The sequence below is a fragment of the Pimephales promelas genome, chromosome 15 (assembly GCF_988280905.1).
Source record: "Pimephales promelas chromosome 15, fPimPro1.hap1.1, whole genome shotgun sequence".
Taxonomy (NCBI): domain Eukaryota; kingdom Metazoa; phylum Chordata; class Actinopteri; order Cypriniformes; family Leuciscidae; genus Pimephales; species Pimephales promelas.
In genome coordinates this window covers 30,028,501-30,100,589 of record NC_142783.1, presented here as the reverse complement: position 1 = coordinate 30,100,589, position 72,089 = coordinate 30,028,501, and the positions used below count along the sequence as shown (strand labels likewise).

Sequence of the window (72,089 nt, the reverse complement as noted above, 5' to 3'; positions counted from 1 at the left end):
AGACTGTTTTTGTCTTGGAAACCAGCCAGTAATGATTCCTTCTGAAAGTAGCTGTTCTAAGGGAATGAATGTAATATTGATGGTACTGTCCTGCATACGAGTAAAAATAACTTCTAACATCCTACATTTAAAATATTGGTACAGACCGGGAATATATTAGCACAGAAGAGACCAATAAAGCACATGAGAAAAGATAGGAATAGTAGAGGATATGGCTTTATTATGGATATAATAAAAAATGTGTTAAGATGAAAAATATATGGTGACGATTAAAGATTTGAATGGATGAAAAGGGAAAGAAGGGATAATTAGTGGAATGTGAGGTTGGTTTTGAAAGAGAATAGGAAGGATGTGCAATTCTACTTCTATTTTTAGGTGCCCACTAAATGTCCATCTGTTTGACCAAAATGTAATATACAGTGGCGTAAAATATTTGAGCAACAGTGAACAACAGCAATCATTAGAAGCAAGAGCAAGTGATATTTATTTTAAATAAATATAGCCATAAGCACATTTTTTCAATCAGAGGCCACAAATACAAGTCTGTAAAACTGTAGTTTAGTAATTCTTGCTGAAAAAACACTGTAAAAATGCTACAGTAAAAACGCTAATTTTACCATTTTTGCAGTGGAAAAACTCTAAATGATTTAACGTCTCATTGTATGTAATTTTACTGTAAAATACTGTAAAATGTATTGTTTTTGAAAGTAAAAAAAAAACTATGTGAAACTATCTTTCATGTCCCTAAAATCCCTGTAACATACCTGTGTGATAAATAGTCGTTTCTTCTTATTTCTGTTAGTAACCATAACAAGTGTTTTGTGGCGCATCAAGGGATTTATTTGGTAAATTTGTTTCAAGTAGGATCAACCCTCAATTGAGCGTATTTTATTTGTGCACATCTTTCAGTGTTTTTTAAAGCGATATCCCAAAACGCGCATAAAAATTAGTTGATGGAAACATAGCTAGTGTCACATTATTCTTTTATGGTGAAATCGATTTATTTAATTATTTTTACATAAATTTAACTGGATAATTGTTTACCGTTTAAAATAATAAAAGGAGTGTTCATTTAATTGAATTTATTTAGCCAACTTCCCCATTGTCATAGTTAAAGCATTTTTTTTTTTTGCTGTGGAAACTGCAAATTACAATCAGCTCCTCAAATGCACTTATCCCCACCCGGGCTTTCGCTCTTAGTCTCTTTCTCACGCAGAAACACACTCCTCCACAGAACGATCTCTTGTCATTCACACACTCAGCCGGAGGAGCTTTGAGAATGGCGATAGCACACAGAATGTCCTACGTCCCAAAGAGCATGAAATGCCACTATCGTAACAGCATGGATGCTCGAGCTCTCAAGCCAACCTTCGACAATTACATACTCCTCATACATGCGCTCTCCCAATTAATGATAACTACAATATCTCAACAGCCTCCACATTCTTAATTATAAACAGTCATAACAAAGCTTCTCTGTAGTAAATGGAAGCCAGTCAGGCGTGCGCAAGGCATAATTGTTACAATGTTGAAAGTCACAGTTAATTAAAGGTCACCTAAGCTGCAGCAAACATGACTGAATAGTGATGAACGGATGAAATGCAGGGTGCCGCTGTCCAGGAGAGGACGAAAACTGCAGTGGTTGTGCTGTAAGTGTTACAAAAGCTCACGAAACTGCAATTTACGATGACGTCTTTGCCTCATATTAATGGATCATTTCAGCTTCATGCAATAAGCACAATTTAATGAGCTGCTGGAGGATAGGGGTAAATTATGCTGCATAGGCCATTGTGATGCCAGGACAGTTTTCGCTGGCTCATCATTGGCATCTGTTCACCCATTTGCGACAAGCATTCAACGTGGCCCTTAAAGGATCAATTCACCGAAAATTAATGTTCTTTCATCATTTACTCAACCTCATTCTAAAAACCTTATGGCTTTCCGTCTACCTCGGAACACAAAAGATGTTTTGAAGAAAGTGTTGACTGTTTTTGTCCATACTAGTCAATGTAGTTGTCCAGAGCAATAAACAACAAAACAGACATTTTGTTGTTCCATACAGGTTTGGTTTTAATTCTGAATAATTCTGAAGCCATTGTTCTGGAGCTATTTGAGAGTCATGAGAAAAGTAGAGATGTCTTCTTTTGTGGTGGATCTTTATAATGAATCGGTTGATGCAGTTTTGGTTTGTTCACTGAGTTGGTTCTCACTCAACTCACTGATTCAGTCACAATGATTCAGTGAGTTATAGAGCCCGACCGATAAAGGATTTTGAAGGCCGATACCGATTCAAATATTTGTTGGTTTTAAAATCCGATATTCCGATATATCGGCTGATCTTTTTTTTTTTTTTTTTGTTCCAGAAGCGCACAACAAAACATTAACAGATTTCCCTAACATTAGTTATTTGTAGTTATTTATGAGTTTAAACTAAAATAATATGATAATGCATTTTAAAATGAACCTTGTCACATCAAAATATATTAAAGTTCTGATAAATAAAATAATAATTAGTCCCAACATTGCCTGGATCAGCAGGTTGCAGGATGTGTGGTGCGTTATACACGAGTGTTGCCAACAGGAGCGGTGTAGAGTGCCCTCTGGTGGACAAACTATACAACTCCAACACTCATGACATGGTTGAAGCGTGTTTCGTCCGTTTTTATTTTATTTTTGAAATATTCATTGATCGGCATTATAAATGCCGATACCGATAGTTTGGAAAATGCCTAATATCGGCCTGCTGATAAATCGGTCTGGCTCTATAGTGAGTATACCAGCTCAGTGGAGGGGAAGATTATCTTTGAATAACGACTTAAACATTGGTCTGTTTATCATGTAACTTGAGAAGATTTATATAGGCTATATTGGAACCCCCCTCCCCCCCCCCTTTTTTTTTTGAGTAGACATGGAAATGCACATTTTGAACTTAAATGGTTGTAATTCAAGAATGCTTTGGAATATAGACGTAAGATTTGTCTTGTTTTAAAGAAGACATTTGGCAGATTTTTGTAGAAGTGAAATAAATTAAGAAAGTGAAACAGAAAAAAAATAGAAGTTTGAATTTATGGAAATGTACATTGTAAAAAAAATCATTATTCATATTTTATATAACATATTCAAAACCTGGGCGACTCTAAAACTGCAGAAAAATCAAAGCTAAAAATCTGAACAAGTTCTGTTTAAAATTTTAGGTTGATATCTCAAAAAATGAGCTTTCAGTAAGATTTTGTTTGGGCACAGTACCACACTTTCACTAGGTCACAACCAGACTCAATTACTGCCAATATTAGGGCGCCTCCATTTCCATATGTGTTTTGAGTGATCTGAACCATTATTTCCACAATTTTCATACAAATTACGAAGTAGAAATAGTATGGAAAGTTTGGCAGATTTTGATATGAATTCATTTTACTATCTAGTGCTATTTTACTTATTATGACAGAATATACATGTTGGGGTGAGCTGTACCTTTATGCTAAAAAAACACAATATAAAAATCAATATGACTCTGAAGCCATTGTTCTGGAACAATTTGAGTCATGTGAGTTCATAAGAAAAGTAGATATGTCTGATTTGTTTGATTTGTTCTTTTGAAATGCATCTTTTCAATGAATCAGTTGATCCAGGTTTGCTTTGTTCACTGATTTGGTCACTTAACTTGATGATTCAATCACAATGATTCAGTGAGTTAACAGCTCACTGGATGGGAAGATTATCTTTGAAATAATGACTTTAAACTTCACTTTGTTCCTCATATGAAGCAAGATTTATACAGTATTGTGAACATTTAATATGGACTAACAAGTTTTTCAACCTAGCCCTTGGGGGTTGCAAACAGGTTTGAAATGACATGATATTGAGTAAATGATGACAGAATTTACATTTCTGGGTGAACTATTCCTTTAAATACATATACGCATCCTCAAAGACCTATTCATGTTGAACCAGTGATCACAACATCTGATAGCATCCGAGTCTTTTACGATGCTCTCGGGAGAACTGTCTTTCAGGTGGAATCAATAGATGTTTATGGTAACAATTACGTGATAAGAGTTTACTAATGAAATGTACAGCTTTTTATCTCTATTTCATAGACAGGTTGATAAACCCCTTCCTGCCCTGACCTGTCAGATACTTCAAATTAAAAAAGAGAGTTATGTACATCCATAACAAAATATGTCATTATTATGATGTACTCCATTATGGATGTAGTTATTGCTTGTAAAGTGTCACATTGGAGCTTCTCTGATTTGTTGATATGTGCTAGACGCATGTAAAGATGTTTGCATTGCCTGTTCCTGACGTTATTGATGTGGGTCTTAACAGTACTAAAGGTATAATCTCTAGTAAGCTGCAGACTTTTTATTTTCACGTTTTAAAGGTCACATTTCAGATGTTTAAAAACAAGTAATACAAAAAAATGAATATGAATCATTAAGCCTAGCCTGAATTCCATCTAATTAAGCACATTTCGAGGTGTGGTGATTAAGAATGTATCAATGCGTTCAAAAAATAAAAGGCCATCTTAGTTAAAATATTAGATGTAAGTGAATGCATTATTCAAAGTGTAGACTATAAAACATGCAATTATATGAGGCTTTTTTTTCACAGATATTTAAAAAATGTAAATTACTTTGACCCCTCCTTGTTAGACCAGCAACATTCTCCCACGTGTCTCAAGTAATGTTGTCCGAGGAAATTTATTAAATATTTGCAAGTGTTGCAGGTCATTTTGCTGGTGTTTTTTTGGTATTTTTTGCTACCTTTGTGTTTGTTTTTATTGTTGATGTTGTCATCACTTTTAGATATTTGTTTTATGTGATGTTAAGGCTCATCTTTGTACTGAATGAGGCTTCCTTGTGTATTAAAGGAGTAGTTTTTTGCTTTTGCTGATAATTTACTCACCCCCATGTCATCCAAGATGTCCATGTCTTTCTTTCTTCAGTCGAAAAGAAATTAAGGTTTTTGATGAAAACATTCCAGGATTTTTCTCCATATAATGGTCTTCAATGGGAACCAAATGGTTCAAGGTCCAAAAGACAGTTTCAGTGCAAACTGCAAACTGTTCAAAGGGCTTTAAACGATTCCAGACGATGAATAAGGGTCTTATCAAGTGAAACGATCGCTCATTTAAAAAAAAAAAAAAGAAGCAAAGTTTAAGTTTTATTAGCTCAAATGCTTGCCTTGCTCTGTTCTGTGACGCACTTTTGTGACTCTCCTGTTCGAACTCGTTCATCAAAATGAATGAATCTTTGACGAATGTCCGTTCATGAAATGAATGGACATCTTGGATGACATGGGGGTGAGTAAATTATCAGCAAAAGTTTACTGTAAATGAAATGGAAGCCTATTTCCACAACATAAGGGAAAAACATGCTTTGCTAAATCAGAATTATGACATTAAAATAAGTCACATCACATAAAAAGTCAAAATCATGAGATACTCATAATTATGAGGTAATGTGACATAAGTCGTTATGAGAAAGTACCTTTTTTGTTATAATTATTTGATAATTTTCTCATTATTTAACTGGTATCGTAATTTCAATTTTTTTTCAAATTATTTCTCATAATTATGACTTATTATGTCAATTTAGACCTTTCATCAGATGATTTTATGATGTCATAATTATGATCTACCAAAACGTTTTTTATTCTTAACTGGCAAGGTTATAGGCTTCAATAACTGTGTGATCAGTGATTGATCAGTATTTTGCTGAAAATGAAATTCCATATAAATATGAAGTTGCAATGTATTTGTCTGAATGAGACATTTGGCATTACTATTTAGTGAGTTTAGTGAAGTTAAAATGGGCAAAACTAAATTAAATGCATCATGTTGTTTTGATTTTTGTAATACTTTTTCTTTTTAGCCGATCCTATTTTTACAATATTTCAAATGGCCACACACAGGATATGGATTTCAGACACAAACACTCAACAAAAAAAAAAAGGTAAAATAGAAAAAGAGCATCTCGAACCCTTTAGTTGTGACTGTCGAAAACAAGTTATGTCTCTATTTTCTATGCTACGTACTCATATTTGTAGTTCCCTGTTAACTAGTTCTAATAACCCTACATGATCCCAGAGTTGTGCACATCTCTTTGCCACAGGTACTGCATTAGTCAGCATGGCTCTGGGTTAGATTGTGAATTTGGACCTCAGCGTGAGAGCTTCCCTTAAGCTGCTTCTCCACAAAATAAACTGTATTAGTCACACACTCGATGCCACCGAATGCGCGACACCAACATCACAGCAACATTGCTAGCCACGGGCATCTTTGTCTCTCCTACAAAATTTTCACAAAGTAATGCGCTCTCCCTCCGGGAATTCTACCCTTTTACTTACTGGCATCATTAAAAGTTTTCTTTGAGCTCGAGTGAGTCTGAGCCACTGGTTCTGCCCTCATAAGTATGCTGGTGCGTCTCTAATGCGTGCCGTGCGAGGCCGTGGCAGTTAAACTACTCCTCTGCATGTGGAAATGGTTGATGGAGGTCGTGTCACTGCGGTACTGCGGTGCGGGCCGTCGTCGGCGTGTGGAGGGAAATGACATCGCTCTGAATGCACGCAGCGGGAGGAGACCGCCGGCTTTTCTCCCCATGACTGGCTAATGGACTATGAAACGGGCATCTCAGACTAGGGAGCGGCGATGGGCCGCTGAGCCGCACTTTCTTAATTCTCACGAAACAGATTTCATTTCCAGTGCACGGCCTTCCTCATCCTGATAGGGAATTCTTCAGCACCTGCTTTCCAAATAGCCAACTTTACTTCGCACGGGTCCATAACTTTGACGAGTGCCTCCGACACCATTCGGGTCTGATATTAGTTGTCTCGGGTCTCTGTGTAAATAAATGTGCTTTTACCGAATGGACCCAAGAAGACACGAATTCTTTTAAAATGCCAACTTTCCGCTGGTTTCAGGTGTTTAGCAGTGCATGCTTCACATAAACTGCGCTTCGGAGGCATTCGGTGGGGATTTGCTTCTTAATATTATCATAAATATACATTTCCTTGTCAAATGAGGTGAAACATAACACTTAGCTGTTTATCTACTTTGAGGTTCTCGCCCAAGCAGAAAATGATGTAGGCATACGGTTGCCAAATCTATTGCTGAAAACCATCCGAATGAATGCAGTTGGGGCCAAACTAAATCATCAAATTGACAAACATGTTTTTCCTCAAACAAAACTATTTGTGAATCATATTCACACATCATATTCTCCTACATTTTTGACATACACTAAGTAGGCTACAGCCATCAACGTTTGTACTTGATTCAAAAATATTAAGCTGACGTGTTGTACTATGATAATCCAATTTGATCTGATATCAGCCCTTGTCTAAATTGCATAATTGTGTATACAATTGTGTTGCATCAAATTCAGGTTTGCAGCTGATGAACAAAACACAAAATTAAGCTAAGTGTACATGACAAAATACTGGGTAACACTTTATAATAACTGCACGCTATTAATCATTAGTTAAGAATGAGTAAACAGTTAATTCATCATTTATAAAACATTAATAGACATTAATATGCTGTTTATAAATATAGCTATACATGCTTTTTTCTTGATTTATAAGCATATCTATAATGCATTTAATAATTGTATTTTCATACTTTGTTAATGATCAATTAATAATTTCTAAATGAAGTATAGCATTATTTACACACCAGTTGTTTAAGAGTTGTCAGTCATTCATAAGATCACCTAGAAAGTGTAAGTAAATGTAGTAAATACAGATAGTTATAAAGCATTTAGTAGTGGTCAGTTAACTATTTTTGTGACCTAACCTAAAGTGAGGACTATTCATGCTTTGTAAAGCATTTATAAAGGTGATTTAAAGACTCGTTAATCTTCTAAACAGTAAAATGTAACAAACACAACGCAGTGATGGAGAACATAGAAATATTTAACAGCCTTTAAAAATGCTTTACAAGGCATGACTAGTCCTCACTTTAGATTAGGTCACAAAAATAGTTAACTGACCACTACTAAATGCTTTATAACTACCCAAATTAACCCTTAATTACAGCATTAATACATGTTAATAAAGCATTAATTAACACATTAAGTAACCATCACTATATGTCTGAATAATAAGATGTATGAATGTACATTTAAATAGTTTATTAATCATTTACTTACTCGCTCTAAGTAATCGTATGAACCACTGAAAACTCTTAAATAACTGGTTCATAAAACATGCAATTCTTCATTTAGAAATGATAAATTGATCATTAATAAAGGATGAAAATACAATTAATAAACAAATTATAGATATGCTTTTAAATCAAGAAGAAAGCATTTATAGCTGTATTTGTGAACTGCTTATTAATGTCTATTAATGCTTTATGAATGAAGAATTAATGGTTTACTCATGCTTAACTAATGATTATTAGCGTGTAGTTATTATAAAGTGTTACCAAATACTGTAATATAGAATATTTGAGTTTTTGACATTTTAAGTTTTATAATCTTACTTGTCAGATTTATAATCTAATAGTGTTAATATGAAGGAATTTCCGTTTTGATTTTTCACAGGTGTTTTACTTGTATTTTGAATTATACATTGCAATTTTAGGCCGTGTGTCCACCAAAGCGTTTTTCCACGCGCCTGGCGTATGTTTTCAATCGTTTTCAATGGGAGCGCTGCGTTTTTTAAACGCCATGAGCATAACGAAGCGCTGAACTTTTTTTTTTTTCACGTTGAAGCGCAGAGCGCCCGGTGTTTTTTACTGGTCGCCGAGAGTTGAATTCAGCTTTGGATAAAACGCAGCACTCATCACTGTCACTTCTTATCCAGCCGTCCAATCACAGAGGAGGAGGGGCGGGACTAAGCCACACTGACCAACTGTCACAACATTCTTTCTGTACAACGACATCAACCAGCAGAGCTAACCCAACAAAATGGATGAAAAATATATTGTTCACAAAATTGACAAATACAGCCCGTTTTTCATCAAAAACATTTCTTAAAGTGTAGCAACAAGATGAACACTGCACATTTAAGTAAATTCTGATGACTGATCAATAGCTTCTCTGAGATCAATATCTGAATCCCTGTTATTAGCGTTGCCATGGACAACAGTCAGTATTAACCTTTTAACACATCCCTTTAGTAACCCGGGACGTCACGTCACTCATACCCTCCTCCTCGTTCTTAGACATCAACCTTCTTAGTATTGCTCAATCAATTAATTATAAACAATATAACAAGAAAAAAATATATAAAGGAGTGCCTGTTTTCTCATTCATTTTTTGAAAAAGAAATCACAGGGTCGCTTACGACCCGAGGTGTGTAACCTTTTAATGTATATATTTTTTTCTGCATAACAATATTTGAATCTTTGATGACTGAATAAGTGCAATTAACCTTTATTTATTTTCAACACGGATTCAAAATAATCTTAATATGCTATATATAACTCATACTGTCACGCTGCCTTTAAATCTTGCCTGTTCCAACTCACTTTGGAAGTCATAATTAAGATGTTCAAGATATTTTTGTCAGAACAAAAGGATGCTGTTTCGCTATAACTAACTGTCACGGATACAAACATGCCATCAGCATCAGGCTCTCAACACTCATTCACTCTCCCCCAAAAACTTATTAAGGACTCCTATACTCACCCATGCCATCCTCAGTTTGTCTGGTGTCATCATTCACTAGCAGTGTGGTGTTACCTGACTCCCTCTTCATGTGTTTCCCTGCCTTCCTAGCGCCATCCTCTTAAGTCTGTTAAGTTAAGTCTGCCACATTGCCTGCCTTCCACAATAGACATCACTTCCCTGCATTCCTGTTGTCTGCCCCTGTGTTACATGACAGAGACAACGACAGGAAGGTTTAAAGGCAACAAATAAATAAATAAATAAAAGAGCAAATGATAAGCATTAGGTAATTTACTTCTACTTGTGCTGCGAGAGAATAAAGGGGAAATGGTGTTTTATGAAATAGGTCTTTTTGTGATGTGACATGATAATGATATATTTGTTATGGTTAGATTGGGACACCCCTTCCCTAAACCCCCCATAATTCTCACTTTGTTAGTAAATGGTCATAATAATGGTGTATCTTTGCCTTTTCTATTGGTTTATAGTGCTGTTTGGTTTGTGTGGTATTAAAACATAGTGTTGTGTTGAGCATTTCAAAAGATAAAAAGACGTTAAATTACAATTCCAGTCCTCTCATTTTAAATAGCCTCTGCAGTTTTGATAATAAATGTGTTAAGTGGTGTTTTTGAATGTTTTGAGGTTAGGTTTTAGTCTCTGATGCTATATGCAAACATTGAAAATGAAATTTATGTTTTAAAACTTCCACTTCAAATACTAGCTGATGGGACAGTACAATGTGTCCTCCATCTGTGTATTCACAGGTAATTGCAATGTCTATGCTCTTTTGTGAATCCAGAAGCTGTTTCAAAGCCAGTAATCGGCTAGTCGAGATCTGTTCGTTTTGGCAGCAGTCAAGCTTAGAATAATTATGTTTTTTTTTTTCATATAGATGCTAAAAAGAAGTGCTGCATTTTAAAATTCTGCAGCAGGTCTAATACTAGGTTCTAATATTTATTATTATTACAACACCTGCTTTTAGCAATAATAATGATGATGATAAAACTAATATAAAACTAATAATTACTAATAATTAAACATGTTGTTATTGTTTACAAACAAAAATACAATTTCATTATTTTCTCCATATTGGATGTTAATCATCATTATTATGTTTATTAAAAGTCATCAATCAGTATAAAACCAGCATCACACTTTTGAAAAGTTATAAACATAAAATATTACATATTTTAATGTCATATTATATACATAAAATAATAAAATAAAATACTAAAACAACATAAAATAATGAATATATATATATTATAATATTAATTATAATATAATATTTTTTCTCAATAATAAATTACAATAAAACTGATGTCAAAACTCTTCCTCACACGAATAGTCAAATCAAAAATGATTCAGGGACCAGAGATCATTAATATATATATATATATATATATATATATATATATATATATATATATATATATGTATATTACTAGTGAGTGCAGTTCATTTATGTAAGTGAGGATAGCAAAATGAAATAAACGGTGACATATTATACCCCAAATATTCTTCATACAGTGGACTACCCATACACTGTAAAAGAATATTGTTGTTTTAACTTAAAATTTTAAGGCAACCAGGTTACTTAATTTTTTTAAGTTGATTGAATTGGAAAAATTGAGTCAATACAATGAAGGAGATTGATTTAATCATCAGAAACTCAAAATAATAAGTTATCTGAACTGAATAAATGATTTAAGTTGATTTGACAAAAGAAAAAATGTTGTTATAACAATTTTTTTACAGTGTAAATTTATAAAATTGTTTAAGTGTTTTTTATTTAATTGCTAATGCAAACTGTTTACACCACAAGCTGAACAGAATTAAGCATTGCTTGGCAATTTGTTGACCTAAATTGATATTATGTAATTGTTTACTTAATTTTAACAGGCTGACAGCTATTCAACCCAATTTATTTGTGAGACAGTCTAACAGAACCCAGTGAAATATCAGCTAAATTGATAACTCTTTCATATTCCTATCATATTTTATTACCATTTTCTAAACTATAGCGAAAAATAATGAAAGTGATAATGTAAGAAATGTTGAAGGTGTCTGAAAATGTTTTGTTTTGACTGTAAATAACATGAAGCATTTCTTCCCTCTTATAAATGGTATAAACAAAGCCGAATGTCATTGACACATTCCTACCATTGCACATAGCCATGCTAGCACAGAGATGCAAATCGAGACATCAAAGAATGGAAAGCAAGCTTCTCTTTTTTTGCCAGTTTTTTGGGAAGTGTTGAGATTGTTAGCCTAGATGCCTGAGGCATTGAGGACATTTCCAGGTAACCCCCTCCAGCGCTGACTGCACCAGGGACGCTTATTCTCTCACATTCTGCAAAAGTAATCACATAAACTACTTCTTTTTTGCGCAAAACGTAGTCATTGTCTATTTGCTTCTATTTATCAAGCAAACAAGCCTGAGGAGGGCGCATCATTTATTGAGTTTCAGCGTGAATTTCGTTGCAAACAACATCAGAGCAGTTTACTATCCTTAAGTGAATTCTAGCCTGTGGTTCTGCCTCAGGAACCTGCTAAGAAGCTGCGATAGCACGCTAACAGGAGCTTAAACATCAAACCGCCATCACGCATGCCATTACTCGCTGACATCACCATAACCAGGTCACTTTATATCGTTCAGGAAGCCGCTGCACCAGCGCAACCTCGTCATGGTGTATACCTGAATGAAGTAAACACATTACTACGCTCCACAGGGTATCCAAACTGCAGAATACACCTCACGGCAACCACACAGCTGGGAATTTCTAGCGCTGTGTTTTTGCCTGAAAACTGCCAGTTTGTTTGCATTTTGTGTTGGTGTGTGAGCCACTGTCTTTGGGTTAGCAGCATGGACGACACTAGGGGTGGGTTTCTCAGGCTTTCGCGCTGGATGTTTTTAGGAAACTAGTGAGAAGTGAGAAGAGAAATTAGAAGTGAGAGAGGAGAGTGAGATTAGGACATCACACTTCTATTTTGGGCATCTGCACATGTCACTGTGGCAACTAAAAAAAATAATATATATATATATGTGTGTGTATATATATATATATATATATATATATATATATATATATATATATATATATGTGTATATATGTATATGTGTATATATATGTGTGTATATATATGAAGAGTTCAGATGCAAAAGCCTCTAAATGCCATTTGAAATTTTCTTCTTTAATGATGATTTTTATCAAGCTTGTATATTTAAGTTCAGTAATTTCACTTAAATAACAATTAATAGGTAATTATCATTGCCATTTAAGTGAAGCCACTGAACTTAAATATACAAGCTTGATAAAAATGATCATTCTAGAAGAAAATTTCAAATGGCACTTAGAGGCTTTTGCATCTGAACTCTTCATATATATATATATGTATATGTATATGTGTGTGTGCATATATATATATATATATATATATAGTATGTATAATATATTTGGACATTTTAATTATTTTTTTTTTATTTCCTATTTAATAGCCTTGTACCTTCTAAACAAACCAGACACTCCGAAAAACAACTGACAAAACTGGCGCTTACACATTGTGTATAATGTATGAATGGGTTCATTGCCACTGTTACCTTGGCTTTTGGCTTGCTTAGTTGGGGACATTTAATATTCAACAATATTTTTGATCTGCCTTTGAGTCATTTGGTTCATTCAACGAACAAAATGAACGAATTGACTCGGAAAAAGATTTGTTCATTTTGATAAAAGAGTTCGAACAGGAGAGTCACGAACGTGCATCACAGAACAGAGCAAGGCGAGCGTTTGTGCTTCTAAAACTTAAACTTTTTTTTTTCATTACCTTTGTTAGTGAGCGATCGTTTCGCTTGATAAGACCCTTATTCATCGTCTGGAATCGTTTAAAGCCCTTTGAACAGTTTGCACTGAAACTGTCTTTTGGACCTTGAACCGTTTGGTTCCCAGTTAAGTGCATTATATGGAGAAAAGTCCTGGAATGTTTTCATAAAAAAACTTAATTTCTTTTTTGACTGAAGAAAGAATGCATGGATATCTTGGATGTCATGGGGGTGAATAAATTATCAGCTTTTATTATTCAAAAATTATGTTTGCAAGTGAGTTTTTTTTTTTTTTTTTTTTAAACCTATAGTGCGTTTTGTATTTTCTTTTACCTTTTATAATTTTGTACATGGTTTTTGTATAGCCACATAACCTGTCCGTGCTAGAACTGAATAACCACTGTTTTACATATCAAATAACTGACATAAATACAAATGAAGACATTGTCCATTCTCTCTGGCCGAGCTGACAGTTGTTCGGACCAGTGATTGTGTATTTTAAGGTCCCTTTTCGTTACAAAACAGGTTATCAATCACGTTGCGGAAACGCGCTTTAGAAAATGTTGAATTACTCAAGGTTCTTTATCTCTATGTAAATATTATGCTAATAGAGCTGAGCTTGTAATCTTAGATGTTGTGATGCTTTTCATTGTCGACAATAGAATGAAAAGGCGAAATGCATCGGCTGCCTCGTGCTATATGGAGAGCGATAGAAATGTGGAGACACATGATGGATGAGGTAATCCATCTATAGGGTTATCAGTCCAGAGCAGTTGTGTTGCATCTTTTCATACAAGCAATCCCACCTCATAGCTCTTTTTTCCTCTTCCTCTCTTTCATTTTCAGTTTCCTTGGGCAAATAAACACGGCTGTCCAGATGCCGTTGTGTTTATAAAGCACTGGAATGCTGTTAAATATAAAGGACTCAGTTTATTGATTCCACCACCCAGTGGGCTGTTCTGGGGTCAGTGCTTATTCTGGGTTTACCCCAGACCTGTGTGTATGAAGGCATATTTTGTGGAAATATTGGAATATGATAGACTTTAAAGAACTAGGGTCAAACAATCAAACTGGTCCCTTTTTGCTATAGGATGTATATACTTGTTTGAAAAGATTTAACAAAGATAAATAAATACAGTAACAAATGTTTTGCTCAAATGTACAGTAAATAACAAATGAGACCGTATTGTAAAGTGTTACCACACAATGAACACTTCTCAAGTGTTGTTTTACTGAATGAGGGGCTTTTGTGTCCCTCAAATACTAACAATGAATAGCCAACTTTTTTTGTAGACAATAAACCATTTTTTTTTTTTTTGTTGATTGATTTTGATTTTGTTGGAGTTTTGAACAAGAATGAAGAGACCGTATTCTCTGTCTTTAGACTGGTGCTCACACTTTCTTTATTATAAAATACATATTATTGTTAATAATTTTACTTTTTAAATTCTAAATTGAAAAAAATATTATTCATTATATCAATAAATTATACTTATTTTTAAATAAATGAATAAGTAAAATGTCAAAAATATATATTTAATTAATATTGATTTAATATAATAAATATTTAATTAATATTTAAGTATGTGCATTTATGAATATTAAAATGTCTACACATATTAAATACTACATTATATTAATATTACATTACTAAATATTACTTCATTTATATTTTATAAAATGTATTTTTTTATATTTTGTAATATTTGTATATTCATTATATGAATACATTTTATTGATTTTTAAATAAATGAATAAATATTTAAAATGTCAAATAATATATTTAATAAGTTACTCAGGGAAATATTGGAATATGATAGACTTTAAAGAACTAGGGCCAAACAATCAAACTGGCTCCTTTTTGCTATAGGATGTATATACTTGTTTGAAAAGATTTAACAAAGATTAATAAATACAGTAACAAATGTTTTGCTCAAATGTACAGTAAATAACAAATGAGACCGTATTGTAAAGTGTTACCACACAATGAACACTTCTCAAGTGTTGTTTTACTGAATGAGGGGCTTTTGTGTCCCTCAAATACTAACAATGAATAGCCAACTTTTTTTGTAGACAATAAACCATTTTTTTTTTTTTTGTTGATTGATTTTGATTTTGTTGGAGTTTTGAACAAGAATGAAGAGACCGTATTCTCTGTCTTTAGACTGGTGCTCACACTTTCTTTATTATAAAATACATATTATTGTTAATAATTTTACTTTTTAAATTCTAAATTGAAAAAAATATTATTCATTATATCAATAAATTATACTTATTTTTAAATAAATGAATAAGTAAAATGTCAAAAATATATATTTAATTAATATTGATTTAATATAATAAATATTTAATTAATATTTAAGTATGTGCATTTATGAATATTAAAATGTCTACACATATTAAATACTACATTATATTAATATTACATTACTAAATATTACTTCATTTATATTTTATAAAATGTATTTTTTTATATTTTGTAATATTTGTATATTCATTATATGAATACATTTTATTGATTTTTAAATAAATGAATAAATATTTAAAATGTCAAATAATATATTTAATAAGTTTCTCAGGGAAATATTGGAATATGATAGACTTTAAAGAACTAGGGCCAAACAATCAAACTGGCTCCTTTTTGCTATAGGATGTATATACTTGTTTGAAAAGATTTAACAAAGATTAATAAATACAGTAACAAATGTTTTGCTCAAATGTACAGTAAATAACAAATGAGACCGTATTGTAAAGTGTTACCACACAATGAACACTTCTCAAGTGTTGTTTTGCTGAATGAGGGGCTTTTGTGTCCCTCAAATACTAACAATGAATAGCCAACTTTTTTTGTAGACAATAAACCATTTTTTTTTTTTTGTTGTTGATTGATTTAAAATTGTTTTGTGAATTATTAGCTTGAAGACGATCTAAAAAAATGTCATTTTAATTTTATCCTGTGCAGTTCATGCACAGTTTGATTCAAGGACATTTTTGTTTACTATTATACAATAAGTCATTTTGACACTGTGCTGGGCTGTCCAGTGTAAAATCATGGTCCTGCATCAAATCAGTTGAGAAGTGTAGTCTACTGATGTGAAATATTCCCGGATATCACTCGGTTTTGCAGCTGAGAGTTTTTGACGGCGGAGAAAGCGCTGTAACCTCAGAAAAGATGCTCAGTGATGGCACCGCACATGGATGTGAGGACTCCGTAAAGTCGAGTGTGTTAAACTCAAGCCGAGAGGCTGTCTCCTTTCTCCGGAGCACATTAAAGTCATCTCTGAGAGCGCTAAGACAAAAAGTACCGCTGCTGGAGAGCTCGTTAAAATTCGATGAGCGAGATGCCATAATGGGCCAAGAGGCCTCGCTATCAGGAAGTTCTTTTTCATGTTCCCACACAAAACACGAGTCCCTCAGCACGGTTTGATGTTCATCTACATCACTTTAATCCTGCCTCCTCTGAAGATGTGTTCTTCCCACCCACCCCTGTATATTGTCTTTCTGTAACTCATCCTGTCCCATGGAAATTAGTACAAGTCATAATAGCTAACATTTTCCCAGGGAACCTGTTCTCTTTGATATCTTTTACACCGGTGCATGTAGATGCACGTATTTAATATTCAGATATTCCTGGCGTGTGTGTGCGTCTTTAGATGATTTTCGCCATTTATGAGCATTTAGAAGTAAACATGAATTAATATGGAAGGTAGGAATCCAATATTTCAAAGTATTCAAATTAATCTCCTGAGCTTTAGTTCTTACAAAGCATAAATAAATCCAGCAGATGCAAATTACTAGATGTCATTTAAAAAAAAAAAAAAGAAGATATTTAAAAAATGTCTGCCATAATTTGGTCACTAGAATGAAGAGACAGTATTCTCTGTCTTTAGACTGGTGCTCACACTTTCTTTATTATAAAATACATATTATTGTTAATAATTTTACTTTTAAAATTCTAAATTGAAAAAATATTATTCATTCTATCAATAAATTATACTTATTTTTAAATAAATGAATAAGTAAGTAAAATGTCAAAAATATATATATTTAATTAATATTGATTTAATATAATAAATATTTAATAAATATTTAATATTTAAGTATGTGCATTTATAAATATTAAAATGTCTACACATATTAAATACTACATTATATTAATATTACATGACTAAATATAACTTCATTTATATTTTATAAAATGTATTTTTTATATTTTGTAATATTTGTATATTCATTATATGAATACATTTTATTGATTTTTAAATAAATGAATAAATATTTAAAATGTCAAATAATATATTTAATAAGTTAATATAATATTATAGTATTAATGCTACATAATTAAATATAATATACTAATTAATCAATACACTTTATTAAATATGACAAAATAATAAATTATTTTATTATTACATACAATTTTAAATTCAAATACAATTAATTATTTTTTTTAAAAAAAAAACATTGTTAAAGTAAAGAACTGCACTGTGTTTTTATTTCATTTTTTGCTTTTCTATATTTCTTTTCAAAAGTCTACATTGAGAACAGGAGATCTTATTTAATCTGAATCAAATACAGCTAACTCAGAGCGTGTGGGGGTTTCAGAAGGCATTTATTCCCTGATGTGTGGTGAGGTGGATGTGGAACATAAATTGTAGCTGTATGTTTTCTTCATTGAGGCACTGTTTTAAATAATTCAAAGATGAGTGCACTGTTTTGCCAGCTCCGCTGGTACAACAGCTTCTCCAGGTATCATGCATAAACATGCACTATGCAACATAATGGGCCACAAGAGCTAAAATGAGCTTTGGATTTCAATTTGTGTCCGTCTGTTTGAGAAAATGATTCTGTGGTTATGCAGGGACATTGAAGAGGAGGATAAAGCAATGTTTTCTAATGTATACATATAATGTAATTAGCCTTAATGTCAAACAATGCATCACGAGTGGCAGAAACACTGTTGCCTTTCTGCTATTGTTTAAACGTGACAAAGCCACAAATGCACTTTCATTAATCTCTCTGCCCTCATGTTTGATTGCCTCTCACCTGCATAGTCAGGGTCTTCCAAATGAACATTTTTTGCTGTTACTTGTCTGAACAGAACCCTCTGAATATCAAATTTATGCAAATGCATTGTAAAGAACCATCTTAAATCTTAAAACCATCTTAAAAGCCTAACCTAAAAATGGTAACATCTAATTAAACTGGTTTTATTCAAGTCAAACAAATTGTTGAACATCAATGAACCAGTTTACATGCATCAATATCAATAGTTTTTTATGGATTAAATCAGGAGGAGATTGCCACTTTTTCTATGATTGAACTGGAAAAGGGAAATGCTTGAAGCGGTTTAAGTGGCATATATTTGATGTCCCCAATGTACTACAAAACAAATTGCAGGACATTCATTTATGGTGTCAGTGGCCTGAGGTGAACCCTTTGTCACTCATAGTTGCAGTCATAATCAAGAGTCTTGGCATTTCCTCCTGCTAAAATATTCTTGATACCTCGATGTTTTATTGTAACTGGAAACATGGGGGAAAAAAGCAATTTCATGCACCAAGACACATGATGTATAAACAAAATGGATCCCGATATCCTTGTGAAAGCCATAAAACCTTTATAAGATGCTCTGTGTGACTTAATTCTTCAGCGCTGATACGCAGGGAATGCTGGGATTGGAGCAGACTACTGGTCTGTGCAGGCTAGCTTTCCTAATGTGAAAACGCTTCTCGAAATGGAAGTTGTATTGAAGTGTGAGGTGACGCTATAGATCACATTAGGTTTGCAGGCCTGATGAGCTAAGTTGAGAAATGAAGAAATCTCGCCTCATTGGCTGCGCCTCCATTTCTAGTTTCACTACAATCTAATGTTTGGTCTGAGGCTGTGAGGGAGTTTGTATGTACTGCAACGGTCAGCACCCACGGTTGTAGACAAATCATGGCCTTTGTACCACTTTTTAAAACTTTATTCATTCAGACTTGCCTCCAGCATACACAAGATTAGCATATACCTATTTATATTTATGTGATATCTCAGAATGTTCACCCACTCTGGTGGAGAATTTTCTAAATGTCATTGGCACCTCAGTGAAACTCGTGCAGTTTTGCATTCATAATACTAGGGTGATTAATTTGCATTCGAGCAACTGCAAAATTCAAACGCTAATTACCATACGAGGTGAAGAAGTGAACATTTCAGATTAGCATCTTCACAGATGTGTATGTTTGCATACAGCGTGGGAATAGTGGCTTGAATATTCACTCACCTAAAGGATTATTAGGAACACCTGTTCAATTTCTCGTCAATGCAATTATCTAATCAACCAATCACATGGCAGTTGCTTCATTTCATTTCACATTAAATTATTATATCATCTCGAAGTCCCTTAAAGGAGGGTTGTATTACTCATTTTATTGTTGAGAAGGTCGATGAAAAGTTTCAGCTCCAGGCAGAGATGTACAGGTCACAGTGTAAACATGACAAACCGCATATCGTTGCCATCACCATTTGGTGCTACAGTATTTACATGTAAATCGACCTCACGTTATGTCGATCACGCTTGCACACGGCCTCGGATAAAAATAAAATAAATAAAAGTAATTTTATTTAATAAAAATTCGGAAAATTTTTAAATAAGTTTAATAAAAAAATTATAAAAATTCGGATCGTGTTCGATTTTCTGCGTTTTCCGCATCCACAGCCAGCATTTTGAGAGGTTTTTTGACAATTCAGGGCCCATTTACAGTCTATGGAGCTCGTTCCGCACATCATTGCACATATGCGCAGTGCTTTCAGTTTCGGTTTTCAATTCGATCAAGTATGTTCTCTTCTCTCGATTGGATTAGCAAAGGAAAAAAACCTGGCAGGGGTGAATGAATCAAACTCCTTGATAAGGAGGTGCTTCCTCTCGGCGCAATTTCAGGATTGCATGGATGTAATATTTTCTCTTCTCTTTTCAATAAGAGAGAGGACAACAAAATCATCCTCACTGCTTGACGAATCCATTTTGTATTTTTGCGTTTTTTCTCGCAAAGGTTTAATAAATACGCATCGGACTCAGTGTGCAAGGTTTCTGTGCGTGACGAATTTTTAGGCTGACAAACACGAAAAAAACGCATTCGAAAATTTCGTTCTTTAGGCTTACGTTAGCTAACGTTACGTTAGATATTTTAAAGATAATGTTCAAATACGTTGTTTACTTAACTTAGAACAGATGTAGACATCCTTGTTTAATTTATCCATGTTTAGTTGGTATTGTGGTCTAGCTACCGTATAACTTAATCCAGAGCAGACACTTATCTCCGTTGAGAAAGGGTAAACAAAAATACACACCGTCGTCCATCCTCTCGGAACCTAGTGTTGTACCCCATGTACGCTATTTGACCATTTTGAACTTAAAATGACAAGAAAAAACGAATGAAACCTGACTAACTGCAATGCATTTTAATGGACGCCGAAGCAGAGAATGTCTAAGTGTATTGGGTTAGTTGCGCACTGTGATTGGCTCATCGGGTTTGAGGGCGTGGCTTAGCCATTGGTATGTCCTGCTACACAATCATGCAATGGAACATTCCATTTTTCGTAATTGCGACTATATTTTACTATTTAAATCTTGTAATTGAGGCCCTTTCTCGTAATTGTGATTATATCTTGCAGTTTCAGCTTTCTTATAATTGCAATTTCGTAGTGTGACTTTAAATCTTGAGAAAAAAACACTTAAGCTATATTGGATTTGTACTGTATGATAGGTCATAAAGTGACAGCAAAGTAAACCAAAGGGGGAAAAAACTCACTCACTGATCTTGACTGAATCGGAAGTAACTTTGCAAAGACTTGTACCTTGATAATGCATTACTAAGTGTTATTTCCACTGCTGTTGACATTGTATGATCTTGCTTCAATTGAGTTTTGGATTTGTTTGCCTGATTGGACTGGTTTGAACCCTCATCTTATGACCCTGTCTTTGTGTTTGCCTATTAAATACTGTGAATAATTTCTGTGGGGCCTTCAGAGTCTTCCTCATTACAGCAATTGCTGCTTTCTTTCACTCAATGTGGCTTTAAATCTAGTAACTGACTTTATAGCTCACATTTTTGGACTTAATTTCTCCCTCACATGAGCATCATAATACACTCATCCAGACAACTGACATTCCCACCTTACAGAGATGTGAATCCCATCAATATCCAAATACTAATACAATAATAGCAGTTTTCATTGGTGAGTGAACAATTCTTATAAACGTATAAGATTGTCAAAATGTATCTGCTGAGCCTGATATTCTGACTGAGGCAAGACCTGGCAAGGGTGAATGAGTCATGTAGGACAACTTTAATTTTACACACCTAGAGGCAATGACTTTCTGAAAGATTGAATGAGAGGGGCGGGGGTATGGAAGGAGGTCAGCCGTGTCCTTTACTGATCGACGGCAGAACTGTTTCGGAACGGAAAATCCAGATCTAAATAAGTGAGTGTTTATAGAATCTGATCTAAACGTCATTCACAATTTAAGGTCGCATTAGGAAGTCTAATGTGATTCAATTAGAGAGCATCTGCTCTGACTGAATATGCAAGATGTCATCCGGCTCTCATGAATGAGTTTGAAAGGGTTTCTGTGCTTGGTATTCAAGCAACTGCAAACTGATGTAGGTAAAAGGTGCTGTAGCTACAGCCCCCTCATTTACTGCACATTTTAGCTATTTATAGCTGCATATCTAAAGGATTTTAAACTCACCCCAGGTGATAGGGTAAAAAGAATTAACACATTGATTTCACCATACTTGATTACATTAAGAATAGCAACAACAACTAAAATGTATTACAAGTGTATTGAAATGTTACGTTTAAATATGCAAATGAGGCTTTATCTTATTAAATATGCACTAATTCGCATACAACCTTGTATAAAGTCAGGTTCAAAATTCTTGTTTAATTATTATTATTTTTGGACATATTGGATTTAAAGGTTTTCACAGAGGGGATTTTGTATATCTCTTTTTATCATGGATCAGAAAATACTGTAAACAGCCAGAATTTTAGGAATAAAATGTCTTATAAAATAAGGCAAATTATATTTTAACAAACCCTTCTGTAAAAACCTTCAGAACAATGGCTATGCTATATGAATAAAACTGACTGCAGTTGCATTAAAAAGTGTAAGTGAATGATTTCATAATGCTTTATCTGTAAATGACACATGGATTAATATGGAAAACGTTTTCAAAACACTTCAGGGAAAGTCCAGGGAAAAATAGCCCTTAGCTAACTCTGCCACATTCACTGAAAAGTTTATTAATGTGCACTGTTAGGCAATCATACCAGTGGCTCTTTACTGACAACACTTAAAGGATAGATAGTGCAAAAAAACATTATTAAAATTAGAAGCGAACCTCAAGGACCATATTGAAATAAGTTAGCCCCTTGTCTCACATGGCTGGCTAAAAAAGAAAAAAATTATAAATTGAAAAGGGAATGTGCTCTTTTGAAACAAATGTGGTAACGTCTTCAACGCGAATCAGTTATTAGCACATTAACATTTTCCACTCATCAGCCTCAATTACCTATGTGTTACAATTTATTTTAGATGTAAACATAATGAAATATGCCATTTATAAACACACCTTTATCTGAAGTTGACTGATTTGAAGCAATGCACCATTTGCACTGCTGTTTCCTGAAGCCGTGCTTGAAAGCAATTCCTTGACTGATTGTGTTTGACAAACAGGAAAAACACGGGCCGACTCGGGCAGATAAAATAACCTGGATCGGCAAAACCTTTTAGCTGTACGCTCTGCTAATCACAAAGGCTTTCACAAAGGAACGCAATTGTTGTGTTTATGGCTGAAATAAGACGTAATAAAATGCACACAATATTTGTTCATGTATTTTGTTGTTTCATAACCCAAAAGCTTCAGCATTCTTATTACTAGTGCATCATCTGAAGTATTTAAGAGGAACCTCTCTGTTTGTGTTTCTGCCACCTATGACAATGAACTGCTTGTCAGAAGTAATTGTCTTGAGTTTGTGGAGGTCAAGGTGGCGGGCTTCCTCTTCCATTTCTCTCTCTTAGATTTCTACGTCTCTTTCTCTCCCTCTTCAGATTCAGAGTTATGATGGTAAAAGCCCCACACAAGTATCTGATTTAATTCAGGGCCAAGGGGCCACAGGTTGAAGACTTTTTTTTATGTGTTTGGCATTGAGGAAACAGTGTGTTGTACAGTATTAACTGTATAAATGCCTCCCTTGGAGAGGAGAATGTGTTAATAGCATTTCACTGGATTTCTTACCATATGTGAAATGCAGTGATGCTGTTAGCGACAACACAGCAAGCCTTAAGGACTGAAACTGTGGGAAAACAGCAGCTCACCGTTGTTGTATTGTATTTGCTTCGCTTGATGCATGAACTGACAATTGCAATTGGAGGCTTGGAGGAAATATAAAAAGTTAAATACAAAAGATTAGGGATGGGCAACGATTAATCACGATTAATCGCATCCAAAATAAAAGTTTGTGTTTACATAATATATGTGTGTGTAGTGTGTATAATTAATTTGTATATATAAATATACACACATGCATGGATATATTTAAGAAATATTTGCATGTATATACTTTATACGTATATATTTACACATAATTAATATTATATATAAATAAAAATATTTGATATATTAATAATACATTTTTCTTAAATATACACATACATGTGTGGGTATTTATATATACAAATTAATTATACACACTACACACACATATTATGTAAACAAACTTTTATTTTGGATGCGATTAATCGCGATTAATCTTTGCCCATCCCTACAAAAGATATAGGACATATATATATAACACATGAGATCAAGTTTGACCAAGCATTGCACTATGACCGGATCAGTTGACATCTCGATATAGACCCACACTGAATGTCATTGCTTTCATACAAATGTTCCTTTGCATGTATGTTTATTATATATTATTTCATTAATAATGCCTAATAATTAATTGTTGTTAACAGTTTATTTTACAGTGTCCTTGTTACATTAGAAGTACTTACCATAGTAATAACAGTAAATATGCATAATTACATGCAACTAACCCTCAACCAAATCCTAACTCTAAAGTAAGTACATGTAATTAATTAATATTACTCAGTACTTCAATATATAATTACACTGTAACGATTATACAGTGAAAAATTAAATAAAAAAAATAGGTTACACTTTATTACCTTAAAATAAAGTGTAACCTATTTTTTTTTTCTGTTTAACACACTACCGTACCATATTTCCCCCCTACAAAGAGCACAGAAAATGTAAAAAAATCAGAAAAAAAAAAAATCCACAGATTCGTTTGAGCCTGCAAGCCAAGACTGTGACTTGAAAATCCATTTAAAACAGCCTCTTGAAAATATATCTTCAGAACAGCAAAACAATAGCGTGTCTCAAGCGTCCTATCTCTCTTCCCATCTAGACTTGCCTCAATACAACACTCAATACAATTCAAATGATATGTTTTGTCAAACAGTATTGGTGCACAAACCCCCTCGGTCAGCACTAATGCAGGCAGTGATGCAATAAAGCCATGGAAACCCTCCACAGGTTCATCCGGCCGTGTGGAATTGTATTGATCAGCGCTGCAATTAGAGAAGACTATTGAAAAATAATGATTCTCTTCTATACTTATGCATAGATATTGCTCTGAGAGGCCTTTTCGACCGCTTCACGATGTGTGCAAGGCAATTAATGGCGTCTTCTATTTCTCATTATAGTAGGTGTCAGCATCATCTGTACCTGGGGCTCAAGGGCAGTGCGGTCTCCTGAAACGCAAACACTGAGCTGCCCTGGCTGTATGATATGCACACATCCTGTATATTCCGGAGGAGCGATACCGAGCCACACACTAAATGGGCTTTGTGAGGATTACTTCATTTTCACTTGTGCAAAACCCTCTTGATGCGGTTGGTATCAGTCTGATCATTTAAATACGATACAATTCAATTTCAGTCACGCTGCAGTGCCGTGATTGGATTGAACTTGCCAGCGCTTGCACTGGGTATACCAATGATAATTACAACTGATGGGAACCGTTTGCGGTGTGTGGGTGTGTGTGTGTTGCTTGTAATGAGATTCTCTTCAGCCTTATCAGAGATGGTAGTTTTGGGAGACGCTAGCCCTCACCGCTCTTTGTGCGTGTATGTTAATGAATGTGTGTTTGGATGTGTTTGCATACGTCCAAACTTCCAAAGGCTCTTGAGGGGGCTGTCTTATTCTCATTCTCATCACAATCGGCCAGTCAGTATCAAACGGCCTCAAGATACTGTTTTACATCGTGACGCTGCAGATTTGATTGGGATGAGCTGCAGCAAGGGGGTGTTATTCAAAGAAATGGCATTATGTTCCTCAACATTGAAGCAGCACTTTGCAGGATTTCCATTTTTGTCAAACTGTGACCCCTAGAGTCGCTGTGGAGCACTTATAGCATTCACGCAGAGATGTATCTACACAAAACGATATGAGTTTTGTAATTTTTGTTGGAGTATTCGCGGAGATATTAGCTGAAAACCGTCGGCCACGCTCTGAAATGGCGCCTGCTGATGACGTCACAAGCTCGGGAGAAAATCGGCCCTTGCTCGAACCAGGGCATCGGCCCTGGGGACGCCCCCTACCGGATCGCCCTTCGTCGGGAACCCCGAATTTGAACGGCTGTGACTTGGGGACCCGGGCAAGTTGGACCTCGGGGGTGGGCTCTTTCGAAAGGCCCCGTCCGGCACTACGATCGATTAGAGTTTGGGGTGCCCGAGGACAGTGCACCTTCCTGGGCATTCCGTCAGAGCCTCTGGGGCCATGGAAGTCCCGACCCACTGCAGGTTTTTGGACTTTGAGGAATTTTCAGACCCCGAAAAGGGCCTCAACTTTGAACGCCCGTAACTCGGGGACCCGGCCGCCCAGAGACACCAGACTCAGGTCAAAAGTAGCGCCCCGTTGGCCCCTTGTAAAGAGCCCGCCCCAAGCTCCGGGGCCCCCGAAGGGGCACGACGGGTGGGTCGAGACACCCAACATTAAACCCGAAAATAGTCATATAACCATTGCGATAACTCCGAAGCTATTCAGTTAAGGTAAATAAAAAAAACTGCATAGAGCTGCTTTAATGAGCAAATTAGTGTTACAAAAATAATTGCAGTCTATAACAGGCCATTTTGATGAAAGATAACTCTTATGCTCACCAAGGATACGTTTTTTACTGGATCAAAAATACAGAAAAAAATGTAAAGTTGTAAAAAAAACAAACTAAAATAAAGCTTATAGCGTATTTTTTATTTATTAGAATTGTCAAATATGTTTTGAAGCTGTGATGACAAAGCTGAATTTTCAGCATCATTACTCCAGCCTTCAGTGTCACATGATCCTACAGAAATCATTCTAAAATGCTGATTTGCTGCTTAAGAAACATTTATTATCATTATCAATAAAACAGTTGTGCTTCTTAGTTTTTTGTGGAAACCGTTGTACGCCCCCCAACCCCCTCCCCAGCTTATTCTTTTATAAATAGAACAACGTTTACTTGAAACATAAATCTTTTGTTCCAATGTAAATGTTTTACTTTTAATAAATGTAATGCCTCCTGTCTGAAAGAAAGTATTAAAAAAGTTCTGACCACACACACCAGAAATCTTTCACCTGTTTCACTTGGAAATATAACAGATTTCAGAATTGAAATGTGTTGTGAACATCGTTTGAAAAGATTTCTACCAATAACTCTTCCAACACAGCATCTGTGTTCATTTATGGCACGCTTATATAAAGTTTGGAAAAAGAAAGTCCATAAACAAACTTCCCATTTAATTTAGTTCCTTCCCCAACAGACTACCTTTGATTGCATTTTTGCGGTTGCCTTCAGAGCCCATATGGTTTTCCGGCACACTGAGTTCTGAGATGAAGAGATCCAAAGAGACGTCTGTGGCCCAGTTAATAGAGGAAATGCTTGTTAACTATCCACGATGACTTGAAATGTATTTAATTGTCAAACAATTTTAGGATTCTACCCTGTGTCAGTCTAATTGTGGCGAATGGCTTATCAGGCAGCGATTCTCATTTACTTTTTCCAATTCTGGATTTGACCTTTTACCATTCTCATTTGATTAAGAGGTTACCAATGCTTTCTCACCACATGCTCAATCAGACTTCACTGCATTTCCGCTCAAGAAAGAACTCAAGCAAAGTCTTTGCTGCATTAAATCATTCTGTAGTTTGATATTTATTATACAGTACTTACATATATTACAAATTAATCCTTTTTTTTTTCTTGGATGTAGAATCATTTAGTTGGACATTTAGAGAAGATCAGTTTGTCTCAGAAAAGTGTGCAATATGGATCCACTTTGAGCTGGAAGAATCCAGAAGGAGGAGATTCAGTCTGAAAGCACAAGGCGAGGATGAGTGGCGGGCATCTCGCTAATCCACCTAAAATCCAACAAAGAGACATGTCACAATAAAAAAAGAGAGTAGCCACAAAACAAAAGCACTCGACACTTCCTTTGGCAACATATTTCTGTTCTTTGTTTAAACCATTCCCCCAGTGATTTAACCCTCATGTTTTGAGAGGATTTTCATTTCCATAAAAATGCTAAATTCTTCTGACTTTGCTCACATAGGGTACAACAACTTGCCCCCAAAAAAATATTTTTTTACTTTTTTGGAGATTTTTTTTCCCAACCTGTTATACTTGTGTTGTATAACTAAATATAAATATAAATATATTTGTACTAGTGTTCCAGCATACACAAAATTGCTTCCAAATCTCTCGCTATGCTATGTCATTACCAAATAGTAGATTCAGTCTTTTTAGACTTTTTTGACTGTGCTATTTGAAAAAAAAAAATGACCAAAAGATGTGTTGATAATAATGCATAATTAGAGATTTACAATATTTTTAAGGCCAGGAAAACCAATATAATGAAACCATTTGGGAGGAAATGCATCATTTTTAACAACAAAATAAGAGGACAAAATAAATTATATAAACAAGCAGCCCACAGCTGATGTATTTCAGTAAGACAGTAACAATGTGAGTTAACCAGTTAGCAGGAGACAAACACAATATAAAACTCAAAACTACGTTTTTTGAACACCATCTTTCAAGAGAAAGCGTTTTGTGAATCCTGCATTAAACTCTGAGATTTGAGAAGCAGTCCCCTTGGTTGCCTGGTTGTCCCCTAATAATAACAACTTGTTGTATGTGTAATTCAGTGTTGGCTTAGGAATGGCACCAGGCCACCAGGTGTCATAAATAGGCCATTCATAATTCACATGAAGATTTAAGCATCGTCAAGGGCAAACTAAAACTAAAGCCTCTGTAGCTTTCACTATAATGACTTGTAGCTCAATGGGAAGAGAGGTCACTGGTTTCATTTCCTCTGTATGGTTTGATTGCATTCATAAGTGGCTTTGAATAAAAGTGTTTGCCACATGCATTAATGCAACATATTCATTGTATGTTTTCCACTGGTTTTGCCCCCTAATTTCTGCACAGGTCTACTTGCATTATTGATAAGTATTTTAATTTAATAGATTTAAATGTAGTTTAATTAGATCTGTATATTTGGGATGTAACTAAATGGAATATTTTACGTTTTTGTGTTGGTTTTTTAAATAAATATAATAATTCATATTAAATAAAAATATATTTCTACTAATAATAACTATTTTAAAGTAAATGCATCATTATTAAATAACAATATTTAACATTTATGTACAATATATGAATATACTGCAATAATATTAAATAATAATACAAAAACAACTGTCTTATGTTTTATTAAAGAAATTATTCATAATAAAATTTTTATAGTTTTAGGTTTTAAATCACTTTTTTGTTTATATTTTGATAACTTTACAATAAGGTTGTATTTTTAAATAATTAATGGGCTAGTTAACGTTAAATAATCCAACACATCTGTATATAGCATGATATACTAAATACATTCACTAATCTTAATATTAATTTGATACTGATTTTTTTAGTATTAGCTAATTAATTCTCAATAAACATTATCCATGGATGAGCAAATTAGCAAATCACTCCTTAGTAAAATATCCTTAGTAAAAACACTGTAGCAACTGCATAACAATGCCTACAACACCGTAGTATTGTTTCCTTTACGCAATATACATATGAAGTTATATATACACAGTGTACTATATATTTGTATGTTTCTTGTTTGAAGGTACATCTGTAAAAGTGAAGTGTTACGACATCCTGGGGAAACCAGGTTGAAGCAATTTCCACAAAAAGAGATACTAATGGAGAGAAAGCCAGGATTTCAAGCTAGTAAATAAGGGCTATCCATAAATTTGACTAATACTTTTGACAGCAACAGCTGGGTGAATTAGTGTTTTGCTTGCAACTCGCAAATATGCAATCAGAGAAGCACTTTTCCCCATTTTCAGACACATTAATCTAAGTCCATCTCCATAGCCTAATAAATATTCTAGGTTTGCTTTTCCAGGCATGAGCATCTGAGAATGAGCATTATAGTTTTTAATTCTAGTACGGGTCAATAATAAATATGCAGAAGCCATTCCGTCCTCATGCAATCTCCAAAAGAGACTTTAACAATACAGTGCTTGAATGACACTAATTAAAGTTCTGATTCTGCGGAGGGTTCGAGTGCGCTGCAGTGCGGACAGATAATTGTTGTTGTCGGGCGAGTGCAGGTGTGTCACGCGGCTCCGTCTGAATGCATTTGGCTTTTGGCAGACAGTGAGATAGGCCTTTATTTTCATGCTTAATGAGAGAGTGCAGGCGCTAAACAGTGGTCACTGGCATTGCCATTTTCCCAAAGTTTTGTTGAACCTCGTTGTCTGAGCCACACTAAGGCTGAATAGGACACTAATTGCAAAATTGTATCAGAAATGTTCATTTCAGCACATTGAAAATTAGTCGTATTGAGAAAGAGTGAGGGAAACTGTGGCTTTGTTTGTTTTAAGGTGCAGTGAATGATTTCTGAGAAACGTTGAAACTGGATTGAACCGAGCAGTAAAACACACTTGCAGTCAAACAGGAGTATGTCCACAGATTTGAAGAAGTAGTGTAGAAAGAGATGGCTGAGAGGCATTACAAAAGAGAAAATGTCAGAGGGATATCACTGGAATAAGAAGTGTTATGGTCAGACAAGAGCTTTAATATTGGAAAAGCTGACAGCAAGATGGACAGACCAAAGCCGGAAGGCCTGAAAACGGACACAGAGGTTGTGTTGTTTCTGCTCCATACATGAGTGTTATGACCCGTACAATAAAGGCGGGGTTGACTTGAACATTTACAGTTGGTATAAAGGAAACCAGCCCAGACAGATCACCAAAGACACAATCCTAAGTTCCACAAAAAGTAAAATTTATTTAAAGTGGAAAAAGTCATTGAATTAAGGAGCAATGGCTTCAGCATGCCCCATTGCCAAAATAATAAACCAAATAGACTTGTAGGTCCCACTTTATATTAAGTGGCTTTAAGTACTATGCACTTACATCGAAAAATAAGTACAACGTATCATTGTGTTCCTGTTGTATTGCTGTTGAGGTATGATACGGGTAAGGTTATAGGGACAGGTGTGGTGGTATTGGTCGGTGTAAGGGTAGGTTAAGGTGTGAGGGAAGGGTCAACTGTGTAATTACAAATGTAATTACATGCTGGTATTTTTCAAGTATAAGTACAATGTAAAAACATCTATGAACAGAATAAGTCCATTGTATCAAATTATTAATTTCAATGTAATTACATAGTACTTAAAGCCACTTAAGATAAAGTGGGACCGTTTATTCTTTGTTTAGATCCCAAATTAGCAACATATGGTGAAATCACACTTGAAACTATCTGAGAAGAACTAAGCAGGTGGTGGTGTGGCTTATAGAAATGTTTTATCATTTTCACCCCGGTGCAGTTACTGTATTCACATGTAAACAGTTTATAACAGTATTAGTGTCGGTAGGACAGTAGGTGTTACTTTGGGGTAATTTTCACTGCGCAACTCCCAATAACGCAAAGCTGTAATTCTAAACTTTAAAATACACTCTTGCTTGTATTTACTCATTTACGCTGCTTTGATGCAATCTATATTGTGAAAAGCGCTATTAAATATACTTGACTTGACGTGTATTGTATGTTAATTATTTTTTATTTCTTGTGGTTCGTTCGTCATCTTCACTTTAGCATTATTTTGCTTCACTTCAGCTATGATAAAGAGACATCCACTCATGCAGTTTGCGTTTTCAGGCCCAAAAGTCGTCATAGTCGTGTTAATGAAAATGCATAAAAAGTCTTATGTTTTTAGTTGAAAATGTTGCCTTTAAATAGCCGTACATTTATTCTATCAAAATGTTTTCATTCTATTTAATTTCTGCACATTTGAAATGTTAGTCAATGCAAGGTTTAAAATGTACCCTGTGTGGCTTCTGATTTTGCCCTGGTTCACAGGTTCATTTGAGGCACTGGGCCATAACCTACACCTGCAAGACTTCCATGCTGTTTGTTTGGCTGAGAAAAAAGCATAATTATTCATGACGAAAATAGAACAACAAGCAAAGTCTCAGGGGTCTTGCATATTTGAATGCAGCCGTGCAAAAGCCCCACTCTCTGCATTCAAAATTGTGCATACTCATCCCGTGTCTGTCCAATAAAGTCGAGAGTTATCAAACATTAATCTTAACAACGTTCTGCAATATGAATTGACTTTTGAGACATGAAAAATGGTTGCTTTACAAAACCTGAGGTGCAGATGTCAAAGCTATGTATATTTTGGCCACAGTCCTCACAGATCTCTTTTATAATCTCCAGGCTGGAACCCATCGTCATTATAGATTCGGAGCACAAAGCAACGCTCATTTTCATGGTGCCGCCATGGTAACCAGACACACAATTTACTCCAAGGGTCTCAACTGTACTTCCCTCTAGGCTAACGCCAATACACATTTCTTCAGTGGAACCGATAAATAAATAAACAATTAAAACAAGAGGAATGTATTGACCAACTGCCATGGACGTTTTCGCTTCAAGCTCTGCTATAAAGGTCCAACCTGTGGATTTGTTTTCAGTGAATAACAGAATAAATCCAGTTTGAATGATCACAGGAGGTTTAGCAAAACTCCATGTTTGCTTTCACATGTCAGTCATGTCTACCTGGAAGTATTCTGTATCTTGCCACCAGTCTCATCAAGAAAGACTGGGCTCAACAAAAACAATGCAGACACAAATTACAATATATGTCTGCATTTGTGTGTGAAAAACTATCCTTCTTGCACCTCTCTAAAATACAAATGTGAGAAAAAGGCTTTCTGCCAGGTTTTGCCTGGATGAGCAGCAAAACATCTTTAGCAGGCTCTGAATTCTTAATGAGTTTTACCTTACACTCTACCTCACACTCTGCATTATGGATGACTGAAAAAACAAGATGTCTTAAACATCTTGGCACATTATTGTGCCACAATTACAATCATACCGCTCCAACACTTAAAAAAATACAGTCGAGCTGCATCAACAGCTTTTGTTTCATACTTTCAATTATAAAAGAAAAAAAATGTCTTTGTTTCCCCTAGTCTGTTCATCATATCAAGCGAGAGAGTCTCTTCAGATTTACATGGATTACATGTCTTCATAAACTTCTCGAAGCGTGCAAATGTTGGTTAAAATGATCTCAACGACTAAAAATGGTGAATTACATTACATTTTCAACTAAAAGCTGAACACTTTTTATGCATTTTGGCCATTCATTTACACGACAAAGGCTTTTTGGGGGCCTGAAAATGCGTAGTGTTTCTTTACAAAGTGACATCGCCTGGCAGCAGAATACAATGTCTTTTGTCATTTTTTTGCAGATCCATGTGAACGTTGTCGTCTGTAGGCGAAAAACGCAAAGGAAAAACGTTTAAATGTAAATGTACATAACACTGGTAAAACCTCATGTGACAGGCTTTAAAACCTTTATTTATTTTCAAAGAATGAATGCCCATTTTGTTAACGTAGAAATCTAAACGTACCCTAGTGGCAGCAAAAATTATTTCGCAGCCAGTGTCTAGCAACTCTCAATAGACGTTTTAGCTGGAAAAAACAAACTCTGGTCAGGCCAATCACATCGTGTATAGAGTCGGCAGGCGGGCTTAACATAATGACGACAGAGTCGCGACGGTTCACTGCTACTTGAAAACAAAGCTGCCGCTGGCGAACAGCTGTCTTTCGATTCGGCTTTGACCGCTACTCTGGATGATTTGAACTTAAGCTTTTCTTTGAAACCAGAACAAAGAACGGCACCTGAGTCATTTAAAAAAGATGTGTTCGGAGTTTTGCCGACTGGATACAGCAAAAGATTAATGTATCAACTTGTTGTAGCGTGCAGAGAGAATTTGAAAGATAACCGTTTATCCCGCCCCTCGGATTGAGTCCTGTCAATCATGAGTTCCCAGACCTAACATCTTAATGCCAGGCTACCATTTTGTATCTTTAGGTCACTTAAAGAACACATTCGTCCTGCCTCAAATGACACCTCATTGGTCTCTCACGTCTATGTGGTACTATACGTCACCAAAATGTGGAGGAGGCTTAGGGTGACGGAGCCATTGTGAGGATTTGATGAATTATAAAATCCAACCGTGATTCGCATCCTTGTTGAGTCATGTGCCACACTCTCTCCAAACAGTACTGCTCTAGTTACGATGTTTGAGCAGATATAATCACATTCGAAATCCTGAATATGAGGCCAGAGATGAAGGAGACAGAAAGAGGGCCTAAGCGCTTAAATACAAAAAAGACTGTTTGAAGTTAGATTTTAACAGACAAGCCCTTCGTAGTCCCGGTAATTGTGGAGTGTAATGAGAGAGAGGGTTTGATGGATGGATTAAGACCGGTCTTAAGTCTGCAGTCTCCAGAGTCCCTGTGTAAACTCAGATTTGAGTCAGTGGCACCACAGAGGCAGACTGCGCTTACTCACCCACCCGGACTCTGTCATTACTTTTTCTTTTATTCGCTTATATTCCTCCTCAGACTCATCAATATTCCATAGGGTCAGGTATCATGCACTCTGCAATTCCTCCTCAGTTTGACTGACATCCTAAGACGTGCACAAGCACACACACACACACACACAAAATAAAAATGTCACTTAAGGCTGAGACGGAACTGTGGTGATGCTCTTGGCACTGATGATGAGGAAAATATAACTAGTGGTTTGTCAGATTTATCCAATCATTCTAATAGTTTACTTTGCTGGATAACAAATAGCAAATGATTGCAAAATGAATGTGTTAAAAAAGATTAATGATGTATGCCTAATTTCACAATAATTATGCAATTAAAAAATGTTAATCTATTGATAGCCCTTGTGTATTGCCACATGTCTGTGCAGGCAGACAGATGAAGAGGCAGATGAATAAATCCAAAGCGAAATTTAATAATAATAAAAAAGAAGCGTAAATGTGACCAGACAAAATACAGATGAAAAGGAGGAACTTAGGCCCTGTTTACACGAGAATGCTCACGGGTGAATATGTAAAAATATTTATCGGATGTGCCTTTATCGGACGTTTACATGGTGACGGCGTTTTTGGGGCTTAAAAACGCAAAAAAAAAAAAGCGAAACCACCCTCCAGAGTGGAAATCTTAAAAACGCTCTACCGTCGTGTTCCTGTCTAAAGCCGTGTGTCCACCAAAGCGTTTTTCCACACGCCTGGCATATGTTTTCAATTGTTTTCAATGGGAGCGTCACGGTTTTTAAACGCCACGAGCGTAACGTGGCGCTGAGCGGTTTTTTCACACTGAAGCGCCGAGCGCCCGGCGTTTTTAACTGGTCGCGTTTTTACTGAAAACGCTAAAAACGCTGTGGTGGACACACGGCCTAAAGGGTAAAAACGCGAAAGTCTGCTAGACGGTGAAGGTTGTACGCAGGTGCGCAGACTTGGTGTTGTTGTGTGGCAGTTCTTCACATTGCCACCTAGCCGCCTGGAGTGCATACTACATCGAATATCACACACTTTTGCGTCACCATATGCACGCGGATTTCCCACCCATAACGCTCGTCTAAACGTAGAATAAAAAGTGATAACGCAACGCCACTTTTGCGTTTTCTCAGATCGTTTCCGTGTAAACATAGCCTTAAAGGATTAGTTCACTTTTGAAAAAACTTTTGCTGATAATTTACTCACCCCCATGTCATCCAAGATGTCCATGTCTTTCTTTCCTCAGTCGAAAATAAATTTAGGTTTTTGATGAAAACATTCCAGGATTTTTCTCCATATAATGGACTTCAATGGGAACCGGATGGTTCAGGTCCAAAAGACAGTTAATAACAGTTTCAGATGCAGCTTCAAATGTCTTTAAACGATATAAGACGATGAATAAGGGTCTTATCATGCGAAACGATCGGTTATTTCAATGCTTATTCCAAAAATGTAACTTTTCTAAGGACAAATGCTAGCCTAGCTCTATTCTGTGAGGCGCGTTTGTAACGTCACGTAATACGTAATTACGTTCAAAAGGTCACGGGCGACGTAGCCGGAAGTACAGAATCAAATTTGTCCGACATCGTTGTTTACCGTTTAATTCCTTTTTTGTAAATGGCGTTTGAGTTAGTTTTCACGTTCAACCTATGCGTTCAACTTGTAAACACTCTGACTCTGTACTTCTGGCTACGTCACCCGTGACCTTTTGAACGTAATTACGTACTACGTGACGTTGCAAACGCGCCTCACAGAATGGAGAAAGGCTAGCATTTGTCCTTAGAAAAGTTACATTTTTGGAATAAGCATTGAAATAACCGATCGTTTCGCATGATAAGACCCTTATTCATCGTCTGGTGTCGTTTAAAGACATTTGAAGCTGCATCTGAAACTGTTATTAACACTATCTTTTGGACCTGAACCATCCGGTTCCCATTGAAGTCCATTATATGGAGAAAAATCCTGGAATGTTTTCATCAAAACCCTTAATTTCTTTTTGACTGAGGAAAGAAAGACATGGACATCTTGGATGACATGGGGGTGAGTAAATTATCAGCAAAATTTTTTCAAAAGTCAACTAATCCTTTAAGTACTGACGCAGTGAAAGGTAATTAAGGAGACACAGCTGAAAAAAGTGTCACAAAGGAGTGGCGGGAAAATCAAATGTTCATGTTTTTCGAATGAGCCTATGTTAATGGATGCCATGCTTAAATTCACTCGACGCAAATAAAAAAGCCACGCGTCAAAGGGTGTAATTTGAGTTTTCAGAAGATGGCTTGCAATTTATGACTGGACACATATCATTTCCTAGCAGGATAATGGATTAAGTATGGATTATGGAGCGTATGTTTCCTCTGAATTGCACAGGTTTAATAGTGCTTGGGACGCAGAGGAGACTGGCCGACCCTGAGCGGGCACTGCCTCTGGGAACAGCCCATTAGTGGAGTAATTACAGCTTGGGTGTGATAACCACGCTACACTTCACTAGCCACCACACACAGGCTTTATTGCAGGTGTACATTACTTAATGCCTTCATTACCAAAGACAATCACTTAATTATATAGTCTGAGGAAGAACATCAAATGCACGTCAGAATCAATTTGAAGGCTGATAATGGAGGCGGTAGAGTTGTTTATTGCCAACCTGACAAGTGCTCCGCCTGATCAAAGCTTTTCGAGGAACCCCTTGAAAGGGATATTATATCTGTAATTGTGTATATCATCAATGAACTAAATATACTAGGGATAAAATGCAGACTGCACAGATTCAGTCTGTAAACTCATGGATTTCACTGGAATAGAATATACTTCCATACTATTTATTTTCTTTTTCTAGTCAAATGTTTGAAATAAGGAAGATGAACATTCTGTCTTCATTTATTTGATCAAAAAAAAATAGAGTAAAAACGATAATGTTTAATGTAGAGTATGTAGTGTAGAGTTTAATGTAGATAGAGTGAAAACGATAATGACTGTAAAATAAAGTGTTACTGAAATGGAAATCTTTTGTAACAATGTTAAAGTCTTTACTATCACTTTTGATCAAAGTATTAATTTAAAAAATCTTACCCACCCATTATGAAACATGCATGATATATTTTTTTTTTAATATTTTGAAACTGCACTAGATACCACTGATTTTAATTGTACGGACAAAAGGAGGGAAGGAAAGAAAGAAACACGAACAAACATTATTGAACACATTAACATTTAAATTATTATATTTTTTTCTATAACTTTACATAATCCTCTATTTTGAGTTAATGCACTTTTGTTAATGTATGCATTTTGAAGATGCTTTTATTCAAAGTAACTTATTTTGGTCTTAAATGTATATTTCACTATATGCTTTCTCTGGAATCCGAGCCCATGACCTTGATGTTGCTAGTAGCACCGTGCTCTAATGTAACATAATGTAGTCAGGTTGAGTATGAGATATTAATGTGTTTTGATAGACCTAGCCCATCCAAAATGGGAAAGACCATCACTGCCATCACATTATTGTAATGAACATTATTGTAAAACAATTCTCTATTATGTTAGACAAAGTGTTTGACAAACAAACAAGGCATTTCATTCAGTCTTAGATCCTCAAACCAGTTAACTACCTTAAAAGTGAATTGTCATTTCTATAATGATATCACCAAATAAGGACTGAAGATTAGCTTTTGAAAACATTAAGCAACTATTTAAATCTAGACCTCTATCTCTAGATTGACTTCAGACCTGTAGTGGTCACATCACAGGTGGTACATGTGGAGAAGTGGAAGTGTATTAAGCTCATCCCTCTCTCATTGTAAATGCTGAAGAATACGCTAGTGATGGATCAATATCTAATTTGCCATCCTCTGTATTTCTCCACATGACAAATGCAAGTACTTATGTTATCCTATTAGCGCACAATGTCATGCTCATCTTCCCCAACTAAATAAAAATAGCGTACAATATTAACTAGAACTTTGCATTCAAAGATCGCATTAGTTACCTTTATCATTTTAAACTGTAAATTATGAAGTACGATCAACAATTTTGCTTACTTGTTGATTTGGCAATTGATTTCCAATCATTTCCATGGTTTCAAAATCTGGATCTTAAAGCGAAACAAGTTGGAGGGATAGTCCACCCCCAAAAAATTCAAATTTAGTCATCATTTACAAATAACATATTTTGGTATTACATATTTTGAAGAATGTTGGTGGTAACCAGTTTCAGTTCTTTTTCACTTCCATTATATATTTTGTTCCATACAATGGAAGTCAGTGGAAAGCAAAAGTGTTTGGTTACCAGCATTCTTTAGAAATATGTTATTTTATGCTTTGCAGAAGAAAGAAATGCTGACAGGTTTGGAACAACATTAGGGTGAGTAAATTAGGTCAGAACTTTGGACTATCCCTTTATAGAATGTATAATGGGCCTGGGACAGTGTTCCTGGTTGCCCACCAGATTTACATTTATGCATTTGGCAGACACTTTTATCCAAAGCAACTTATATACATTGCATTTCAAAGTACTCATTTTTTAAATTTGTATTTAAATGAATTCTTATTATTTCTTCCCCTGGGAATCGAACCCATGACCTTGGCGTTGCAAGTACCAACAATATTGTTTGAGCTACAGGAAAGCTGATGACACTAAAAATGACAACCCTTATTCGGTAGGAAGGTAATTCAAATATGTATGAAAGACAATGCAGTTCAATCTGTTTGAGTATCTTATTAGCTGTTAAAATAATCATTTGTTTTCAGTATTTCCAATTGAACTATGGCTCCATTTGTCACTAACTTAAAAACAATTATTTAATACAATTATCCCAGACACTAAGCAAGTAATTAAGATTAAAATTAGACCATAACTGTGATTCCCATTTGACCATAAGGGTTGCCATGCCAACAATCACACTATCTTTCTGAGGCACTATTGTGAATTGTGGAAGCAAGCAATAGGAGAACACTGATCATGAAAGTTAATTGAAAAACAAATTAGCCAGTATTTTAAATCATATTGTTATAATGAATATTATGTAGCTGGATGACATATGTGCAAATGAACATGTATGTACGTATTACGTTTGCTTTTAAATGTGTGCCAGCCTGAGAAGGAGGGCTTCCCCAACTGTGTCTTGGTTCCTCCCATGGGTTTTGCCTCATCAAGTTGGCTTGCTCACTGGGGGTTTAAGGCACTATTCCTTGTAAAGCTTCTTTTTGAAAAATAAGTATTGTGAAAAGATCTATACAAATAATTTGAATAGAGCTGTTCAGGTTGTAGTCCTAATGTATCCCTTTCAAATACTGAATAGGTGGGCTAATATGAATGTTTGAAAACAGCCCCAACACTATTGCCTGCTTTAATAACGGATGTGTACTTAAGCAACCATAGCAATGTTTTAGGTGTCAATTCATGTCGTAGAACATATATATATACACTCACCAGCCATTTATTAGCTATAGGATACACCTCGCTTGTAGGTTGAACACTTTTGCCTTCAAAACTAGTTATTTGTGGCATAGATTCAATGAGGTGCTAGAAACATTTCTCAGGTGATTTCTGAAGGATCATGTGACACTGAAAAAAACTATAGGAATGGCTGCTAAAAATTACATTTAGCAATATATTAAGGTAGAAAAACATTATTTAAGACTGTAATAATATTTGACAATATTACTGTTTTTTTGTATTTCTGGTCAAATAAATGCAGCCTTTGTGAGCATAAGAGAAAGGGTAAGAAAATCATGCCCCCTCTTTTGCATGGTGTAAATAACTAAATAATAAAAATCCATTACATTTTGCAGTCAGTTTACATATAAAAGAATGATGAGCTTACTGCAAGAGAATGAGCACGATGAACATGAAGCCCGCCATGACGATGTAGGGCATCCCAGGAACAGTCGTCAGGGTCAGGGGGTACAGCCCGTTAAAGATCGTAGAAGCAATGAGGATGCAGGTCGCTTCCACTGAGGCTGAGAAGGAGAACATGGCACCTGAGGACATCAACATTCAGGTCAATAAAGACATAAAACAGACATCTAGAGAAATTCAGCTGAGACAGACTCAGTTGGCTGTGGGAAATACATTTGAGTCAATTCCTGTTGCATTTTACATGATTAACACAGATTTCTTGGAATGTTTTTAAAGTCGGCATGAGATGGAAGTTGAGATTGTCATTTTTTCCTTGTCGTGACTAATACCCGAGTGAAACGGCTTCTGAAATTAGAAAAAAAAAATGCACACCCGCATAAATACGCCGTCGAGCGCCATCATAACTATGCCAAACCTATTGGTGGCAGTGTAGGGGTTAAGGATAAAGCCATGCAAGCCAATCAGAATCCTCAGAATCGACAAGAAAGAACCTAAAACCCAGTTTCTCCCAGTTCACACAACATAAACGACGAGATGCCAATCCACAGGGAAATATCTGCGGGGAAATATCTTTTCCCTTCGTGTAAACAGGGCCTTAATCAAAAAATATCTTCATTTGTTCTCTTATGGGGTTGGTACAGCATGGGGGTGAGTAATTGAACTAATCCTTTAAGGCAGGAAAAAAAGTTGTGTAAAAATGTAAAAGTATGTAATTTTGGTGATCAATGATGAGTTTTAAAGGCATACTTTTTTATCCCTTAAAGGGATACTCCACTTTTTTTGGAAAAAGGCTCATTTTACCACTCCCCCAGAGTTAAACAGTTTTACCGTTTTCGAATCAATTCAGCCGATTTTCTGATATTTAGAAGAATATCAGTATACAGACAGTTTCTGGTCTCATTGACTTCCATAGTATATTTTTTTTCCTACTATGGAAGTCAATGAGACCAGAAACTGTCTGGTTACTGATATTCTTCTAAATATCAGAAAATTGGCTGAATTGATTCGAAAACGGTAAAACTCAACTGTTTAACTCTGGGGGAGTGGTAAAATGAGCCTATTTCCAAAAAAAAAGTAGAGTATCCCTTTAAGGGATAAAATGATTGACTACAGGGAGACTTTAAAGTGTATAATAAAGTTGGATGGATGGATTCTAAAATTATTTTAATAGTAGTGGAGCCCAAAAACGACTCCTACATTGAAAACATGATTTCATTTTAAGTAGGCAGTCTGTGACCCTCATTGACTAACTGATAAAGATATCTAAACATTTCTGGATAAAACCAGAACCGATTCGTTAATATGCCGCGGATGCACCTGAAATTCCTAACTCACGATTTTATCCGAATGAAAGAGTAATGGCCGTGGAAACTGAGGTGTGTGCAGTAGATTGTTGGCATGAATAATGGTTTGATCCACTTTGATAAAATATCTCCCTGAGCTACGCTGAACTTCGTGACTGCTCTGACTAACTGGAGCAGAATGAGTCGTCGCGGAGCATCGGGGCCCGTAAGTGCTTGGAACATGCAATACGTATTGATCTTTTCCGAAGCTAGAAGTCGTGTGAGTGCCCCTGAATGACTGGTAACTGCAATAGATTCAGTGACACATGCAATCTGAGACACAAGAGAAAAGTGGAGACTTGCACAGTGAAAACAGTGCATTTATGGATGGACATGGCCTGTCAACAATATGTCCTTTCACAGTTGTATCCCTCTTGCATCAACAGTAATGGGAAGAAAGATGTTTGTGTCCTGTGTGTTTGGCTTTCAGCTGCGTGCTGCGCGAGTGGAAATGAGCCGGTGTGGATATGAATATGAAAGTCTGCTCAAGATGTTGTTTGTTGATTCTCCGTTCCTCTTGTATTGTTTTCCACTTAGCCGAGTTTGATAATTCTATGATTTTTTTTTTTTTAAATTATGCATACTCCGATGCCTCTCATTAAGGATTTGTGAAAGGACAATGGAGATTAAATCTTGAGCTTTTAGCTATGTTATCATGCAGACACAAATGTCAAAGAAAGTAAAGATTTAGAATAAAAGCATGACTCAAAGCAATTCGTCATGCTGAAGGTCCAAACATTTTCCTCACCGTATTTCAGTGCATTTGTGTCACGTACACATTACGCAAAGGATCATGCCCTCACAAAAAAAGCACAGTGACTGTATTATTAGTGCTGAATTATTACTATATTCATTGTGTTTCCTTTAAGATTCAGAACAATTCATTACAATGGTATCTATCCAGAAACCACGATTTTACTGCGGTATTATATTTTTAATAGTTCATGTTTTGTTTTTAACCATTTTATCATTTTTACTACCAGTTTTACTACAAATGCCATAGTTAAACTATGGTTACTGTAGGAAAACAATGGTAAATATGTGGTCTTACTACAATTTTCACTGGTTCATTTCCAATTCCAAAAGGAAAAAAAAACAACAAAAAACATGATTTGACCATGCTACCATGTCTAAAAATATGTGCTGTGTCCATATCCTAAAACCATAGTATTACCATTTGGTATCTATGGTTTTACGATGGTATCTATTAGGGATGGGTATTGAGACAAATTTCACAATTCGATTCGATTTCGATTCACAAGCTTGCAATTCGATTCGATTTCGATTACGATTCGATTCAATATCGATTATTTTGGATATCAGTTACAATAAATGGCAATTTTTCTCAAGGGAATCAGATCTCTTAAATGCTGTAAACTATGGTCTATATATATAGTCTAGTTGTAGCCTACTAGGCTTCATTAGCCTAATATGAAGTTAATAATTAACTGTTTTGTAGCTATACAAACACTTAAATTACACTTTTATTTATTTTTATTATAAGAAGATTATATGAAATATAAACATTTAAATGGTGGCTGTCATAAAAAAAACTTGCCATATTTATTCAAATATGCATTAAATATTGAAGAACACTAACGAGTGTGGACTAACGAGTTGATGTGGGTCCTCTGAGGTAAATATGACGATACATGACATTGATTACAAGCTGTTTAACTGACGTCTTTCCACGGTTGAAACGCAGATTGAGCGAATCAATGTGACATGATAGGGATTTAGATAAGTTGTACTCTATCTTTTAACACACTTTCAGATGCTCATTCATGTTTATTTCGCGCTGTGACTGGTATTATTAAGCCGGAAGAGAGATCAGCGCTGCTGCTTCTCTGGAGCTGCGCCAGAGCGATCTCACGCCACAGCGCCAAAACGGCAAAACGCTATTTATGTTTTTGAATTTCTAAAGAAAATGGACGTAATTTGAAAATTGAGACTTTGTTTCATATCAATGGTAACAAAGGACAAAGATTATTGCGATTTGTTGGATGCGCACAGCCGCGATAAAATCTCTCATTCATTCAAATGAAACAGGATGACTAATCGATTCTTGAGATTTAAGAATCGATATCGGTTTGTAAAAATGAGAATCGATTAATATCGAGAAATCGATATTTATTACCCAGCCCTAGTATCGATGGTATCAAATAAATACTTTGACATGAAAAAAAACTTCAGTAATATTTCAGCCCCTCTAACTTATTAAAATATCATACTAATATAATGAGAAGATGACCATTTTAGAAACACAAGTGGGAAATAACAACACACAAAAAGCTTCGATAAACTTGCATGAAAGTTTCCATAGTCTTGATATTGCTGTAAGTGTCAGGGTTTTGTCACTTCTGTCTAGTCTATTTCTTGGTTTTGTGACAGTTAGATGACGCCATCTAACCCTACCCCAGACCTAAACCTACCCGCGTCATCTAACTGACGCTACAGGGTTTCGGTACCTTGTTCATCAGGTCCCACGATGGCAGAAGACAATGAACGAATCACTGCTTGGCAGATACCAGCTGGAGTACCGACTACAGCAACTGCAAAACCAGAGGACAAATACCACTATAGAAAACTGTTCAAATTAATAGGCAAATAAACAATAGTTAATACAATAGCTTACACAACAAAAACACTACTTAAAGTTACACATAAGCCACAATGAACTAATCTAGTGAGACTGTGACCAGCTCTGAAGTAAGTGAATCTAAATGGAATATTTAATAATTCATGAGTTTAATCTATATGCATGGAATTCGGAGGTAATTGTGATCACAGAGCATGGGCTTTCCCTAATAGCTCAGAATGTAAAGTCGCTCGCTCGTCTCGACAGCCTGATCATGCATGAGCAAGAAAAGCAGATCCTCAAGAGAACAAAATGTTTTCTGCGTTTGTGTTGATGCGTATGCGGTGAGGTGTGTCTGTGGACACCTCCGTGTGTGTGTGTGTGTGCCGGTTCTGCACACACACCACACATGCGCTGTACTAGCAGAATAGAGGTTATGACTCCCGTGTGCTGCCGCTGCGCCTCTCATTATCGCAGCCAAAAGAAAAGACCAGCATGCAAATTCCACCTTCCCTGGCACTGATTATTCATCAGAGCCGCCACTCATCTCCCTTTAAAAGGCTTTAGTCCGCCACATCGATTAGAATAACAATTTCCTCAATCATTTATTTAATTAACAGTATTAACTCTGATCCTGCTGTCTCTCCCGGAGAGTGGCCGTGGTCTTCCACAATGTTATCATTACTTACCACTCTGGGAACTGTTCTTTCTCTCCTGGAACAAGGCATGGAGTTCAAACAGCAGTGAGGATGTGAACCAGAAAAAGTCTGGTCGGTTGACTTTTATTACATTTTTTTATTTTTTTATTTTTCAGAGCATATATCCTTTTGACTGTCTTCTTAAAACAGTCAGCTCAAGTGAACGATGTCAGGCCTCGAGTGGAAAATGTCACATATGGACAAAAGAAATGGACATTGTTTTAGGAAATAAAGATGTGCTTTGATGCTCGCTGACAGATTGGAAATAGGGTCAGTTGTGTTGTTTATAAGCGTCTTGAAATTTCTGATTTCAAGTATAACCTTATCCTGTAAAAACATGTCACGGTAAATAACATCAGACTTTTAATGGTTTTTAAATCTTTTTGTAAAATAGCTCTTTAAATTTATTTGTAATTCTATTACAATTGTGAAATAGTATTACATTATTATTTCTTCTTATTTTTAATGTTGAACAAAGTCATACTAAATATTTTTGTGGAAAACATGATGCTTTGTTTTCAGGAATTTCTGATGAATAGAAAGTTCAAAAGAATAGCATATATTTGAAATAGAAATATTTAGTAACATACATTTCCTCACCATTACTTTTGATCAGTTTAATGCATATATATACAGTATATATATATATATATATATATATATATTAGGGCTGTCAAACGATTCATTGCGATGAATCGCTTCCAAAATAAAAGTTTGTGTTTCCATAGTATATGGGTGCACTGTGTATAATTATTTTCTATATATAAATACAAGCTTTTTTATTTTTTAGAAATATTTTCATGTATATAGTGTATATAGATTTATATATAATTTATATTATATATAAATATAAATATTTTATATATAAATAATATTTTTTTCTTAAATATACATGCATATGTACGTATTTATTTATATATAAAATAATTATACAGTGCACCCACATATATTATGGAAACACAAACTTTTATTTTGGAAGCGATTAATCGCAATTAATCGTTTGACAGCCCTTAATATTATATAATATTTTAATATTATATATTATATATGACAGTAGTGTAATATATAATATTAAAAATAATTCCAGTTTTTCACAGGGCTTTTCTTCATTATGATATCAGGTTGATCAGTTGACATTTTACCCTGGGATTTTTGTACTGTACAACCATAAGAAAATATCAAAATGATTTTTTTTTAACAACATCCTTATCATAGAAGTGATTTTATGTATGAATTGCATTTTAATGTCTTTTGGAATTAATTAACCGGCCTGGACAAAATAAATGAGCGTCATCATGACCCTTCTGCAAAATTAACTTGACATAATGATTTTATGGTTCATTCTTCACGCGCAATATCTTTGCTAGGAGCTTCACTGTGTCAATACATCATTTAAATGAGTCATATAAGTGATGGGAACTTACCAAGGAAGACCATCCATGTGTTGTTTGAGAAGGCGAGTAGGACGTAAGAGGCGATTCTGAACACAGCGCTTAGTTTTGCTAAAGTCATCTCCTTAATGCACCTCATCAGCACAGGGAATAGACCCAGCAGACCAAAGCCCTGTCAGAGAACATCACCGCAGGTTAGATCAGTGCTGGCGTGAAAAAAAAAACAACAACTGACGCTCAGTCAATTATAACTGAAGCACCCTATTGTTTCCTATTTAATTGCCTTGAAAATGAGCAAAGAATGGAAATGGAACAAAAGCTAAATGGATCCATTATGATCTAATCAGCTATGGGTCATTGTTAGCTTACCCAAATTCATTTCACTTTAAGATCATGTATAATTAAAAAAACTTTAACAGAATTAAACATAAATGTAATCCAGAGGAAAAACTTGAATATTAGGAAACCAACCTAATATACCTGCTGCCAAAATATGAGATAACATTAAAAAGTCAGTTTTTCCCCATGGCATCGATGTCAAAATTTTAGTCAATGTCAAGCCCTGGTTATATCTCACTTATGAAACTTATGAAATTTCGTCTAAATCCAACGCACATGGCACCCTTTAGGGTCAATATAACACGCACAGAGCTTTGTTTGGTTATGATAGGTTTAGTTCTGGGGTAGGTTTAGGGTTAGACCACTAGGAGGCGCCTTCTGGCCCATATATATCTGCTCCTCATATTGACGCTAAAGGGTGCCATGTGCGTTGGATGTAGACGAAATGTCAAAAGCGTCAGTATATGACGCCTTGGGATGAGAACAGGCTGGTTATTTGCCACAATGTTGCTATGCATTTGCAAAAGGGTTCTGAGTGATTTAGCTCATTAGGTGGTTTCTAGAGTATTGTTCATATTCACATATTCAATTTTTCACCTGTATTTTACCACCCAATTTTTTAGGTGGTACTAGGATCTGTAAAATTCGAAATAGTTCGAATCATGTAATTATTGTAAGTTGCATAATATCTGAAATGCATGATCACGGCACTATAAGCACTAGAAATTTCTGGGGTTCAGCGTATAAAAACAAAGCCCATACATATTTAGATTCTCTCAGATGCGTCTAACGAGTGCATTAATTAACCTTCAGGGTTTGTGCCTGATGAAACGGTGTCAGAAGCAGTCAGGCTGTTTCACTCAGAACGGCTGAGAGCACTTGAAAGCGAACTCACCTGCTTCCACGTTTGCGCGAGAGGTGCGCGAGACGTGGCGTGACTCATTTGCCCTGCCTGCTCATGCAAACAGTTCTGATTTAATTACCCTGCCCGCCCGGCGAGGTCCCGGTGTCAACAGACTTTGCCACCGCCTCTGATTCGCAGCAGAAAACATAATGGGAATGCATAAACATTCCACGGAAAAGGTCAACGCTCCGTGTTTTTACTTTCATCAACTCATTAGAGCCTGGAGTGTTTAATAATTCCTCTCCAACTCCACGCCACCCTAATTACAAGTCAATTCCAGCCCTGCAGCCATTTATAAAAACCGCGAGCGTGGAGCCATGCGAGCCAAGATTTTGATGCCTCAGATCTTTAAGCACGAGATCAGCTCCCCTCTGCGATGCCTTTGTATTTGGAAAAAGTTCCTTTTTTTTCCCCTCGATTGACTCTTTCAATTGCGGTTAATTAAAACTTTTTGCTTAACGTATTGGGTGGCGGCTCGCTAGCTGACGTACCCTACTGACAGAGTGTATAATGGGTTCCATCAGGATCGATGCCTTCGGCTTCCACACAAAAGGCAGTAAAGCGATTGGAGCCCCAGTGGTGCATCCCGGTATAAATGGAGAGCCGTCACCTCACCAATCAGGAAGGGCTCTCTTTAAACTGGCAGGCTTTGTTTAAGTGTCACTCTAAGACACGGCATATCGACCTGCTCAGAAGAAGAGTTTCCCATGGCAGGTGACAAACAAAGCTGCCTTCAATCTGTTTCCCATCACTGCTGCTGTACAGGCCGTCTCAAACTGCAGAGCTATTCAGCTCATGCCACGCACAATCAATAGTAAAACTCACTATTCGCTAGTTTTACTTTCTTCCCAAAAAAACAGGACATACTGCAGTATTGTTTGTTCATTATGCTTCATTTCTTGCCGTCTGTGAGAAATGTAAAAATGTTGGGGTCTTAAGATTTTTTAAATGCTTTTGAAAGATGTCTCTTATGCTCAGCATTTGATGAAATATACAGTAAAAGTAGTAATACTGTGAAGTATTAGTACCATTTAAAACGCCTGTTTTTTTGTTTAATATTTTATATATATATATATATATATATATATATATATATATATATATATATATATATTTAAATAAAATGTATTCATGTGATGTCAACGCTGAATTTTCAGCAGCCATTTCTCCAATATTCAGAAATCATTTTAATATCCTGATTTGGTGCTCAAGAAACATTTTGCATGAGTCATTCTGTAGTATTATTATAGTATATATTTGTGCCCAGTCAATGGGACCAGAAACTGGATATTTTTCTATTCTTCGGCTGAATGGATTCGAAAATAGTAAAACTCAACTGTTTAACTCTGAGGGAGTTGTAAAATGATCCTATTTCCCCAAAAAAGTGGAGTATCCCTTTAAGAGTGTCATTGCCTTATCTTCTACTTTATTTGAGCTTACATACCGGAGGTTTTGAGTGAAAAAAAAAATCATTATTAGTGGATCGTTTTGTCAATTTTCGATAAAAGTCAAATGTGCACTGTATACTGTATCACACTAATGTGTTTTCATGTTTAATATGGAAATATGTTTTGAAATGCTTTCATTTTGTACAAAATGACTCAGTCACACTTGTGATGTTCCTGGTCCACCTACAAAAAAACTAGCTTATAAATCTTTTGTTTTGTTATTTTATCATAAAATATTGGATTCAATATTTTTGCCAACTTGTTTTCTTTAAATTTAGACCGTTTTTGTATTTATTTTTTAAACTGATTGATCGTAGGCCTCATTGATCTGAACTTATATTAGTCAAAAATGTCTGCCCACTGAAAATAAATGGGGGAGTCGAAAATCAGAGAAACAAATAGTGTGTTCATCATGTCCATGTTCACATATGTACAATGTGGGCTTGCAAAAATAAAGGCCTCAGACCTGTGCGTGTGTGGATATACGCAAACTCGTGCATCCGCATATATACACACACACACATTGACACATTGCACAAACAAACTATTTTTGAGTATTACAGGCTTCTGTTTTACAGAGATGAACTCCTCACAAACAATGAGGCACAGATCAAATCAGAGGCCTGCTACGATCAATCTGTTTCAAAAATAAATACAAAACCTGTATTAACTGAAAGAAAACAAAGTGACAAAAATATTGAATCTAATATTTGGTGATAAAATAGCATAATAAGTGATTTATAACCTATTTTTTGTTGGCCGGTCATTTTTGACCAGGAACGCCACAAATGTGACTGCTATTTTGTAACAAAAAAAAAAAAAAAAAAATTCAAACAAATTTTCTGGTTAAACATAAATCACCCTATTGTGATTTTTTTTTTCTTTCATATTTTAATAAATAACTTTTTTTTTTTTCACTCAAAAAACAGGTAGTAACGTAGCTCGGATAAAAAAGGCATACGATCGATCAGTTTCAAAAAGTAAATACAAAACCTGTCCTAGTTGAAAAAAAAAAATCAAGCTGACAAAAAGATAATATTTGGTGATACAGTAGCATAAAGAGATATTTATAAGCAAATGTTTGCAGCCCGGTCATTCTTGAACGGGAACATAACAAGTGCTGTAGGGTTTTCAACACAGCACAAGGGCTCGAAGAAAGTTTAATAAGTCTAGAAGTTTAAATAAGTTGACCATTGATTCATTTCGGTTGTAAAAATTAATTTAGGGGCCGTTTACACAACACCGTTTTCAGAAACCTTTTTATGCGTTCCGGCCGCCCATTTACACAACAATGGTGCCTTGGAGGCCCGAGACCGCAAACCTCATGCACGTGCTCAGCTGTGTGTGCTAGCAGAGAAGAGAATCAAAAGATACACAGCTGTGTCCAGTCGATGGCCGTTCTGCAGGGCCGCTGCTGTTTGAGCCTGAAATCCAAAGATTTAGTGGCATTTCAAGGACATCCACTGATGTCCACTCGGAGTGAGCAAAAAGATATGAGTCATCAGAGAAAGCATTACTGCATTAAACAAGACCACTTACCAACAAGAGCATCCTCACAGAGTTAAAAACCCCAAACAGGGCGGTCGTAAACTCTCGAGGCTCGTACATCAAATACAACAGCAAGATCGACTGATCCCCTGCAGAGACACATGCAGAAAAACACATTATTATTTATGTCTACTCTCTCTCAAACTCTTTATTGGCATGACTTCCAAAGATCAATGTTTTTCAAAGCAATCCAGGTGTGTAATTCAAATGAGATGAACCTATACAAATAAATGACAATTAAATTAAAGATGCTAATATTTAAGACGGCTAATAACTCATTTTAAGACTTTATGGAATTGGTAGAGACATATCTATAGTAATCCCCATGTCTCGCTCTGGCCTCAGGAGTGACAGGACTCTGATTGAGTGCTTTAAAAGCTCCCTGCAGTGGCTCAACAGGGTCATCACACACACAGCCGACTCCACCACAGGACACACACACTCATCATTCATTACTGCCAGCTATTTTGAAATGAATGTTTATGCAGTGTTATTTCATTATTTCATATCGATTTCATTTCAAACTTGTATTCTTAAAGGATGATAAAAATAAAAAAGTCACCAACAGTTTGTTTTCTTGTGCTTTATTATTTATTTGTAATTAATTGGTGTTAAAATGCCACACACACCCACACACATATATAGTGTGTGGGTGTGTGTGTGGCATTTTAACACCAATACGCCTTATTCACGGCAGCGCCATCTTTGATTTTTAATGAGAATGAAAGCGAGGCTGTGAGGGATAGACTTGCATCTCTTCAATGGGCTGTACTGTTATTTAATGTGTTTTCGGATTGTTCTGCTCATGAAACACTGGAAAAATATCTTTCTAAGAAATTTCAGTTGACAAAAAACTCCTGACAATGTAAGTTGTGGAAAATTGTAAGTAATCTAGGAGCTTTATTCAGCTTTTTAAAGCGGATGCCATTTGAAACACGGCAAGTCTATCCCTCACAGACTCACTATCACACCTGTCATGGCGCTGCTCTGAATAAGGTCTATTAATTACAAATAAATAATAAATACAAATAACAATAAAGAAATCTATTTTTATGGACATTACCAACAAAATTTCGAGTACGTCAATTATTTTTTGTTGTATTATATTAATATCTGCTTACTTGCATGAAATACAAATATGTAAATATCTCGTATAAATTGGAAAGTATAGATCGTGGTAGTATTTGTTTAGTTATTTAATTTCTTAATATAGTTTATAATACAATGTATACCGATTTAAAATAAAAACAAATATTATTAAACCATAAGAAATTATTTAACTGAATAAATGAAAATGATTTCAAATTTATTTTAAATATTTATAATAAGAGTTATTATTCCTATTATCAATTATCATAAACTACAGGAAGTTTTACAGTATTTAGTGGTGAAAAAATTCACCAAAAAAATCATTTTTTTTATTTTTTCATTTAAATGTGGTTAAATGACATATTCTTGACAGGTTTCTTGAGATTAACCTTCACACTGCTGCGACACATTGAATATACACACTGTGTGTGTGTGTGTGTGTGCGTTTGTGTATGTGTGTGTGTTTGCACTGACCAACAGCCACCAGGTTATTTATGAAGGTGCAGAGAATGAGAAAGTGCAATTTCAGTCTCTCCTGGCCTGACCTCCTCTTGAACACTGCTTTGAAAGACAGCTTGACGTACTTTAGGATATACAGCCGAGACTGGTCCTCTGGAGAACATTGCTCAGCTGTATCCTCTTTATAGGCGGATATGCACGTATTTTTCCCCGCCGGAGGGTCTCTCAGCCAAAGCGAAATATAAAGTAATGCCAGGACGTGGCAGCCAATGTAAGCCCCGAACGCTGCCTTGACCCCAAACTCTTGCTCCAAAAATCCCCCAAGCAGGAAGCCCACTGTACCGCCGACAAAGATCATAGACTCGGCCACGGCCATACGTAAAGTGCGACTGGAACTGGAGCCCATGGTCAAGTCGGCCAGGTAGCTGAAGGAGCTGAGGAAAATGGAGACGTGTCCACCTGTCAGGCCTATGAGGGCAGCGGCCAGCAGGGTCCAGTACACACTGATGTTTCCCAACAGGGCTACGGCCAAGAGCAAACCCCCGCTCAGCAGGGACAACAGAGAAGGGAGCGCCATGACCGAGCGACGGCCGGCGCGGTCAGACCAGGAGCCCAGCATTATAGCCGGAGGGATGGAGACCAGGCTCAGGGTGGCGTTGAACAGAAGAAGGATGTAGGAGGCGCTCGTCTCAATCTCCTCGCCCCCTTTGTGGTGCTCGGGGTCACTGCAGAGAGTTTCATTCTTCAGCAACTCTTGACATACCTACAAAAGACAACAGTGATTCAATTCAAACTATATCATTATTAATATTTAAATCACCACAATGGTCTATCAAACCAGAGGCGTAGCAAGCTTTTGAAAAGTGTGGGGGATAGATGTGTCATTTAAATTTGGGCATGTTACGTAGACCCCTGTGCCTCTAAGGGGGTTTGGGGGCATGCTCCCCCGCAAGAAAATTTGGTACATTTTAAGGTTAAATGCATCAATTTGGAGCACATTGAGAGCTCAAAATTAAGAGCTTCAACTGGATTCGACCCAGGCCTGTGCACATTGAACAACGAAAAACCATTGACTTGTTGCTTACCTAAAGAGGGCTCAAACATCTTTTTAGTTATGATATAGAGTCTGTCATTATATTCTACAGTATATTACGCTATCAAAATTACAATACTTTTGTCCTAATTTCTTCACTTGTAAGAAATAAACCCTTGAGCTTTTATTTAGGAGAAAACACAGAGCACCATGCTGATCGTGTGAGCAAAGAGCGCGTTTTTTTTTTGTTTTGTTTTTTCAAATCACGCAGCATTACAAACAGAATGCCTAACGCAAGTCTTGTACTGTTTATCCAAAAATACGAAATATAATAATGAAAACACTGGACATGTCAATAAAACATAAACATAACATCTTCCCAAACACATATCAAGCTTATTTAAAAACCTCGAAAGCATATACACTCATTCAAAGTACCTGGAAAAGGGAGATGTAAACAACCATAAGTTCCCGCCTCCTCAGCACGAGATCGATACATCTAACACATCAAGAGAGGCGGGACTTAAACAGAACAGCCAATCATCAGCCGGACACACTCAAAGCCGGTGTCATGTTTGAGAGGAGACAGCCGCAGCGAGCGCACACACACACACTGAGCGCCAGAGAAACGGAGGAGCGACTGTAGGAAGGCGTTTGTGTAAAATTGCGGAAAAACGGCAGAAAAAGTGCGGGTGTTGAACACTCTCACCGAGAAAAGTGTGGGTGTTAAAACACCCACATCCCCCACGGTTGCGACGCCCCTGTATCAAACACAACGCAACATGTCCCTGAGCTTTTTGTCTTTATTTTAGAAGGAAACAGGTTTCGGCAGCTGAACAATCAGCATTTTAAAAAACAGGACGATTCATTGAACGCAGTGTACTTCTGTTGCTCGCAGCCTCATTTTCATTCCTGTCAAAAAATAAATGAACGTCTAGTAAGGGTGCTGACTATGGTCTACTGCAAACAAACAAAAAATCTATTCAGCGAGATGCCCAACATTAAACTCGAAAATAGTCATGTAAGCATTGCAATAACTCCGAAGCTAGTCAGTTAAGGTTAAAAAAAAAACCTGCATAGTGCTGCTTTAAAAGAGTTAGTTTCCCTGTTTGTACACTGTATATTTTGAACTTTAAGATGGGAGACTACAATGCATTGTCTTTTCTGTAACCCATTTAATTGTGTTTGGATTGGTATGGTGTGAATCCTATGAAAATGTAAACATTTTCCACCCCTAACTCCATCCCTAAACACATCACTGGGGCCTAATAAACCTCATTGAAGTTGTATTTCACATTTGCAATCATGATTTTATTTTTTCCAATTATCAGCTTAATTAATCCGAATGGACCCTTTTAACAGACTTTTAATGACGAGAATTAACATTGTTAATCTAGTTTTATTATTATCATTATTTTCATTTTTTAACTATATTAGTTATATATATATATTATATAATATATAATTTCAATTTCAATTTCAATAAATATATATTATATTACCTTGGCATTAAATTACAGAAAAGACTGCTGTGTGAGTGTTTCTAATACAATACATCTTTCTCTCTTCTGTCCAACATCATCTGTCAAATCTATCAAATCAAAGAATCGCAAAAAGGTTTAATCTTAGCATTTTGTACGAGACTAGATTGAAAAGCGGGTATTGCTTCTTAGGTCAGCTTTGAGGATTTTCTACTTCTAAGTTTGAATTCACTGTCAGTAATGATGCTCCAAGGCATTATGGGAATGATGCACAACCCGGGCAGTAACTCATCGCACCAGGGGACGCCCTCAGTTATTGTAAGAACAAGCCTCGGGGAATCTCACGAACCGCAACCGCACAAATATGATGATATCAAGGAGCAAATGGCAAGAATCGAAGCCATTAAGAGTGGCGTAAATGAGCACTTTGCAATAAATGATTGGACCCTCTTTAATCTTTGAACAGTTTTCACTGCGTGGAGTTGTGTGCTCATTCGTATGATGTATTCATCCACATTTTTCTGAGAGCTGTTATGTGTGAAGCTGCAGAGTTCATTGGAAGGGTAAGAGAACTGAAAGGAGAGAGGAAAGGAAGGACACTCACTCAGAGTGACAAGAGCAGGAACTAAAAACAGCTGCTTGTTTTGGAAAGCGCCATCTTAAGCAAATGTATATATTCACTGCATTATTTCAATGTCTTTGCGGGTCACACTCTTTACTCAACTCCAAAGAAACCTTTTATGCTAAAAAAAAAGGTTCTATATTGAGAAGAGAGAACCCTTTTTAGGCTAACTAAATTATTGTTTATTAAAATGTTGCAGTAACTTAATATCACATTTTATGCTGATTCTTGGAGGAGAAAAACTGAAATGACGCTCTTTGTGTGATATTGATTAACTACGTAAAATGATATAAATATATAGATGCTCTAACCCCAATATCTTGAATTTCGTGATCATTCACATACAGTACATTCATATATATATTTTGGGGTGTTTGTCAATAATATGAAATATTTTATCCGGAAAGGACAAAACAAATGATAATGAATGTACCCATTAATGTACCATATCGAACCTTTTCCCTGGTTACAAAGAACCCTAAAGGGTTCATATTATTGAACCCTTACAAAGGGTTCCATATAGAACCTTTTAGGGGTTCCAAATAGCGCTGATAGAACCTTTTTCTTTGATGGGGTGCACATACTATTTTTCCTGCATTTTTTTAAATAATTATTTACTTCTATTTGTTTTTGGACTTAAGTTCTCTTTGTTTATTGTTTATTAGGATGTAAATTTATTGAAATGATAAAAAAAAATGAATTAATTTAATCTGAATATAAAAGTGTGTGTGTTTGTCTGTGTGTGTGACATTTTATTTTATTTTTTTTACGGATAAATAAATAAATAAAAACTACAATAAAAATGACAATAAAGAAATCTATTTTAATGGATCTTACCAACATATTTTCAAGTTGGTCAATGATTTTAGTAGCATTATATTAATATCTTACTGGCATGAAATACAAACATGGAAATATGGAAAGTATAGTTTATGGTAGCATTTGATTTAATTATTTAATTCATTAATATCATTCACTTATAATGTATACCGATCAAAATTAAACATATATTATTAAATCATAAATAATAAATTGTTTAATTAAATAAATAAAAAAAATTAATTGAAATATTTAAATAATAATAGTTATTATTAATTATTATAAACTATGGGAACTTTCACAGTATTTTGGGGACAATGTGGTTAATTGTCATGACTTTTTTTTTTTTTTAGGTTAAATGTGATCTTGACAGGTTTCTTGAGATTAACCTGCGGACTGCACTGTATAAATGCTATTAGTGTGTATAGCGTGTATGTGTGTGCAAGTTTGCACTGACCAAATGAAAAGTATATAAATTATTTTAAAATGTACAATGAAGGTCTATTTTTAACCAGGTAATATTTACCCTTTTTTTTACTGTAATATATATATATATTTTAATTAAATGCAAAATGACACAAAGCCTGGCTGGATTTGTTTTAATCATATTTTTGCCTGCGCTTGTTCATTTCTAATGCATGAAAAAATAATTATGAAAATAGATTTTTCAAATACAATGTATAGTCTCTAATAATTTTAAGTTCTAATTTAATTTATAAAAAAAAAAATTGCGAGAGATGTTTAAAAAAATGCAGATGTTGTTTGTCACGTCACTGGACATGTCAACTTACGAAAAAGTACAATTTCAACTTAAAATCAAGATCCTGCAGTTTCTCAGGCATAGCAACCGAATGCAGACTAATGACTGTCAGCGATTGTTTAATCTGGTGCATGAGTGATCGCAGCGCCTGTTGTTTTGCTCTGGGACTGTCATGGCCGGTTCGGCTTGATTAATGTCTGCTGCAGTTTTGGGTTTTGAGTACATCTCGAGCTCCAGCGCTATTCTCCAAGCGCTCTGTGCTCCTGCTTCGGGCGTTTCCGTTTTGTGTAGAACTGGACCCCGCTGACCTGTTTTTCAGTCCAAAGAACAAAACACTGACTCGCCAGACCAACTTGATTAATGTCTCTTCCTTTCACTCTCTCCCTGCTTTAAATCACAAAACGTAGCAGCTCTCTTACCTTTATGATAACCATCTGTTGATATGCAGGTGTCACGATGAAAGAGCTGGTCATGTAGAAGAAAATCACCGGCTCCACCGTAACAACTCTCCTTAGCTTCTCTTTCCATGCCGACATATTCAGCTTTGCGGTGACAGATATAGGGGCGAGGAAGGGAGAAGGAAACCGTCTCTTAATATTAAAGCCGTGTTAGGTAGATGGTTCATACTGTCCGGAGGGAATGGTGGACAAGGGAAGGGTTTTCCTGTTAAAACACGCTGTTAGGTTAGTCACATGCATGTCAGCTGGAACAGGAGGAAATTGTCTCTCTCGACATTCTCTTATCAGGAATTGTTCTACTGTGTGGTTGTAAAAGTGGTTGGCCTTTATTTGCCCTATGAACACATCCCCCACAGATTCACACTTCCCCAGCAAAAACAAAGAGTGATGAGAATCCTCTTCTTCTTTCTGCATGACTTTTCAGAATGTTAAACTTGCAAAGTGAGAATTGTGCAAACGTTTCCTGTTATAGCAGCGACTATTGAGGTGCAACAATGACAATTTTCAGTATACTTCATTACAACCTGTCAGAGGTTTCTTTGTATAAAGTGTAGTATGACCAATAACATTAAAACATTAGTGTAGTCTAGTGGTTTGTCCAAGATAATATTCAAAGGCCTCCTAAGGCCCCGTTTACACGATGGGAAAACAGATATTTCCCTGCGTTTTGCCCTCTCATTTACACGAAAACTCAGTTTTTATCACTGAAAACGATTATTTCTAAACTCTGGCCAAAGTGGAGATTTCTGAAAACGGCGGTTATGTGTTGTCGTGTGAACTGGGAGAAATGGCGTTTTAGGTTCTCTCTTGTCGTTTCTGAGGATTCTGATTGGCTTGCATGGCTTTATCCTTAACCCCTACACTGCCGCCAATAGGTTTGGCATAGTTATGATGGCGCTCGACGGCGTATTTGTGTAAACGATGTTATTTTTAAAAAAACGGAGTGGGGGAAAATTTGCTTTTGCTAAATACCCAGCTTTGTGTAAACGTGGTTGCCAGGTCCCAGCTGTGGTTGCCAGCATCATACCGTAACTATACGATGTGTTACTGTTTTTGTGTTAGAGCATATAGCTGTTAAATTTAAGTTTTATGCTCTAGCTGTATTAATTTCAAAATCAGTAATACACCGTATTTTTACGGTGTGATGCTTGCAACCACAGCTGCTTGTAGTTTACGGTTTTTTTTTTTTTTTTTTTTTTTTTTTACAGGACTATTTCTCACAGTGAATGCTTAAAAATTCCTGTTGTGGGTGAAACTCATGTAATCTCTATTTGTGAAGTGACATCAAATGTGCCCCCCATACCATCCCTCCTTCACTCAGTTGCTCTTTCAGGGCTCCTTAAAGGGATAGTGCTCTTTCAGGGCTCCTTGAAGTGAAGCGATGTGTTCGAGTAAGAAAAATATAGAGAGGTGTCAAAGCTTTTGCTACTCCTACATTCTATATCACACATCATCAAGTAGTACTCTTTTGGCGTAAATCGACTTGTGTATGGCCGTCTGCCGGAAACTAGTTATTTTTGTTGATAAAGTATTAAATATGGATGTGTTTCTTACACAAACACATCACTTCACTTCAGAAGGCCTTTATTAACCCCCCAGAGCCACTTTGATGGACTTCCAAAAATCACTCCCATTATAAAGCTTGGAAGAGCCATGACATTATTTTATATAACTCCTATTGTATTCGGCTGAAAGAAGAATGTCAAATACACCTAGGATGGCTTCAGGGAGAGTAAATCATGTGCTAATTTTCATTTTTGGGTGAACTAACCCTTTTAAGTTGCCAGGTATTCATTCTAAGGAGCAATAGACATCTTTTTTATCGGTTTAGTCTCAAATGATCTACTTTAAACTGTGCCCTTATACTGTATACTTTGTACTGCCATATCATTTCAGAAAGGTACTGTGTCTCAGTTGGAATACATAACAGCTTTTTACTACACAGAAGCTTTAGCTGGTTTCTATTTAAAGGAAGTGATGTTTCAAACAAACTTGATGTGTTTCCACTAGGTTTAACACAATAAGCCCTTCTGTAGCTAAAGTTAACTGTGAATCTACACAAAACATACAAAAAGCCCATTCTTTACAGTAGCTGCAGTTTATCATGTTATATAACATCTAAACAACAACAGTCAGCAAGCTGATAAGAAACACATTCCTATACAGCACAGTGTCACGTTGTGCATTAAGTGACAAATTAACAGAAATGTTTTCTGTGCCCTGTGTCATAGTGTCCATGAAATTGTATTTGCCTATCGCTGTATTATATACAATCTGGGGCTGTATTCATAAAACATCTTAAAGGGATACTTCAGGACTTAGCATTAAGCTTTGTATTAGTGTAGGAAACCTGTAGTAGACATTTTGCACAGCACCCCAGTTGATTTTATTCTGTTTATGTACTTATTGTATGCAGAGCGTGAATACATGAGCGGCGGGAGAGATCAGAGGCAGCAGGCATGCAGTACGGAAATGAACCCTTTCTCACCTGAACTAGTGTCTTTCTCTCTAGAGGCCCTGATATCTGCTGGGTAGAGTTCAAATATTTACACAGGCGCGCTGGCTGAGGAGTCTTATTTGTCTGCGCAAGGGCCTGGTCTATCATACGGCACTCTCTTAGATCTGTCTTCTTCATATTGCCTCTGTTGCTGCTTAAATGTTTAATAATGTTTATCGTTAAACATTATTCAGCTTGATAAACTCATGTCGAATGTGAGTGTGCTGTGTCATACTGTGTTCATATATACCTAAACTGTGTATATGCACATGTTTACATATAGACTCAGATATGTATGTACATCACCTCTATTCCACATTCCCCATATAGGGCATGTATCCGACATGTTCGCTGAGAAAGCAATCCTAGAATACATTGCAACAAGCCTAGTTAAGATGTGTAATGAGTGTAATAAATTAAAAATATTAAGTCACTTAAAGTCACCATGAAATCAAAATTGTTGTTTTTTAATTGAATATTGGAGTATTGAAGTATTATTATAAATGGTTAATCCATGCACATAATTTTTTTTATTAATAATTTTAATTAATGTGCCCTTATAATCTTCAATAAAAAGAAAATGTGCCCTCCCTCTCGCAATAATGAGTCAGAATTCTGAGAAACAGCCTTGCAATAGTAAGATGTGAAGTCAGATTGTTGAATATAAATGTGCAGTCGTGAGAAATAGTCACAGATACAAAGTCAAAATTGTGAAAAAATCTTGAGAAATAATCAAATCTACAAGAAATTATGTAGAAAGTCGCAATTATAAGTCAGAATTCTGAGAAACAAATTTGCAATAATGAGATATGAAGAGAAATTGTTGAATAGAAATGTGCAGTCGTGAGAAATAAAGTCACAGATACCAAGTCAAAATGGTGAAAAAATCTTGAGAAATAGTCACAACTACAAGAAATTATGTAGAAAGTCGCAATTATGAGTCAGAATTCTGAGAAACAGCCTTGCAATAGTAAGATATGAAGTCAAATTTTTGAATATTAATGTGCAGTTGTGAGAAATAAAGTCACAAATACAAAGTCAAAATGGTGAAAAAATCTTGAGAAATAATCACAACTACAAGAAATTATGTAGAAAGTCGCAATTATCAGTCAGAATTATGAGAAACAAACTTGCAATAGTAAGATATGAAGTCAGATTTTTTAATATTAATGTGCAGTCGTGAGAAATAATGTCACAGATACAAAGTCAAAATGGTGAAAAAATCTTGAGAAATAATCACAACTAAAAGAAATTATGTAGAAAGTCGCAATTATCAGTCAGAATTCTGAGAAACAACCTTGCAGTAAGAAAAGAAGTCAGATTGTTGAATATAAATGTGCAGTCGTGAGAAATAAAGTCACAGATACAAAGTCAAAATGGTGAAAAAAATCTTGAGAAAAAGTCACAATTACAAGAAATTATGAAGAAAGTCGCAATTATGAGTCAGAATTCTGAGAAACAGCCTTGCAATAGTAAGATATGAAGTCAAATTTTTGAATATTAATGTGCAGTTGTGAGAAATAAAGTCACAAATACAAAGTCAAAATGGTGAAAAAATCTTGAGAAATAATCACAACTACAAGAAATTATGTAGAAAGTCGCAATTATCAGTCAGAATTATGAGAAACAAACTTGCAATAGTAAGATATGAAGTCAGATTTTTTAATATTAATGTGCAGTCGTGAGAAATAATGTCACAGATACAAAGTCAAAATGGTGAAAAAATCTTGAGAAATAGTCACAACTACAAGAAATTATGTAGAAAGTCGCAATTATCAGTCAGAATTCTGAGAAACAACCTTGCAGTAAGAAAAGAAGTCAGATTGTTGAATATAAATGTGCAGTCGTGAGAAATAAAGTCACAGATACAAAGTCAAAATGGTGAAAAAAATCTTGAGAAAAAGTCACAATTACAAGAAATTATGAAGAAAGTCGCAATTATGAGTCAGAATTCTGAGAAACAGCCTTGCAATAGTAAGATATGAAGTCAAATTTTTGAATATTAATGTGCAGTTGTGAGAAATAAAGTCACAGATACAAAGTCAAAATGGTGAAAAAATCTTGAAAAATAATCACAACTACAAGAAATTATGAAGAAAGTCGCAATTATGAGTCAGAATTCTGAGAAACAGCCTTGCAATAGTAAGATATGAAGTCAGATTGTTAGAAATAGAATAGAAATTGAATAGAAATGTGCAGTCATGAGAAATAAAGTCACCGATACAAAGTCAAAATGGTGAATAAATGACAAAAAAAAGCTTTTAAAGTTTGCCCCTTTTTGGGAGATAAACACTGCCACTGCCTCTCCCAATTTTTTTCAAAATGATTTCTACACCGTTGCATAGAACTGCACTGACCTGACAAGACAGCAGTGAATAATTAATGCATATTCTACTCGGTGAAAACTGTAATTGTTGTAGATTACCTCATAAAATTGCAAGCGTAAAAGCTCTGTAAAGGGAAACAGTTTTTCCCCTGGACCTCGGCCACGCTATACATTAGGACTGTGTGCTCGTGTGTGGAGCACTGGAGCTCTCCTGAAGGGTGAGATTAATGGTCTGACCTTCACTGAACGGCCGACGTATTTAGCACAAAGTTTGTAATAGTGCTATAGCAGTAGGTCACACCAGTGCTGCTCTTTTGATGAAAATGTCGCAACGCTGTTAGGCACGATGAACCGGGCACACACTCACAAGCGTCCACTCCTAAGATAAAGGTTTAAGTGCATAAGAGCCACACACAAAATGAAAGAAATAGCAATGCCCTCTCTGTGAACAGACCACTAGAAACAGCGACGTACGCATGCACCCTTGAGAGAAAATGATTCTCATTTTAAAAGCTCTTTCCCTTGTTGCGAGATGCGCAGTGAATCATGTGTCATCTCCTGGTCTTAGTTCACTCATTTTGTTAAGAATTTATTACGTTTTTCTTTTTTAGTGAGAAAATGGTGTTCTCGGCAGAGCAGGTTTTCTGCCACGCTACGGCATATTTTGCACGCTTTTCTATTCTAGTTCCCATTCAGCTACAAAACCTCATCTTGACTCTAACTGCATTGCTTTCAATATGCGGTTTCGAATTAAAAACACTTCTTATTAACTTTAAATGTGGCAATTGCATAATATTATATGTGAATGAGATCATCGGGCAAGGTCTCTGATCTGGTCTTTTTTGCTCAAATGCTTTCATATTTTATTTTATTTCTTTTCGCTGTGTTAATTCAGGAAACGTCTATTCGAAGTGTTGATGCAGGAAGCTTCGAACCAGGTCTTTCTCTCTTTCTCACCACAATTCCCTCTGATGTATCTCTTGGGATTTGGCCTCACCTCTACATAAAACAGTTCTTGGTCTGTCACCTAACTGCATTTACACTGAGGCTGTTAAATCAAGAATTCATGCATGTACATGAACTTATTATTCAGTGTGGTTCTTTGTTAATACGATAGGTGATGCGATGAGTCTCTGACGGAGCTTAAAACTGTTGATTAGATCAGAAGTGCAACACTAAATATATCCCATTGTTTGAGGAGCATGGGCCAGTTCGGGTTTTCATTCCTGTAGGAAAGAAAAATCAAGAATGGGCGCTCCTTCAGAATTGTTTTTTGTAAACGGTGACCCACCCATCCTTCCATCCAATAAACCCACCCACCCATCCATCCACCCAACCACCCATCCATCCACCCACCCATCCATCCATACACCCACCCACCCACCCACCCACCCATCCATCCATCCATCCATCCATATATCTATCTATCCATCCATCCATCCATCCAGCCTACCCACCCACCCACCCACCCATCCATCCAACCACTCATCCATCCATCCACCCATCCATCCATCCATCCATCCATCCACCCATCCATCCATACACCCACCCACCCACCCACCCATCCATCCATATATCTATCTATCCATCCATCCATCCATCCATCCATCCAGCCACCCACCCACCCACCCATCCATCCATCCACCCACCCACCCACCCATCCATCCATCCACCCATCCACTCATCCATCCATCCATCCACCCATCCATTCACCCATCCATCCATCATCCACCCACCCACCCATCCATCCACCCACCCACCCATCCATCCACCCATCATCCACCCACCCATCCACCCATCCATCCACCCATCCATCCACCCATCCATCCATCCATCCATCCACCCATCCATCCACCCATCCATCCATCCATCCAACCAACCAACCATCTATCTATCCATCCATCAAAATGCATGTAGGTATCCAACCATTAATTTATCTTCTTTTTCATTTTAATTAAACTTACATGAGTTAGTATGGCCTATAAAGCCATTCTTTTTCAAACTAATAATCTGTTTACAGTGGCGAATGGATGATGAGCTTCAGCAGATGCATTTTGAATCAAGAAGACGTAGCACTTAGTCTTGTTTTTATTACCCTAATTTCCAAGTGCTCAGTGTTAAACTAAGTAGAAATGTGCCTTAAAATACCACCAAATTGATGTCTTATGGTTTGGCCTCGTTTTCAAAGGCTTTTAACATTTTATGACTGCCATTAGCTTCCACCAACTGTAATTATTTCTACAGATGAATTTTGTAGATATCCTGCTACCAGCGATTGTTTTCACTGCAAACACATTCTCAATTTATATCACTTTCTTGACACGCAAGACATTTTCACAGTCTTGGGATACCTAAAGACCATGGCAGAGCATGCACACATTGTGTTCAGTTCAAATAAAGATAAATCTAGCAGCAGACAATCACAGTGCAGTAGAGTGAAGGAATTGTGGGATGTGTTTTTATTAGGGCGTACGTTCTCAGTAACATTTGGATGCATTTGATTGAGCTTAATATTGTTCAAATGAAAAATAATATTGTAAATGAGCACTATGATAAAAACAACAAAGGATATGAAACAGATCTGTGCTAGTTTATTCGGAGCCACGCCGACAGTGTTGATATGTAACATCCAACAAATAATATCTGTCTAGTAGGTGTATCGTTTGATAATGATGTCCAAAAGGACTGTAAGAGGCTGCATTTATGCATGAGCTCAGCCCAAATGCACTGCAAGGTCAGAAGCGCAGCGAACAGCTCTTATTACATGTGCATCACGTCCCAAAAGGGTCCGAATCCCGCTCAACACACACACCTACGAGTCTCATGACATTATACTAAAAAGATATCAAAACACATTAGGGATCTACCTGGAAGAGAGAGAAAATGTGCAAAAAATTGCTGTGGAAATTGAGGCTTAAATTACATCCTGTGAATTGGATGGACTGCTCGTGTGATTTGCACTGTGAATGTACTAATATAAAGGGAAGAGAAAATGAGTATACAGTCCAAGGTTGCTTTTTTTTCTTGCTTTTAAAGGGGTCATCGGATGCCCATTTTCCACAAGTTAAAATTGGTTAAAATTCCTCAATCGTTGTGTAAAACAAACTCTTTTTACCCTTTTAAAACAAACCCGTCACAAAAACAGCTTTGTTTACACCGACTCGTTTCGGTGCATGTCTCTTTAAATGATAATGAGCAACTGCTCACCCCACCCCTCACTTCCATGGGGGGTGTCGAATGGCGAAAATATGCTAATACGGGAACAGTCGGTGGCATTATGACATCATAGAGCTCAGAAAATCCAAACGCTTGATTATTGAGAGTGTTTAGACTTTTTGAGGATTAAAAACAAAAAGGAGTGAATGGGTTTTTTTCAGTGGTTGTGTCCACACAAAGACATTTATAGGCAAACACCATATTAAAGTGAATTTTCCATCCGATGACCCCTTTAAAAATTAATTAGTTTGTGTGTCAAAGGACCTTTTTTACGGCGTACGGGGAGCCATCGTGAGCCCTGCTGCACACATGAAGGTCGTATGACCTGTTCCTCTGAGAGCCGCAGTCAACACCAGCATGACGTCCTCTTGCTTTCCCAAACGTGATACACATGAGAAGCACCAGTGTCATGCACCTATTTTGTTTGAGGCCACAGAATACAAATAAATCCTCAAGGGTGGGTATGATGACTGAATGTTTAGATACAGTATAACATTTAGCACATTGGGTGTCTTATGTAATATTTAACAATAAATTGTACATATTGTGTTCATGGTGTATTGCTGCCATTGAGATGGGATATGGTTAAGGTTAGGGACAGGTTTGGTGGTGGGTATACATAGGGGTCAACAGTGTAATTGCAGATGTAATCAGTGCTCAAAGTGGGCCACTACGCACCGGTACACGCACCTAGGACGTCATATAGTGACGCTTTTGACAATGCGTCTAAATCCGACTCACATGGCACCCTTTAGCGGCAATATAACATGCTTCGGCAGTGGTGGAGGAAGTACTGAATCTCAGTACTTAAGTAAAAGTACAAATAACCAGATAAATATTTACTTTAGTAAAAGTAGAAGTAACGCAATGACAACCATATTTAAGTAAAAAGTAAAAAGTACCTGATTTTAAATGTACTTTAAGTACTAAAAGTAAAAGTACTTGCATAACAATTGATTCTCTTAATGACTATTTTCTAATGATTAATAAAACATTTAATTCTAACTCATTCAAGCTAATACTCCTATAATGATGTTCAATAATGATGGAAAAAAATGTCACCATTTCTGAAACAAGCTTGCAACTAGGCAATATAAACCATGCTTATCCTTACTATATGTCAATAACTATGTTTGGCAGTAAACGCGATTAATTTATGGTGTAATTCTGAACCTCTTGGCTTGCCATAATCCTAACCAAACGTATATTACACACGTTTCCTATGCACGTAAAAACAAATGTTCGCGTATAAATTGCACGATAAACACACTGCGTGCGAGACGCATTTAGTTGATGTATCTATGGCAACCAAACGTCACTGGTGAGACAAAAGTGCCACGAACGGACGGTCAGATTACGTTTTGGCCGGGGAAAAACTGATCAGAAAATGTAACAGAAGTTGTAGAAATGTAGTGGAGTAGAAAGTAGAATAATTGCTGCAAAATGTAACGAAGTGAAAGTAAAAAGTATGCACTATTTATTCTACTTAAGTGAAGTAAAGATACGTGAAAAATGTACTTAAGTAAAGTAACAAAGTATTTGTACTTCGTTACATTCCACCACTGCGCTTCGGTTATGAGTAGGTTTAGGGTTAGACCACTAGGAGGCGCCCTCTGGCCCATTTATATCTGCGTCTCATATTGACGCTAAAGGGTGCCATGTGCATTGGATGTGTACACATTGTCAAAAGCGTCAGTATGTGACGCCTTGGGATGAGAACAGGCTTCTATATTTTCTTAATCTGTAGCGTACCCTCACTTTTTCTTGTCGCTTCTCACACGTTGCCGGTCTGAACACCCAATCCCGTTCCCCCAGGAGTACCGGCCCTTATTTTCCACTTCAAGCATTGGATGTTATTACATAAACTCTAATAACATGCAAATTAAAAATATGTTCATTGTAAAAACATGTATGCTCACAATCAGTGCATTGTATCAGTGATTCATTTAAATGTTAGTGCATTGTAGTTACAGAAGGGTTATTTCACCCCAAAAATTTTAATTCTGTCATTAAATACTCACCCTTGTGTCGTCCAAACCTGGAAGGCATTCATGGTAGATTGTGTGCAATGGGTTTTCAGCTTGTAGAGCCCTGATAGATAGCTAGGTATGTAGTAAATATAATACACTAGATTTTATAGCGTTCAAGACCAGCAAGATCACAGGCTTTGATGGTGGTAGAAGGAGCCTAAATACTGACTCAAGCAAATCTGTCTTTTAAACCGCAACAGACAAATCTAAGAAAACAAATGAGGCTGATGAAATCTAAACCCTGTTTAGAAAGGGACAAGAAATGGAGGGGTGCAGAACTGCCTCTGGTGGTTTGTTAAAGAGAACACATCTAATTATATCACTTTGACAATACACCATCCACTAAAGAGGGAATTCTGTCTGCTCTAACATGTGACGAGCAACATGTCGCTATAAATAGCAAAGGATGCATATTAAATCAGTATCCAAGCTGAACCAAAATGCACTGTTGACATTATAGCCACAACAATTCAGCGTGTTTATAAGAGAAAAAGTGCATTTGGGTGTACCAACAAAACTGTTTCAAGTACAAATGACTTTTATTATAGTTCGTTTTTCATAATGGGTGTTATGAGGTTATAGCCTACTATTTATTATACTCTCCGAAGGCACGTTTGAATGTATTTTAGAGGGATGGGTGAATCAGACATGATGAGAAGACGTGATCCTCTCTTTTACCAAGCCAGAAACTAACATCATCTATGTTCATATTGTTTGGATGTTGTGAAGCTTCACGTTTCGTCTCCATGCACACGGAAAAGAGAGGGCAAAAGCGTCATTACGGCATGGCTGCCCAGTGAAGCTTGCTATGAGGACCCAACACATTAGCAGATTATGGGTTTGTGTCTGCTACTGTTGTTCATTATGTGTCAAGAGAAGAATGAACCCCGAGTGACTTCTAATGGCATCTCAGAAACTCTAAATGGAATGAGCATTTGTTCATTTGGCTCTCAGCGCTGTTTCAGGAAGAATCGGACCTCGTGCTAAAGTAAAGGTGGAGCAGCACTTCAGTGTAATGAAAGAAGTGCTGAGTGCCGTGCCTTTATCTCTTTCTCACTCTCGTTGTTGACGTGCTGAGATGTTCTGTGAGGGTTAACCTAGATTAGAGAAATGAAAAGCACAGGCAACAGTTCAACAACAAAAAAATGTATACTTAAAAAAAATGACAGAATTTTGTTATAGATTAAAACTGCAAATAATGCATTTCAATAATGAAAACTAAAATTTGAAGAGGCCTGAAACTGGAAAGGATCGTTTTCTTTTTGGTTTGGTGAGTAAGTAACTTCAATTTATTATTTAGTTAGTAATTAAACAGCATTTTTTTGTTGTTGTTGTTTTTCTCCCATTGTATTCTCATTAAAAAGTGTAATAAAAAAATAAAGATTTTTTTTTCTTTTTTAAATCAATGTTACACAGCAAGGAACTCCCGCACACTATCAATACTTGCAAATGATTATCCAAATTATATTAGCAACGTTTCGGCCTCACAACTTTTTTTCATCAGGCATATACAACTATTCAAACTCAATTTAAAATGATCACATGACCAATCACCGTAAAGATCCATTTGTAACCAATTAAGCTCAATGAGACTGAATACACAATTAACACCACATCATCATAAACAGTACAAACATAATTATTGATAATATATGAATTATTATTAAATAATGGATCTCATTCAAACCCCTTTCCTCTATATGAACTGCGGCGCAAAGAAACATGGTGTGCTCTAAACAAAATGGTGCTAAATAGCACTAAAAGTGGTTTATTGGCTTGTAATCATAGGGGAACCACTTTAAGAGCACTTATCTTTGTCATATGGTGCTGTAGAACCATAAGAGGTGCCGTAGAGCACGTTAACCACCCCAGAGAACCGCTGAAGAACCAAACTGGGCTTAACAGGTTCTTTAAAGGGTAGTGGTGCTGCCATATAGCACCATGACCACCGCAAAGAACCCCTGAAGAACCATTGTAGAACCTTTTGGGAGTGTTGAGCCCATGGCGTCAAATAAAGTCACGGTCGCCTTTGAATATTTTAAACTTAAGCGTGAAAGGGTTAATATATGCATAATAAATGACGCTGGCTTATCTTTTTATCATTCTGTTTAAACTAGTCAGTTTCTGGTTACCAGTGCAGTTATGGAGTGTTTTAGGGAGCGCTGCATTTAAAAATCTGTCGTTTCAAAGGGAGTTGTAAGTGTGTGTGCATTGATAGCATAACAATTTTGCATCCCCTCTCAGTCATTTCATCATGCAGCCGGGCCTGATTGATAGTGTTCCATGTTTTTATATATATATATATATATATATATATATATATATATATATATATATTTTGGACCTACCCATTTGGTCTTTCCCACGCACCTATCCCCTGCAGGTGTGCGATGGTGATTGCAAAATTATCTTTTAAAATAAATTAACATATTTTTTTGTATAATTTGATAGACACAGTCAAGTCAGGGTATCAGTGTATTCAGTAGGCAAAGAGCTTATTAAAAAACGAGCCGTTTTCTATGCCTGTGTGATCTGAAGCAGGTGGGAAGTATATCATTTACTTCTAAAAAAGACTGTAATGCTGCTCTAGATTGAACCGTACGACCATAGAGGCAATGGTGTAAAATTACCTTTTGCAAGAAAATACATTTTCCACCTGTGAATTTGAAAAGATCAAATAATGGCAAAATCTGATTTGAATTTTATCTGCACGGAACGTGAAATTCAATTTAATCTTCTTTCAGTGAATCTGAATGAACTGCCATCTATGGCCCAGACCGAGTCCCGTGAATTACCAGAGGGGAACTCTGGAATTATCACCTTGAATTTCACATAGAATAATGGCCGTCCTACACTAGAGCTGTTCATGAAATGGGCTCCTTTGTGTTTGTTCCTCCATTTGATCTCAGGCACCATGCTGCATTTTTCTCTTCGAGGTTTAATAGACAGATTGACTAAGTCTACGTTTTGCAATTTTCTTTTAGTAAAATCAAGTCAAAAAGTTCAGATTATAAAACATATTTATAGTCCTGAGTAAGTCATTGAATAATTTGCTTAAAGGTGCAATGTGTAAATAAGTTTATTATCTATTAACAGAAATGCAATATGACATCCATAACTATGTTTTCAGTGGTGTATAAAGAACTTACTTAATTAACCGTAATGTTTATATTACCTTAGAATGAGACATTAATAGCTCCATAACCGAGGGAATCCCCTTCTATGAAGGTCGCCATGTTGTGACGTCATATTCCTACCGTAGCCGAACGCGAACAAACAGCGCTACAGAACGCGTTTCATCACTACCTTGAAAGAGAAGTAGCGGAAAGCTGGAAGCTAGCCTTACACTCCGTGAGTAGTGTTTTTTCCCTTGTGAGTGGTGTAAAATATGTAGTTAGGATTGTTTCATGTAACTTAGTTCTCCCTCGCTGTGTTATGGGTTTGTTATGTTGGGGATAGATGTGCTGTTACGTTCGTGAGACAGCTGATGATTAGTATTCATGTCATTGACCGTAAAACAGTACGTTACAGGAATCACTAACCTGTCGATAGAGACTTTTACTAAAGTCTTTTATCACTAAAGTCGATCGCGAAGAGTTTTCAAAATCAGAGAAAAAAGCCTATTGTGTGTAGTAAATAGTATCTATGGGATGCGGAGATGACATGATTGTAACAGCGCGCGCACTTCCGACCTTTGGACTCATGCAGACGCGTCCCAGCTCAGCCACAGTAACAGCTCATATTAGCCAGCTAAACTATTACTACCCTGTTAGAAAAAATATATAGCTGCTCCCTCGCTGTATTATGGGTTTGCTACAGTATGTGTGGAGAAATGTGCTGCTGGTTACGTTTGTGAGACAATCAGCTGATTAATATTATTATATTAAATTATATATTAAAACCCTTGATCCTCACCTGACTGGCTTTGTAAACAGTATCCATGATGTGGTTTATAATGGACTGTGGTACAGAAACAGTGACAATGTTACACACTCTTGGCTTACTCTGGCTATTCTCTGCTGTCTCAGCCGACGAGATGTTTGTCCCGTTTTAGCAACCGTAGCTTCTTCGAAAGGGAGGGGTGAGCAGTGGGCGGAGCCCTTGGTGCAAACTCGCAACCGAACCACTAGATGTCGCTAAAAATCACACATTGCTCCTTTAAATGCACTGATTTTTGTTCACTACACTGATTAGGCTGTGTGTGATACTTAAAGATATGTCATGAAACTGAAGATGGCTGGTGTCACACTTTTATGATCAGATCCTTTGTTTATGATCTGTTTTCCTGTTCTGTTCATGTCTGTGTTTCTAAGGGGCTGTTTGACAATGATATGCTTAAAGGGATAGTTCACTTTGAAATTATTAAATCATTTTTTTTAAATATGTTTTAGCTTACCTCAAGGGCATCCAAGATGTAGGTGTCTTTGTTTCCACAGTATTTTCATTATTATCAGTATTATACCCCATATACATCCATTATATGACTGACAGACAAGAACGGTTTGACCTAAAAATATTAAAATTGAAAATACTGTGGAAACAAAGACACCTACATGTCGGATGCCCTTGAGGTAAGCTAAAACATATCAAAAATTAATTTCAAAGTGAACTATTCCTTTAAAAAATGATTTTACCCCAAACGAACATCTACCTACTGCTCATAACAATGTTTTTTTTTTTCTTTTTTCCAAAAACATTAATGTGACAAGGTTACATTATACATTATATAATGTGTTTTCACGATTTTGGTAAGTATATATATATATATATATATATATATAT

The 72,089-nt window shown here is 36.1% G+C and overlaps 1 protein-coding gene across 1 annotated transcript; it reads right to left on the bottom strand.

Annotated features, from left to right (window-relative positions):
- Window positions 1-27,711: 27,711 nt before the first annotated feature.
- On the bottom strand, window positions 27,712-57,524 carry LOC120476183 (proton-coupled folate transporter). Its single transcript, XM_039667148.2, has 7 exons — window positions 57,200-57,524; window positions 52,081-52,828; window positions 50,509-50,606; window positions 46,312-46,450; window positions 44,080-44,163; window positions 40,234-40,390; window positions 27,712-27,896 (listed from the first exon to the last, which is right to left on the bottom strand). Exons 1-7 carry the CDS (start codon window positions 57,314-57,316, stop codon window positions 27,845-27,847), a joined length of 1,395 nt encoding a protein of 464 aa, XP_039523082.2. The 5' UTR covers window positions 57,317-57,524; the 3' UTR covers window positions 27,712-27,844.
- Window positions 57,525-72,089: the final 14,565 nt, after the last annotated feature.

Bases quoted from the DNA above. Each gene is read 5' to 3' on its own strand.
- LOC120476183 (XM_039667148.2), bottom strand. From the start codon at position 57,316: ATGTCGGCATGGAAAGAGAAGCTAAGGAGAGTTGTTACGGTGGAGCCG. The intron at 46,451-50,508 runs GTAAGTGGTCTT...GTTCTCTGACAG, and splicing joins CTGTGAGGATGCTCTTGTTG to GGCTTTGGTCTGCTGGGTCT. The intron at 40,391-44,079 runs GTACCGAAACCC...TGATGTCCTCAG, and splicing joins CGTGGGACCTGATGAACAAG to GTGCCATGTTCTCCTTCTCA.